Source organism: Uloborus diversus, chromosome 1, assembly GCF_026930045.1.
Source record: "Uloborus diversus isolate 005 chromosome 1, Udiv.v.3.1, whole genome shotgun sequence".
Lineage (NCBI taxonomy): Eukaryota > Metazoa > Arthropoda > Arachnida > Araneae > Uloboridae > Uloborus > Uloborus diversus.
This window is the reverse complement of record NC_072731.1, coordinates 89456038-89528126: the sequence shown is the minus strand read 5'-3', so window position 1 is coordinate 89528126 and position 72089 is coordinate 89456038. Positions and strand designations below refer to the sequence as shown.

The window sequence follows — 72089 nt, the reverse complement described above, 5'->3', positions numbered from 1 at the left end:
TACCAAACAATATGTGGACTGGATAGAACAATTTGGAGATGGAGGGAAACTTACTTTGGATGTTGAGGTTAGGCCTTTTTTTGGTCTATTTGCACCGTACTATTTTCATATCTCTGGTAAATAAAGGCGAACATTTTTTGCTTAGAAATCGAGACCTGCTAAGTGAAAAAGTGGAAGCATTTTGGTTAATGTTTCTTGGTGCATCACTATTTTCCATACTTTCTACTTGAATGATTTTTCAATTACTATAAACATTCGATAATATTGCACTTAAAGGGTATAGGGGGTAAATTTTCCATTCTAGGTTTCCTGCAGAAGCTTTACGTTTCATATGATGAACCTGGATAGCTTCATTTGCTTTTGCAAAAAGAATGAGTAAACTTTCATTTTTATTTATTCTTCGTTTCTCTGCTCGTCCGTCTTAGGATATTTAAATCTCATTACAAATTCGTCTGGTACCAAAATTATTCTCCATTCAAAATAAAACCCGGTAGGTAACTTTCCAGTTGAAAAATGAAAAAAACGGCCGAAAATTCATCTGTGTTACAGGCATAGATACGAATGCTTGCATTATTTGCATAGGGCTGTCAATTATTGACCTTTTTAAGTTTTCTGTAACCCCCGTGTTTTTCCAGCACACATACGTATAAAACAGGCATTAGAGTCTTATTATATCATTCTTTGCCCCCCCCCCCCTTTTAGAATAGGATCTTCCATATTGTATTAAAAAGTTTTTGTCTCATTTTTTAAAAAATCGAATTTTCCGATTATTTGTTTGTTTTCCGATAGTAAAAGAAATATTGCATCTCCAGACTTCGTTTTTGGCTTAAATGAAAGCGAATCAAATGCACTATAAGAGTATATCCAGGTTTTTCCGATTAAAGTGGGAATTCATGTCCATATTTGACGTGGAATGTGATCAAAGCATGATTTTTTCATTTTTCGCCAAAAATGGGCAGTTTTTGAAGTACGATACCTCCTTAACTATTGGGCGTACAAAACCCCACTTGAGCTTAAATTGTTCAAAATTTAATGTGCTTTAAAATGGGTATGCACATTTAGCATCAAAAGTTTGGATAGTTTAGGAGTTATAATAGGAAAAACTAAAAAGTCGGAAAATTTCGCAGTTTTTCGCGAAGTACCCAGCGAGCACAGGTTTTTGAAAACTGCAAACTTAGATTCACACTACCTTAACTGACCCAAACAACATATTAAAAAATCAGAACTGCATCGTGTTTTGCGATTTTAGCCCATGACTGGACTATAATAATATGTATAGCCAAAGGAGGATCAGAGGGTACATGATTCAGTCGTTTAAATTTATCAAAATGAATGATGTTAATGGATTAAATTTTTGCACCGAAAGCAGGACGAAGAGTCATTGTTTTAAGCTTTTCAAATCTCAGGCTAACCTGGAAATAAGGGAAAACAGAACAGCTTCCCGGAAGAGGTGGTAATCAGCAAGGGGGTGGATAGCTTTAAGAGGGCCATTGATCTTCATTGAGGACTAATAAATTGGCTAGGACCAGCTTAGCTGAGCCAAGAGTCTGTTGCTGGTCATCACATTTGTATTTGTATTTTTATTTGAAATAATATTTCCACTTAAAATGTATGGAGGGGAGTTCGGAGGTACTGCTTCGTTTTACGGGGAGAGGGGGGGGGGGGTCTCTGTAGCATTGGTGGGTTGTGCCATCCCTCTTGGAGGTTAAACACTTTTAATTTAATGCTCTTAAATTTAACATGAAATATGTCCACTTGTAATGTACTCTAAAAATTCAGAAAAAAACCCAAAAATAGCAATTTTTAGATGCCTTTTATTTCGAAACTCGACGCACAATGGGGTGGGACTTTTTACCTGTTCTTATTGGAAGGGTAATAAACAATTTGCAACTGGTCTAAACTTTTTTTTTTTTTTTTTGATGTTTGGGTCCGACCCTATTTTTACTGTACTAATGAGGAAAATTCCCGTAAGGCCATTCAGCTTGTATTGACAATGTGCGATGAAATTACTACTTCACCTCCTTTTTTCCTTCACTACTACACTGCGAGAATAAGGGCCCAGGACCTTCTGGTGGTTCTGAGACAAATGCAATACAACTAAGCCAGACTTTTCCCCCAAGTGATTATTTTAAATATTGAAATTTTTCGATAAATTTATCTCATATTAACTACAACTACTGTTTCTTTGCAGGTCTATTCCGAGATGTAATCGGCTCTTATAACTGGATGTTCCACATTTTGGGAATGGTAGCCATACTATTTTCAATTATATGGATGATTGAATCTCGGATTACGAAAGATATAAGTCCTAATCATTCACAAAACGAGAAAGCCTGATTGATCTCATATTGTATGTCATGCTTGTTGCTTTTTAATGATGCATTGTTGTTTCCTCACTCTTTTTATATAAATAAAGTAAAAAACTTTAAAGTCTGTCAGTCCCCCGTGTGTATAATATTCAAAATTCAGAATGAGAACAAAGATTTTAGAACTTTCAGGGTCGTAGGGAGGGAGAAGAGACACACAGTGAAACCCCGACTTTACGTTTCTCAAGGAACTGGGTTAAAAAAACAGAGGTGATAGTGAACTGAAGTAAAATTCTTTGAAGACGGTGGGAAATTTTTGGAAACTATGAGGAAGCTCGACGCCTTTCAACATAAAAACTTCTCAATTATACATACAGAAACGTAAATTTTTTTAAAAAGTTTTATCTTTTTTTAAGATAATTTTTCAGTTTTAAAATGTGTTGTCAGCTCAAATTTTTCGGAAACTGCAGCCCAAAATTTTCGGAAATTTCCGAAATTTCGGATCACAAACACCCCTGTAAAAAGCGTAAAATGCAGAAAATACATAGAAAGCAAAAATCAAGTAGAAAAATACTAAAAGTAATACAGATGACTCATTAAAAAGGTAATATCTATATTTTACGAAAAGAAGATTGTTACACATACTGTTTTAGCACATTATTTTGTTGCGAATCCGAGTGCTTAGGTTGAAAACAGTTCGTAACAACGGATTGCTTTTTAATCACATTTAATTACATTGAGTTCAAAGTAAATGCAATATCTTACAGGATTGAAATGTTTTTTCCTAATCTTTATGAAAATAGTTTTTCACTATTTGCAAGTTCTTCAATGCAATATTGAAGGAACGGACAGGCTATGCTTCCGGTTCTTCTTGTTCATCTTCATTGACGGACAAAAAATCCATAAGGTCGACTACGGATGAAGCAATAGCATTTCTGTTTTCATAGATAACTTTCAACAACATGGATTATCTTTAAAAAAGTACAAATTCTGCTTATTTTAGATTTTTTTTTTCTTTTTTTTAAAACTTCCCAGGGAAAATGTTAAATGCGGGAAATTTATGAATCAAGTACAATCTGGGTTAAATTAACATTATTAGTGTACGGAAAAACTGTGACCTAATGGAAAAACGCGAAACGCGAGAAAAGTGTTAAATCGAGGTTTTACTGTACACTCAAACTTGTTTTTGTACAGTCGTTTTTTGTTAGGTATATAAAAAAGTTTCAACCAGATTGGGACTTGCCTGATGAAATTATTTAAAAAATGAGTGCCAGGTAGTAGTATCTTCAAGTGATGACAGGGGCTTCCTAATGGGAGGTCACTGTAACCTCCCAAAAACTTCTTTATCCGGGAAATTTTGGCTGACCATTCGGCAAAATTATCATCACTTGGTTTATTTTGATTTCTTCAAAGAAGTGATTCCTAGTTATTTCGTAAGTTTTTCGGTTATTTCTACATGAAACTTTTTTTATGCGGTTCCTATCCGCCGCATAAAAACAGGTTTGGGTTGGGTGTGTTATAAATAGGGTGATGCTGAAGGTTGTCTGCAATTTTTATAGGTATTTACAACTTCCAACGAATGGTTCTTATAACTTACCGTTCAAAGGCCCCTCAAGTCCTGCAGACCGCCTCAACGTGGTGAGGGGGTGTTCCTGGGCGGAGTAGGTGAAAAATGTCGGGAGTTTTTTACTCCTAGTAGGGCCACCCATAATGGAGTGGCGTGAAGACCACTCCATTATGCTCAGCTAAGATTTGCAGGCGAAGGAGCGGGATCAGTATTCTGCCTTTGGGTGCTTCAGGCCTTGTACCTTCAGAAGCTGTTAACACTTTTCCTTTCGTTCATGAGTCAAGAGTCTTCATTTTCTTATGCTGCATCACCCGTCGCGCAGCATAATCAGGGGTGTGCTGGGGGTTTAGGCAGAGGGTCCTCTTCAAAAAGTAAACGACGGTCTCCATTTAAATTTCGTTCCTTAAAAATCCCGCAATATAAACGGACTGTCTACCTTAGCTACAAGGAGCGAACTGGATGCAATTTTAAATATTGCTAAAACTCAAGAAGTCCAGATTATTGCTCTTCAGAAGACAAAATTAAAAGAACATGTGAAGCTTAATTTAAAAGGCTATAATATTCTTCGTTCCGACAGAGAGGGAAAAGGAGGAGGTGACCTGGCTTTTCTCATTAGAGATATTAATTACTCAATGCTGATGTTTCACAAATTTTAACTTCAGATTTAGAAATGCAATGCATAAAAGTAAATTGGAAGGGGAAAAACTTAAACATCTTTAATATGTATCATCCCATAAATAAAAACAACCTTCCTGACAATCTCACGAAATCTCAATTGATTTATCTCACGAAAATAATATTCTTTTAGGCGATCTCAACGCCAAGTGATTGGGGCAGTGAAAATTAATAATCAGCGAGGAATTAAATTGCGAAACATGATGGATGACAGTGCTCATCTTACTCTGAACGATGGATCCCCTACTCACAACTCTTATAGCTATAACACAGAGGATGTCTTAGACGTTTCGATTGTCAGTCCGGACATTTACCCTTTTTGCACATGGACAGTTTTACAAGATATTGGAAGTGACCATTTACCTATTTTAGTGGAGGTAAGGTGGAAACAAAAAATACTGATAAATAAGAAATTTTTTTGGAATTTTAAAAAAGCGAACTGGGAGAGATTCGGGGAATTAGTAGATAATGACCTTCTCTCCTAACTTCCCACTAGCGGCAATTCAGTGGAGGAACTAGATGCAAAGTGGCTATATTTTAAAAACGCCATTTATATAGCCGCAAGACAAACCATACTTAGGGGCAATCACAAAAGGTTCATCTCCTTTTACATGCATAGATCTTTATTACTTCAACCCCTGTATTGAAGAAAAGAGCTGCTATACGTCGAGAAATGAAAACTTCAAACACCCTCTCTCTTAGATCAAGCCTTAATGAGATAAATGCTGAAATAAAAAGAACTTTCGTTCTTCTCAGGAGAGACAAATGGAAAGAAATGTGCATTTCAATTGATGCTCATACCCCAAATACCAAACTTTGGAAACTTATGAAATCCTTGAGCACAATTAAACCGCAACAAGATGAGAGCAATACCATCCTTGATGAGAATGGTAAGATACCCTCGGACAACAAAACTTCGGCCAATGTATTGGGTCGTTACTATCAGAAGATAAGTAAATTAAACTTCACGGAGGTAGATAAAGACACAGAAGTCATGGCGAGGAAAATTGTACTTAGTTGTCGCAGTTCACAGCAGGGGACCCCTATTTTTTGTGAGTTTTACAATGCAAGAACTAAATCTTGCTTTAAACAACCTCGATCCATCCAAGTCTCCCGGGCCTGATAATATCCATGGCCAAATGATTTCAAGACTTGGCAATAGGGGCAAGCAGCATCTAAAACTTCTCCCGGAGACTTGTAAGACTTCCACGTGATTGGAAAAAAGCTCTAATTATTCCTATAAGAAAACCAAGAAAGAGTGCCAGCGCTCCTGAGAGCTACAGGTCTATTGCTCTAACTTTTCCTGCAAGATTATGGAGAAAATTATCCTGGAGAGGACCACTTACTATTTTAACTCAAACAACTTGTTCCCATCTGAACAATACAGCTTTAGAAAAGGACTTTCCAAGGTGGATCAAATTTTATTCTTTGGACAGAAAGTGCGGGACTCCCAGAATCTAAAACCATCGCACCATACAATTGCTGTTTTTCTTAACTTGCCTAGGGCCTTTGATAGAGTTTGGAGAAAGAAACTAATCATAAAGCTTTTTAAACACCTTTGTCATAAAGGAGGGCCCTTTCTTGGATCTTTGATTTTATGAAAGATAGTCAGATAAGAGTACGATTTAAGGACACTTTATCTAAAACATTTAAAATAAATCAAGGTGTCCCACAGGCAGTGGCGCAGCCACGGGAGGGGTTTTGTGGTTCAAATCCCTCCCAGAACACAAGCACATTCATTTCCTCCGTTAAAATCAAGGGAAAAAAAAGCAGAGTATTTGAGCTTTTCCAAGCGGAATAGGTTTCAACAAAATATCTTGCTGCGTTTAATGATCTGGAAGCAGTCAGAAATTACTTTTCAATTCTTAAATATGAAAGTTGTATTTCATGATGACGTCGCCACTGGTATAAGATAGCTAAAATGGTATCAATAAAACTCTACAGGGTATCATGGTCCCTCGGCACTTCCATCATTGCACAAATCCTTTTTGTGGACATCTAAAGAGAGGAAGCTTACCGCACCGGATTTTCTAAGGCTCTTAACCAATTCTCATCGAAAGATCGAAACCGTTATTAGCTAGCATCTGACAGTCATAAAGACATGAATGTACTTGAGGAGGAGGATTTAAATGATCTCGCGCAAAACACACAAAAAATGAATGTAAGATTAAAGTAAAACTAATAATAAATATTCTGCCCTTTTTCCCACTTTCTTCGTTTCATAGTGATATTAATACGAATTATTAATTATTTTTAAGCAGTTATTTTTAATGAATAATTAATAATCTGTAGAAATTCTTTGATATTGAATAATTACGCTTTGTAAATGACTTGAAAAGAAAGCAACAATTTTCGATTTTGAAAGCCCTCCCAGAAAAATTTTCTGGCTGCGCCACTGCCCACAGGGTTCTGTTCTGAGCCCTCTTCTTTTTCCCCTATACATAGCAGGTATCAAGAAAATCATTACTAGAGGATGTGAGGTTGGCTTAATCGCTGATATATTGTCCTTTGGCATTCCAACTCTGATATTGGTCTTATTGAGTCTACTATTAATAATACACTCTCTGAGGTACTGATTTATGCTGAAGATCACAAGCTGAGTTTTAATGTATCAAAGTCAGTCTCCAGCTACTTCACAACAAAGAGGCGGCTATACAACTATCAACCCAAAATTTCAATGAAGGGAAAATCCCTACCTTACGAAAAACACCCTAAGTATCTGGGTTACACACTTTTGATCCAGAGATCCTGAGCAACAAACATATTGACTCACTGGTACATAAAGGCAGGAAGAGACTGTACCTATTGAAATATTACCGGTAGGGACTGGGGTGCAGATTCGAACACTCTCAAATTAACCTACACGTCTTTAATTAGACCTATTTTGGAATATGGCACTCAAGTTGATTTCAGCGTATCTCCTACTAATCTGGATAAACTTGAACGAGTTCAGTCGAGCGCTGCTCGAATTATCACAGGTATGAGACATAGCTGTTCAACGGAGCTAGTTTTATTCGAAAGCGATATTCAGCCTCTAAGATTGAGAAGAAGCATGATGCTTGCAAAATACTTCCACAAGCTTTACAGTTATGGTGATTCAAACAGCACAGCTGCACATTTTTGTAACTGGACATGTTCATTATAGAGGGAGACGGAATTTATGTATCTGTGCGCCCTGGGATTGGCGAAATGTGTTCAGAATATATGGGTGTTCACATTAGAGAGTGCTCTGATAACGAGTCCACGGTATTATAAACTGGGGAAAAAAAAACAAAAAAAACTGGATTTAGATTTTACAGAATAGAAATTTCGAACTTTTGTTTTGCATAAATTCAATTCCAGCATCAAATTCAGCCTGTTTGAGCTGCCCAAACTGAATTCGAGGGACATTAACCAGAAGGTTAAAACTTCTATCCTTCCTCTTTGGGAGTCTTCCCCACAATTGGATATTTAACAAAATTTTAATTCACTTTACAGCGTCACATTACTTTCGTAACCTTTTTTAAATTTAAATGAAATGTGTAATTCTTTGAAACATTTAGATGGACTTATTTTCCCATCGATATTTTATTTTCAAGGAATAAAATTAATGCTCACTTTTTTTTAAAAAACTCTTAAGGCTTTTTTGTTTTTGCACCTATTTTTAAAATGTTTTTTGCCAAATGATCATAATAATTACCTCCAAAAATCTGTGCATTCAGTTGCTTACATAATGGTTAGAAAATATTCTGTGATCTGTAATGTAAAAAAAAAAAAAAACCAAAAGCATTTCTTTTCAATATTTGTTTAACACGATCTAAAATTTTTTAGAAATATATAAAATGCTTATTCAATGCACAGTTTTGTTAAATATATTATTCTAAGTGCAAAACATATTTGTTTAAGGATTGATCTTTAATAGAAAAAATGATCACGTAGAAAAAGTGCTTTAAATTTTTGCTTTTCTATTAGAACACATAGCCTGCATGATCTATAGTCACTGAAAACTTTAAATAATTGAACTAGAGAGATGAGGTTTTTTTCTGTGTGTTTGAAATGAGTTTTAATTTAAAAAAAAAAATTTTTTTTGGGGTTGTTTGGTCATTTTTGAGGTACTGTAACCCCTTAAATAGTTGAACCCAAAATTACCAGAGTACTATTCCACTATTTCCAGTTTTAATTGCAATTATATGTCATAAATTTAATAAAGAAGTACAGTCGAATCTTGAATCTTACAACTCGAATATTCCTTTATCTCTATTTTTTCTTTGGGTCTCAAACTCAAGACTGTCGTAGAAACTTCCTATAACTCGAACTACCAATAACTAGAACACTTTAGCCAGTTCCTTGGAACTTCGAGTTATCAAGAGTTGAGTGTTATTCTTGTTAACTGCTTTGAATTTTTATTTTGCTCATCTTCTCTGTTTTCATTGACTTACTTAAAGTCATCGGTTACTTCAATCTAGTCAGATCAGATAGGAGATAAGAAGATTATTTTCCAGTTCATTATTATTGGAACGAAGTTCTGTACAATGGTTAAAGTTAGGGCCGGGCGATATAACGATGTATCGTAATATATCAATAGATATTTATTACCGCAGTAATTATATTCAGATTTAATCACATATTCATAATTCTTTGTGCTTAATGAGTGGATCATGCCTGCCAATTCCTCCAGATTTCCTAGAAGTTTTACGGATTTTAATGCCTTTTTTCGTTGACCTAATCATGAGCAAAATTTGAGTATTTTCGTGGTTTCCAGAACAAAAAAATTGTATCTCGCCGATTTTGGGGCTAGAAGCGTTTTGTGCATCTGGAAAGCAGCGCCGCGCCGTGTTTAAGCCAACAGGGTTGCCGCAAGAGAATTCACTCATTGTATTCAGATACTCAGAATCCAAAATAGATGCTCGTTGGGTTAGATACTTAGATAAATAATTACGTACATCTGCAAACTCCTGACTGATGGACTTCTGCGATGAATGTGCGAAAATAGGGTTTTATATAAGTTCTATGCATTCATGGATTTGAAGCTGTAATTATTATAGCAAAGCGAATCTGAGCATACTTACGGTTTAACGTTACAGCGGTAGTTTATTGCAGCTCTTTTGTTTGGTATTTTTTGACTTCAGTTTAAGAGTGGTTCTCAAATACCAGCATTGAAAAAGTTAATAAATTTTCGTATTTGTTTTTTGGTTAAATTGCTTGTGAAATAATGACATTAATGAGATAATTGATTTACCTAATAATATGGATTTTGGATTGGATCTGTTGAAGAAAAATTGCATTTTAAAAATCAATATTAAAATATGTGTGTATCGTTTTAAGTGTATTATATATTTTATTTAACCAAATAATGATTTTATTAATGCAAATTCAGTTTACATCAGATTTTTGCCAAATATGAGAGGTCCTTTGATGCTCAAGAATTCACAATGGGCAGTTTTCGTTCGCAATCGGAACCCCCCTCCCACCGGGGGTTTCCTTTTACAAATCTAGTTTTCGTCACATCTTTGCCAAATTTGGCACAGCGGTTCTTTGATGCTTAGGAATTTTCATAGGGAGTTTTTCCCCTGCCTGTGAAGAAGGGGGTACAGTGCCAAAACACCGCATGGAGATTTTCCTTATGCAAAACCAGTTACCTCGGATTTACATATTTCCCTTTTTACGGATAATATTTTTTAGTTTGGTTGGGAAAAAATAAAATCTTATATAATTTAAAACTTTTTTCTAAATCCACTACAATGTTTTATCACAGACTAAAACTGCCAAAATATTTTTATGAAACATTGCAAGACAGGTAACACACTAAAGATACAAAAAGCTAGTTTAAATTAGAATTGGTTGGGGGAAGTGGGTCTCCTCCCTAAAACTGAAATATGGATATGGTTTTTCATAGCTGCCAACATATCAACTTCAAAAATCTTACAATGCATGCCATGGGTTTATTTGTACACTTTTTTAACCAACACACAACAAACTGTTACAACTAAAAGCATTATATTTTAAAATCTTTACTTGTAATTAATCAGCACAGGAAAAGAAACGAAAAAAAAAATGGATTCACAAAAGAGAAACATAGGATTACAACAAGCAGTTTCAAAAAGGCAGGCCAGTGCATTTAAAAATTTAAGAATACAAGTGTGCACTTTTATAAAATATTGTCTAATATTTTTCTGTAAGATGTACCATTTAATATTAATCTTTAAAAATATTCTTTTGGAAGAAACTAATAACTTGCTGTATTACTATACTTTTTCTTTCGTAAATTAATGTAGTCAGTTGCTTTTGTTGAAACTACTTTAACTGGAACTTAAGCTTTCTTAAGTTTCTGACATAGCATCATTCAAAAATTTTATTCCAATAACTTATTCAAAACAATATTTTTTTTTTGTAAGTACTTAATGATTAAAAATGTTATCCAGGTTATTATCAGCCAGAGAACTGCACAGCTCTGTCCTCGCCTTTCTGACACTACTGAACATTCTTTTGCACTCTGCATTGCTGTGAGGTATGGCTAGAATGGAAAGTATAGAAAAGGAGAGTCTTTCATACTTCAATGAACCATTGACATCAGCTAATTTCTTCAAAACAGCCTTTTTTTAAATCCATCCTCTCCCTTTTTAGCACAACATTGGGCAAATCATCTATTTGTACAGAGCGAAATTCCTTTTGGAGCTTATCTTAGGCTCTTCATCTGCAGTTTCTCTATTTTTCTGAAGCAACATAACAGGAAACTCAATAAAAAAAAAAGCAACACCAGAGATCTAAAACTTCTCTGCTCTATCTTACAATTATGCCATAAGATCTTACAATATCTCCAAAAAACCTACAATGTAAGGCTAAATCTTACAAGTTGGCAGCTATGGTTTTTATACTTTTTTGCACTGATCATGTCATATTTAATCACAGCGATTGGTTTTGCGTGGTATATTTGGGTTTTGTGGAAATTTTTCTTTATCAAAGAACTTAGTCTTTTTTTTTTTTTTTGAAATAAGTGTTTCTAGGTTAGTTTTTATGATTTTTTTTATGACTATTAAATTTTTGTGTATAGTTTAACTTAAAGTGCCAATTTCAACAAGAACTTAACCCAACCAACTCTACTGAAATTGCAACTAGTATTTCTGGAATATATGAAAATAAATTTCTAGGATCTAATTAAAATAAGGACACAAACTTTAAATTGTTTAGAAATTTATATACAGTTCAATAAATAAATGCCATATTCATTTTTTAGGACATGTCACAATGTACATAATTTTTGCATAAGATTTTTCAAAATCAATCATCATTAGTATCACTAGAAGAGTTATCATCTTCCAATTCATCCATTGGGAATCGAAGTATGGCTGCAATACCTGTCAATTGATCCAGTTCTGAAAATATTGAACAAAATAATAGTAAACATAAATGCTTTTTTTTAGTATTTAATCGTAGAATGTGAAGCATATATAAAGAAAAATAAATACATTTATTAAAATAACATTTAAAACAATGCAATCAAAGAGCTACTAACCCGTGTTTGTTCCGAACTTTAATGTAATTTTTTCCCCCAAGTTTTGCTTTTATTTAGCTTTCTTTATTTTATCATTCAACCTATTTTAAGGGAAGGAAACTAGCTCCAAGTTCATAGACGGCAGGTGCACAAAAAAAGGTAGGGGTCAGAACAGATGTCTGCGTGTGTGTGTGGGGGGGGGGGGGGGGGGGGGGAGTTTCGGGGCAGTGCCCTTACAGTTAACTGTTTTGTAAAATTCAGCTGTATCATGAAATTTTAACCTAAGTATTGATTAAATGATCTCAAAAAAATTTGACACAGCCTCAAAATCAGGACAGATAGCTGTAGTGGACACTTTCCTCCCCCCCCCCAGTTTAAAGTTCCATTTTGGCTTTTATAATAATAGTGACATGAGAAAAATATAAAACATACACATAATAAGTCAATTCTTCTTTAAGATAAATAAATACCTTTGTGCTGAACAGTAAAGTAAGACAAACAACGTTAAAAAAAGCACAAATTTGCTAATTACAGCAGACACGTGTTTCAGTGTTACAGGGAACGCTTTTTTCAATGCAAAAAGTAATGAGCTTATGGATGTCTTTTCATCCATAAGCTCATTATTTTTTGCATTGAAAAAGGCGTTCCCTGTAACGCCGAAACACGTGTCTGCTGTAGTTAGCAAATTTGTGCTTTTTTTAATGTTGTTTGTCTTACTTGACAATTCTTCTTTGTTTAAATACGTAAATTCATCAATAGTAACTTTTTTTGATCAATTGATGATTTTGAGCTTGGAAAAGGGGAGGGTCGAGGCCCCATGCTTTTGAGGGGGCCGTTGCCCCTTCCCCTTGCCCCCTGTACCAGTCGCCTATGTCCAAGTTTAATTTTTTGCAATCACCTCTCACACTCTCACAAAAACGCAAAACAATTCTCAAAAAGATAAATAGTTACAGAAAACATAGTTACTTTTTTTTTTTTTAAATCTTGCAACTGAGCATGATATTTTCAGGAAGGAAATTATCAGTTACCAGGGTTTAAATTTCCTTTCTTATTTTTTTCTCTTGATTATTCGGACTTATGGAGTTTGTGACTGGTTTTTTTAAACTTTCAAGTTCAGGGTTCATACTTAATTCAGATAAAAAAAATTTCATGACTTTTCCAAGACTTTTTTATGATTTCATAAAAATGTTCATGACCTTGTTACACAAAGAGAATAGTACTATTTAATGTCAAACTTGCCAATTTTCAGAAATGCGCATTAGCAAACCTTTTACGTCACTGCAACTCTTCATCAAAACAGTTATTACTTGTACAATATCAGTACACAATGCAGAAACTAATTGAAGATTCTTATTTGTCTTTATTATTTAAATTTAAGTAAAGTAAAAATATAGTGAACGAATATACTGATGTTTAAATGCCTAATAAATAGGGCAGAATAGTAATGAATGGGACAAAGTTAGAAAGAGTTATTACTAAGTAATAAATTTAATAATAAATTTACTAAATAAAAACATTGTCTAATCATCCATGTGACTCGACAGTATTTTCGTTCAGTAAAGCCACGTTTGTCAATAAATTCATTTTTCTAAATCAGATATTTCAGCTGGCCAAATGGGATCAGTTTTGCGGGCTGTATGTTGGCATCACCGCTTGACTATTAGAATTCCCCTATTTCTATGTTCTATCACCAGACTAAAGTCTTTCTAAAGCCTTAAATAAATTAAGATAAACTCTGATAAATTCAATGCTTTTTTTTTTTACAAGTAGTTGAAATAAACTCGGATGCAATTGAATTAAATTTTTTGAATCAGTGTGGCAAAATCAAGAACATGCTAGTCTACTACTACAGAATGTAAGAAGTGCTGAAAATAATAGTGAATTCAAAATAAGTGATGTTACTGTAGTAAAATCACATTAGAAAGAAAAAAGGCGTGTGGCTGTAACAGAAGCGGATGCAATAGGATTCCTACACTCAGATTTGCTTTTGGGGGTCATTCAATTTTCGAGTATTAACAACTTTTACATGCAATACTATTAAAACACTCAAGATTTCTAATGCTCTTTCAGCTACTGTTACTTTATTGCTGCCCAAGACATTTTTCCATGACTTTAAATAAATTTCCATGACTTTTGATGAAAATATTAATATTCCATGACTTTTCCAGGTCTGAAATTAGTTAATCTTTTTTCCATGACTTTCCAGGATTTCCATGACGCGTATAAACCCTGCAAGTCATTTAAATTTTTGAAAACTTTAGAACACAATAATCTATGGAAGAGTCTCATCCAATAAGAAGCATTGGATTCTCACATCTTTGTGCATTGAAAAAGAGGTTTCTTGTAACGTGAAAAACACATCTGAAATCCATTTCAATTTTTGTGCTTTAACTGCTGTTTGTATTTAAATTTTGAGATCAAAGGAAGTTTAAATAACTTTTTTAATGAGAAAATATTACACAAAAACAAAATTTGAAAACAATTAAAAATTTACATAAAACAGACATACATAATATATTATTCAAGATTTGGATTAGGATTCAAGCTCACATACATTACAGTTATTACTTATGCACTATTTGTGTGAAAATTTCAAAATTAAACTACTAAATTTTCTTTATAAACTGAACCACCCCCCCCAAAAAAAAATCATGCACTCTCTTAATAATATTAAGTTTATTCAATAAATAAATGAACCTAGTTTGAACAATTTATAAAAGAGGGCTTCAAATACTGATACAATTCTTAATATGAAGTGAAATAAATTTATTTTTGAATTCATTTAGTCGTTTCAGAAAAATCAAAATCCTCACACATTTCTCAGTTCAACAATGCAAAGAGAATTGAAATTCACTTACGTTCACCAGATGGATGTAGACTTGAAAACATTTTTACTTCACCTCCACTGTCTCGCACACTATCTACTAAGTCTACATACAGTTTTCTTTTTGCAACATGATTGCATCTAGGGAGAAAAAAGAACCACAATTTTAGTAATTTACATACAGCCATTCCCCAGGCACCCGAAACCAAAAAATTTAGGAGGGTGGAAATTCTCAATTTGCCAAAATAGCACTCTAAATTTTGCCGAATGGTATAAAAGTACATCTTATGGAAAGGGACAGTTGGGCAAGAAAAAATAGCAATTATGTCTCCAATTTACTAGATCTGTCGAATTAGGAAGATTTTTTAAAAAAGTGATTTTTCTCCCCTTTAGTTAATTTTATAATCGGAAGAAGCATAATCCTGTAAATTAATATTTAATCCGTCGCTTTTAAAAATAAATAAAACATAAAAGAAAACTAAATGCATGATTAAACTAATAATAAAATCAAGAAAGATGTTTTGTATGGGTTGATGGACAAAATCACACCTTGCAGCAAAAGAATGTATTTTTAAAAATGAAAAACATCAGCTAATTACTCAACTTCAAGTCTGGAAACAAAAGCGCAAAACTGCAGGAGGCAAACTTAACAAAATTAATAATGATAATATGTTGATCCAGTGATATGTAATTCAAACACATAAAGCTAAAGGATAAAATCTAAAAAATTCAAATTCTAGTTCCTTCTGCAATTTTCCCCGACTTGGTTAGAAGAAAACTCAATTGGAATTCCCTCTTAGACGAAAGGTTTGCATATAAACATTTCCACATTCATATTTGAAAAATCAATAAATTTTGAACATTTTTAAATTGGCATTTCTAATAACAGTTACGGATACAAAAAGATTACATACTTCACTTCACAGATGTTGTAAATATTGTCAGAAAAAGTGAGGGGAACAATATCTTACGCCTCATACCCAGTTTGTTTTAACAATATTAGTAACTTATAAACAAAAGTAAAATTAAGCAGAGGGAAAAAAAAGAGGATTCCAAAAAAAAGGGAAAAAAAAAGCGGATTTCCAAATTTTCATAAAAACTCACTTTTTTACTTCCTTTTACAAAAAAGGAAGTATTGTATTCGCAAAAAAATTTTCACACAAAATTTGGCCTTAATTTCCATTTTGCTCACCCCCGAATGAATGTTGAGTTTTTTTTCAACCCAACCACATGCGGATAAGTGCCTAAGAACGTATAGACACCCGAAATATCCATTTTGACATTAACCGAGTTAATTACATCGACTTTTCTTGTGATGTCCGTATGTATGTATGTGCGTATGTATGTCGCATAACTCAAGAATGGCATGTCCTAGAAAGTTGCAATTTGGTACATAGACTCCTAGTGGGATCTAGTTGTGCACCTCCCTTTTTGGTTGCATTCGGATGTTCCAAAGGGGCTCTTTTACACCTTTTTTTTTGCAGGGGGGGGGGGGGAAATCAATGTTAATTTCAATGCAAACTCAAGTAGGGTTATAATTTTAGCAAACACTTGGCAATATATCCCCAAGCTTCTGGTCGCCAAATTTTGTCGCCAACTTGGCGACAAATTTGGAATTTTTTTTTTTAAAATATGGTTTTAATTTGGCCGTTGTTGGTAATATTTAGAGAGTTAACTATTGAATCACCTTAAAATTGCCAATAATGGGGAAATAACTTTAAATTGGTGCAAAAGGAAGTCATGTAATGCACACATCAGCTCGTTTTTTTACAAATTTTGGTGGAAATTCCAACTTAAATATTTAGCCCCTGTCAACGGTAAATATTTCAATATGCCTCTTTGTTAATGAGCCTGTTGCAGTTTATGAGTAAATATGTTATGCAACTTTGGCACTGCCACATCACATGGTGCTTAAATTATTTTAAAACAATTTTCTATATTCTGCAAATCAGTAAAAGTCATTCATTTGTTCAGAATCAATGAAATTGTGAATTAGAAAAGAAAATAAAAAGAAAAATAACAGGGTAGAATTTGAAAAATGCTGTAAATTTAGGAAAGAAAGGTTGATTTATAAATACAAAGAAATCTCTTTTCCATCAGTGGAATTATATCCTAGATATTAAACTTTGAAAAGCACAAATGGGTAAATCAACACATTTAACTTGAGATTTGGAAAACTATGTTAGTTATAGGATAGTCAGAATTAAAAAAAAAATCCCTCTTTGGATGAAAAACAGATTTTGTTAGTAATACACACACACAAAAAAAAAAAAAAAAGAAAAGACCCAGAAAGTACTTTACTTTCTTTAGAAACAATCATTTCACCATTTTATCCTTCAGTATTTACTGCCATCACATAACAGTCATATTTAACTTTGAAAGCAAAATTATTTGAAAAAAAAAACAAACCCGTTTAAAAATAAAAAAGATTGGGTGTGTGTGGTCCATATTCCATTGCCATTGTTAATGCATTTTCAGTAGACCCTCGTGTTACATGGGGGTTATGTTACACAGAAACGCTGCGTAAATCAAAACTGTGTAAATTATGACTTATTTGTAGTGTTAAAATAGGGCTTAGGTTCCATAGCTTCAAAAAAAAAAAAAAATCTAGGGATTACCAATTATATAGTAAGCTTAATGTGCACTTATATCGATACATATGCACAGCATGCGTAAAGAACACATAACTTAATTTAGTGTTTATGAAAAGGAGCTGGTCATGATAATCTTTTAGCAGTCATTAAGAATTTTTCACTGTACTTCTTTGTGTGGGATTAACAATGCATCCATGATCGGGCACGTCATTTCCATGATGGGATATTCTTTTCATTAACAAGTGGGAAAAATTATTTGCTATTGTTAAAGAATAGCTCAACATTTCAATGCAAACGTTTATGGTTTTTGTGTTATCAATGTCGATATCCACGTTGGTTTCGCCCTCATTTGTCACTCCTACAAGTTCTCCTTCCAGTAGTTCTGAATTGTGTGAGTTTAATAACTTATTTCTGGTAAATGCTCTAGAACCAATCACAGAACATTGTCTCCGGTGGCCAAAGGTCAATTATTATAACGCCAAAATGCAGTTTATTACGCGTAACCTGCAATCTCAGTAGTCAGGAATTTGAAAGAGGGGAAAATTTTGTCTGTTTGCATTGCCACATCTGCGTAAAATCAAAACTCATACGTGTAAAATATGAAAAACGGTGTCAAATCTTAAACCACGTAAAATGAGAGTCTACTGTATACTTTTCATACATTAACTGTTCCTAACATTCAAAGAAAGAAAAAAATACCTTACCTAAATAACTTATCACTTATCAGTAGTGTATCAATAGCTTGGGATTCATTCGCCTTTTGTACATGTTTCAGGCCATAGAAAGCTTTACTTGGTTCATTCATCAAAGTTGTATAAAATTGGTCAAGGCATTTGACTTCCCCCGCAGCTTTCGTATCTGCCAGTTTGTGTGCTATTGTCGGATCACTCAAAACTTCTGCAAAAGAAAAAAATTGAATAAAAACTGTGCATTTATACAGTTTATTACTTGATATCGGATTCTAGGACTCCCAATGGATTCAAAAGTTCATCAAACGAGCAGGAGGTATTAGCTCCTGCACCTCTGATTTCATTTGGGAAGCCCGGAACCCTATTTTTTCAAATATAAACCTTGAAGTGTCCATTACTAAGCACTGGGCACTACTGGTGTGTTTACCTTAAATGTTTTTCTTTCAAGATTCAATTTATAACTAAGAAATTGACAAAAGTATCCTTCATATAAGAATAAGAAACAAAGCAAAATCTTTACCCACACCAAAAGCTAACAGTTACAAGCACTGAGATAAAACTTTTTTTAAAGAATAGCTTACATAGCTCAGAGTAATGAGCAGAAGATTTGTTAAGGACACAAAGTTTTAACTTTTTTTCATTTCTTAATTTTGAATGAGAAATATATTTTTAGCCTTAAGTAATAAGACTGGCACAAATATATTCAAATAAGTGGAGGCGGGGGAGGAAATAAGAGTGATACTTATTCCTTGTTATAGACAAAACTTGAACATAGCAAATGAAATTTTTGAAGACTACTATTTCTACTAAAAATATGCAAAGTGTAAGTAACAACTATGAATTTTAGAAAATTGAAAAATATTTTCTGCTGATATTAATGCATGTGTACTGTGTAGCCGTCACAAATTCAAATGACATTTGTTTCAAAACAGCTTTTAGGCATTTATTTCCTCTCCTGTTTTTAGGTGGAAAAAACTGTCTTTCATCAAATTTAACTTTTCTTGAGTATTGTTTCAAAAGTGAAGGAAACTTTAAAAACAAAAAACACCCCACCTTATCTTTGCTGTTGAATCACATCTAAAACTCTTCATCATACTTTTGCTCTTAAAAATAAGTAATCACCTGTCTTGTGATCTCAATTTCATAAACACTTTTTTCCCAAACATTGCAACAGATTCTACCGTAGGCAGTTAAAATGGCAGTATCTGCAGAAATGAGTTTTCAAGACACTTGAAGAAAGAAGTTTTGGATTTAATACAAACAATAGGGAAATATTGGAATTAAGACGCTTTTTCAGCGGAAACCAAAGGAGCAAGCTTGTAATGTAAAGCTAACATACAATAAAAGACTTTAAAAGAAAAAAAAGGGAAAAAAAATTTGCAGTTACTGCTCTTATCCTGCCCAGTGCCCATGGCAGAATTAGTCTTTCTTCTACAATGGTGGCCTAAATTATACTGGCCTTATTGCTCATCAGTTAGTAATAACATATAAAGTAATATAACAGTAACATGCTATTCGCACACAATAAAACGTATAATAATATGCACAAATGAACTAAAGATTGTTGGTAAGAATTCCAGAGAATAGGTAATGGATAAATATATATTCCAGATACAAGAGAGTACTTTAAAACGGCTATCAGGAGGGCACAGAAACTTAAACTCTGGACTCTTAATCAAGTACACATTTACAAAATAGTTACTAAATATACAGTTTTGAACTATATTACTATAATTATAAATATGAACTTGTATATTAAACACGTCACAGGGCAGAAAATGCAATTTAAATTTAGTAAGAGGAATTTAGTAAACTTTAATTTTTATTGTAGTATTAATAATTCAATAAACATTATTTTTTGCAACATAAATGCATAGTTAACACACAAACAGTTAATTAATACAATACTTTAAATTCAGATGTAATTGTTCTTGTATTTAACAGCATTTTGAAAACTTAAATTAAAAATAGTTTGCTTTGAATGTGAGAGCAGAAATTATAGAAATACACTGATAATTTGGGGTCTGTTTGTCCAATGCTATGAATGTGATGTGACCCCCAGGTATTGTGATGTAGTTTCACACAATAAAAATTGAAGGTGGTTCCAATTTTGATATATGAAGAATATACTGGCGATGGAGGAAACTGTTTGTGCTTCTAGAAAAAAATAGTTAATAATTTCGTAGTTCGAGATAAAGAAGCATGCTAAAACGAAAGTTAATGCTGCTGCGTGATCATGTGATCGTGTTGGCCTCAAGAGTGTAATGTAGTAGTTTGATTAATGCTATGTGTTATTTATTACTAGTTGCATGGGGTGGTTATCTTTAAATTTAGGTTGTTTACCTTGAAATTATATAAAAAAAATGCTTAAGTGGATATTTTTCTAAAACAATTTCAACTTTGAAGTGAAGAGAAGTTCGAAATAAAGCAACTGCAATAAGGAGTATCTTATATTGTTCAGCATTACTAACTGCAGTCCTCTCCATTGTATCTGTATAAATATTATTGAGAAAACTTTATACAGCAAGCCCACCAGCTAAATTAAGGCACGAGCCGCCACTGGAAAGAGTAGTGTGCCTATCGAAGGATAAAAGTTGAGGCGAAATGTGAAGAAAATCCAGATGGCGCTGCGCTTAGGAAGCATGCTATGCTCCTCAATCAGACTTGTTTTAAATCAGCAATTGCATGCTAATTTCACAATTTAAAAGCGCCGGTTTTTGGATTGAAATTATTTCAGCACAAAAGGCAAATTCTCTAATAAGTTCTATTTGTTACACGGGTGATCATTTATTTTTCGAAGTCATACAAAATTACCTAATGCTAATTTACCTGCAATGAAAATAGTTGACTATAAGTTTTTCATAACTGCCCGTCTCTTATTTTGAAAAAAAAAAACTGTTTCTAAATTCTTGAAGCTAATTAGAATTATCAGGGCTTCACAGTCTGAGTCAGAGTCGCTTGAAAACATACCGACTTTGACCTTTTTCTTTTAATTTCAAGGACTTTTCTCACATTAAAAAAAAAAAAAAGGACCACTTGCTTTGATCACATATATAACTGAATACTAATTTGCATATAACTGCAATTGGCAACCAGCTGGCTTGATTATTTGTTGAATTCTCTGTAATACTAAGGGGCCATTTATTAACGAAATGGGAAGATTGGGCGGCAAGCATTTTGGGCAATGGGAACATTGGGAGCTGAGCAGCACTTTGGGCGCTGGGAACATTCGGCGTGGAAAGATTTGCCCAATGTGCTCGACGTCCAATGTTCCTGGCACCCAAAATGCTCTGTGCCCAATGTTCCCGGTGCCCAATCTTCCTAGACCGATTAATTACATAAGTGTTCCAAGAGGGAGGCGGAATAAGAAAAATCTCTACATGCCCTTACCAGGGGGGGGGGGGGAGATTCAAACCCATTCGTACATAATATTTTTTAAGTCAATATTTTACATTAGAAATTGCCGGTCAAATGGTTTGACAGGGATAATATTTCATTTGCACCTGGAAGGTTAAAAAACGCTTTAGGACAAGCCGTTTTTTTTATTTGTTTTACAAAGAAGGAATAGTGTAAAATGTAATAAAAGAACCGCACTGTGTGGTATGATTTATTTTTAATTAGTCTCGCATCATATGCAAAAAAATGTCGAAAAAATATTCAGTCTACATTCCGACTTTTTAGTAAATATTTCTTTACACAAAAAGGTTTAATTTAATAATAGTGAATTCAATTTTGATTTCAGTGATGTACGATTCGTTATTTTATTATTATGAAAAACGAAATGGAATCTTATGTAAGAATAGGGAGGAGGGGTTTGAAATATCTTACATACCCCATGGGGGAGGAGGGGGGGGGGGGGTCAAAATTTTCCAAAATCATCCTTACATAATTAATGAATGGCCCCTTATAAAAATAAGCAAACTAGCAGTTTGACAGTTGATAATTTTCTTTAATAATAAAACCTGTCAGCAAACAGTTTTCCTGCCAATAATTATCGAAATAGAAGTAGCTAGTTTTTGAATCTGACTTTATCACTGTAAAAAAAAGTATTTATGTAATTTTAACTTTTATTTCATATGTAAAATAGCGAAAAAAATGTATCCCTAAAAACTAAAAACAAATGGGAAACCTCCTCGTCCCTCTCTTTTGTCTAGCTTTGCTTATGACAGCTTTAAAATGTTCTTTTAAATGAAGTGCAGCTTCTGAATCTACCTACCTATAATCAGGAAACAATAATATTCATATGTGGTTATTTCAGTTTCATCTGTGGAAAGATCAAGTTTTATTTTTTTCAAAAAAGGGAACATTTTTCTTAACTGCATATTTCCTGATGGACCTTTTCTTAGGTAATTTTTTAGTTGAGTATGTTGGCAGATTTGGGAAAATTGTCGGAATTCATCTTTCGGCCTCATCTTTCAAAATTCTTTTTCCTAAGGCACCAAAAATTCCTCACCATTTATAATATGCTAAAAATGTGTTTCCATAAAATGTTTTTTGAAATGCAGAGCACAATTTGAGCAATATTTATCAAAACATTATCTGACCTGAGAATTAAAGAGTTACACTTTTTTAGTTTTTCTTAAACTGCTGGCGCTTTAAAAGCGAAACTTCTTCCTTGCATGTTCTGTACCTAATTTCAGTGGCGGATACAGCTGGTGGGCAACCGGGCATTTGCCGGTGGGCTGGTCATGCTTTGGGCCGATCAACTAACAGCAAAATCTTTCGGGCCTGTCTACTAATAGGGAAATGTAAATTTTGAGCGCATGTATTTAGAATAACGCAAATTTGCAAAACACAGCCTCAGCTCTTCTTTACGCATGGGCTAAAGCTTGCGGGTGGAGGGAGGCAGGGCCGTCACCAAGAGGGGGGGGGGGGATTTCTGAAATGGGGCTGCCCAGGACCTGATTACCATACAGGCTGACTAGGCCTAGGCCTGGGCCCCATGTTCTTAAGGAGCCCCAAATTTTTTAAAGAATTATGCATAGCATTGCAATAATATGAAAAATACATGTATTTTTTTAAAAATAAAAAATTATGACTTGTTGATTGGAAAAAACTTCTTTAACTCTTTTAAGACCGGGAAGGGGGGAATTTTTTTACTGCAATTAAGTCCTGACTTTTTCGACCAAGCTATTTTGGAAATGGAATCGTCCACTCTGAGACCCCTATTTGCAGCATCTCGTCAGTTGTGTGCACTAATTGCAGGAGGCGTGGTAAGGTGTCACCTTAATCGATGTCGCGCTTCAGGCGAGCGGTCTTTTTCGCTATTTCCTAAGTCTAGTGTTTATCGCGTATCTTTCTTGTTGGTTCAGCTGTCTGCGATCTATAGACACATGAGATGTTTTAAAATTACGAATAAAACATCTGAACCAGAAAAAAATATTCAAAAATCAAAACGAACTTCGGAATGAAGAATTTCATAGGGAGAAAAAATAGAACAAGTTGCATGAATGAAAAAGTTAGAACGAATATCAAAGTTTCTTCATTTCCCCTTCCTCCCAAAAAGCGGGCATCTTCACAAGTTATTAGCTATCAATCCTTGTAGTTGTATTGCCATTGGGAATTGTACATCACTGTCACCTGTCCCATCAGTTGAAAATACTTCAGTTGGAAGAAAGGATCTTTGAGGTGGTCTCACAGCGTGACTTTCTATCAATTCCTACCCATATTGCTAATCAGTTTTTTTTTTTGGATATCATGTTCCGCCTACAGCGCAAAATGCCTAACCTTTCTAGAAGCTTTAGGTTTTGGAAACATTTCCCCCAATTTCGATTGATTTAAAAAAGTTTGAGCATAGTCAATAACTTTTATTCTTCTGTAGAATAAATAAATTACAAAACATATAGTTATTTTTAACACATGTTTTCCTTTTTTACAAAGTTATTGAAAAAGGCTACAATAAAATTATATAACATTCTTTTTTAGAAATATACATATTTTTTTAGATTTTTAAGAGACATATTTTAGAATTACAGAAAATATATCTCTGTACATATGTTTAAATCTACCTATGTCTGAATCCATCTATCTATATTTCTATATTTTTATAATTTCTTTAAGAAAAGGTAAACATTGCCAACGTCGTAGCTCAACTTATTACAACCGCACTATACATAACATGACACACAACAATCTTTTTTTTTTTAAAATTAAATCTCATCCTTAACTGAACTCTTCCTGAAATTTTCATTTTTAGAGATTTCTAACGATTGTCACGAGGCAGACAAACACAGAACTTCTTATTACATTATTTTAATGCATATAAAGATAGATAGGTATGCATAAAAATGTTGCTTTGAGCGTGACATGTTGTGCAGAAGAAAATTAGAAAATGCTGTTTTGTGCCTACATTTTTAGAAATGCAAATTTTTAAAATATTACTAGTAAGTATGACTTTACTCAGAATTTTGAACTCAAAAGGAAATGTAATCCTTCGCTAGATTAAATATTTTATAATTTGGTAACATAATTTTTTTTCTCTCCCATTCTGGGAGAATAGTTGCCAAGGCGTTTTCTTTAGTCACCAGAGCGACCTGAACTTTGGAGTTGGTCGGACCATGCCTAAATAATATACATATTATGTGTGCGTATATGTAGTTATTATCTTTTGATGTAATTATGACCTTGTATCTCATTTTTTGTTGCGCTACTGTTTGAGTAACATTTGTGTGTATGTGTGGGGGGACGCAGCTTATTTTCAAGGGCCCATTCAAGCTCTTAACAGATCTGTTTAGATGCCTTTTTAGCTCTGATTTGCTAAACGTTGCTTTTAAGATTCTAAAACTGGAAAGAAATAAGTACTTTGAGGCTGAAAATAAAAATAATGAAAAAAAAAAGTTAACAGATGGCAAAATTTTGCAAATAGTAGTTGCATACACGTGTTTCGAAGTTCCTTGTAACCCCGAAGCATGTATATGCATTTATTTGCAAATTGTGTGCTTTATCAACATTGTTTTGTATTATTTTTTACCAATGATAATTCATACATAAATTTATAGAACCCAAAATACCATTTGTTTCTAAAAACTGGTATAAAATGGTGAGAATTAAAAGTGCAGGAAAATAAAACGCAATTGTACAATGAATTAGTCTTCTTATTTTTTGAGAACACCATGTGACCTCAAGTCATTAGCAGCTCTCCATTCATGCAATTGTTGCTGTCACTTGCTAAATGACTACCGGCGAGAAGAAAGGAACTTCCTTGGGGTAGTCTCCCAGTAGGGGTCTCTTTCTGCCTACTAACCCCGCGTTCGTTTAAGTGGGCTGGATTCGGGTGGTCTCGGATCTAAGCTACAAAGCCGTTTTCGGGCGGACTCGGTTTTAAGGAGTTAAAGGGGAATTTTTAATCATTCTGCCAGGAACGAATTTACTTGGTCACGATTATGAGGGGGCTCAAAGGGGATTCATAAATGCAAATAGGTGATTTATAATAGCAGTGTTATTAGATAAAGAGGTCTCCAAAAGTGCATTCGTGCTTTAAAAATGTAAATCAAATACTGCATAGTCTTCAGGGGTCTTCAAATTAATGTGGGCCTAGGGCCTCACTTTTAGTTAGTCGGACCCTGGGGCTGTCAATATATTTTTAGTGGTAAAATAAAAAATAAATGAATAAATTAAAAAAAAAAAAAAAAACAGGGAAACCTTAGCGGTTGTAAAAAGTTAAAATACTTTTGGTTTCTTTGACGCTTTTATTTATAAATGACAATTCACAATTGCTATAAAATGCAACTTACAACAAGGGCCAACGTCAGGTTTTAGTCAGCTTAGTTGGAGAATAGGGGCCCGGCTCGGAATTGAACTCATGCAGAGGGTAAAACATCCTAATGGTGAAAGGTGTAGAAGGGGGGCCTGTGAAAAAATTGACCTATGTCACTTTTTTCCCAAATCCACTTTTGTTCTCGGCGACCCTGTTTATAACAATTGGAACAAAAATGAAGAAATATTTTTTTCCATAAAATTATTTAAAAAAATGTAGTCTTAAAATACCATTGAGGAGCATGAAAGACTCTAGGTTATTAAGATTATCAAATCAAAGGCCAAAGGCCGCCGAAATGTGAATTTCAAACATTTTTTGACGAAACAAAGTATTCTGTACGCTGTACAAACTCACGGTTTTGAGCCACTCAATTTAAAAAGACAATAATTTTATAGAAACCAATGTTGAAAGAATTCCGGTGGTCCCCAGAACCCCACCCCCTCCTAATATCATCGAAGATTGTGTAAAATTTAAATTTTTAGGCTTCAATTTTGAATAAATTCATGAGAGAACAGTCGAATCCACTCAAGCCATAACATGGAATTCCAGTTTCGAAAATTTGCTGGAGGAAAGTACTCAAACCTCTCCCATTTTTTTAACACTCAAAGATGATCTAAAACTGACTTTAAATTAACAGTATCAAAAATTTTCTGAGTAAGTGCCCCATCCCCTCCTTTCTTTCTGCCCCATCAATGAAGAACTTTTCAAGCTCGTTTTTAGTGCTTCAATTCCGAAAATTTTGCGGGGTGAGCCTCCAGAAAACTCCATTTCCTAAGATCACTAAAGGTCAGCAAAAATTTCGTTTTTGGAACTTAACTTTCGAGTAACTGCCGGTGCCCTAGTCTTTATCAGAAAAGGCTTTTAAGACTTCAATTTGAAAATTTTCTGGTGGATGGCTTTGGAATCTATCACCAAAGATCTTCTAAAACCGAGTGTTCACAGCTAATATTTTTGTAAAAACTTCAGAGGAGAGCTCCCTGAACCGCACTTCATACCATATACTCGAAGATAATTTAAAATTCGGTTTTTGGATTTCCACTTCCGAGAAATTGCAGCCGGAGAAACCTTGAACATACGCTTCCCTAACATCACCAAATATTGTCTAAAATTGAGTTTTTAAGACTACAATTTCGAAAAGTTTCCGGGGAAGAGGCCCCTCGGACACCCCTATTTCAGACTCAATATTAATCTTTCCATTAGGTATATATTGCTAATACTTTGATGACTCTCAGAAGCCAAAAAGCTAAGTCCACTCTCTCTCTTTGTATTGATACATGCATTTTAAAAAAATTAAGGGGGTGCCAAACTTGTACCCGACCCCTCCCACCAGGTTTTTGACCTTGCATCAAGTCTTGGGTTCATCAGGGTATGGCAGTAAAAAAGGGAGTGTTTATGACAGGGCCCAATAATGTATGTTTGTGTCGAGGGACCCACCACGTTCTACGATGGCCCTAGTCTTTCATCCATGAACATCGCTAGCTCAGTTTCATAAAACAGGGGAATTAAGTTACTTGTTATGACTGCAGAAAAGGACACGCTAGCCAAGCAGTGTTATCATTATGGAAATATTCAATCAAGTCCCGGGCATTATGAAAATACTTAAACGGACAATTACAATCACAATTTTCTCCCTAAAAAAGGTTTAGCTAATACTGTATCAATTTGTTCACCATTAAAGTGCAGAAGTGTTCCTATCTGTTAAAATTTGTTTGAATAAAATATATTTAGTTGTTACGAATAATTTCCTCATATTTAAGTGATATCCCAATCGTTAGGTAAAATTTAATATCTATAAGAGCTATGGGGCTGCTACATCTCCTAATACCAAGGCCGATTTGTTCAAGCAATCCTCCACTGCCTACTTTTGCACCCTGGTATGTAACAAGAAGAAGCTTTACTTCTTCTAATGTTCAACTTTGATGCCTCCATTAAAAGCCTTAAACACTGTTTTATGAAATATTCATGAAATATGGTAAAAAAGATAAACGAGGAACTAAATTGTAACAAAATCCTGTGTCTACTAATGTAAACATCAAAAAATTTAACGTGCTCCCTAACAGCACTGCCCTGTAGCGGTTTTCCTAAAATTTATTTTCAAGAATCATGGGGAAAAAAGCGCCGGTCAGCACACTACTCTTTATAGGCACTATAGCGTGAGTAAAATCATTTTTGATCTGGTGCCATTTTTTGCTCCCCCGACTGTGAACAAATAAAATTCCAATCATTTTTGATCTGGTGCCATTTTTTGCTCCCCCGACTGTGAACAAATAAAATTCCAGCTTTTTGCTTTGAAATAAAACTTTCCCTTTTGATTATTTTTGAACCGTTTAATTTTTTTTTTACTGCCAGCAGATGATAATCAAGGATTTCAGTTTTGTTAATGAAATTTAAGAATCATTACTCTGATGGGAAATTTTACAATATTTTAAAAAATGATTTAAGCCAAATAGTTGAACTTGCGTCGCTTGACATGACTTTCATTTTTAAGGTACACTGTACAAAAACTGGCGATGCAGCTAGTAAATAAATAAAATAATCACTAAGAAAAATATGGTTTTTGAATTTGGCTTACGAACAATGCAGTTCTTTCTTGCTGCTGCCTGTGTGCTGTCAAATATGGATAAAATCTGACAAAAAATGTTTCAAAAAAAGTACAGAAATTTTTAGATCTACAAATAAGATTTGTTTTTACTTTTTGTGAAAAAAATATTTTATTGTGCCAGGAGCCATTTTCGCTGAATCCCCGGACAGGCGTTTCGTGCATTACTATTGCTGTTATTATTTGTTGGTTTCAAATAGTGTTTCCCAAGAGATAACCAGATCTTTCACAAAGCTTCCATGAAAAAAAAGGCTTTACAGTACAAATAAAATGTAGGAAAAAAATGTTAAGCAACGCTACCTTTCAGTGCATGTTTGAAACCAGAAGAAGCATGAACTAAAACGAACACTCCCTTATTTTCCAGCAACGTTTTATTGTCTGTTTTAGCAGCTTGTTGGAAAACATATTCATAGAATTGATCCTATTGATACAGAAAAAAATATACATTTTGTCAAAATATTATGCTGGAGAGATTAAGCTACATAAGAAAATACAAAAAGGAAATTAAATAACCTATTTGGAAATTTTACCTTCACAAAACCAGGACTTGCAATAAGAACACATTTGACAACTAGAGAGAGAGAGAGAAAAAAATTTTTTTTTTCAGAAATATTCATTATTATCTTAGCACAATGAAACTTTGGTACTTTTGGTGAATATTTAATTGCTTTTACTTTTATTCCCAGAAAACAAAATTATACCAGATTTTTTTTCTCTCAGTTAAATTGCAATCACAGAAAAGTGGTTTGCATTCACAATGGAGTCGTTTACAAAATTGTAAAAGTATTTTTTCCTGAAAGAGCTTGCTTAAAAACAATAGGATCTGATCATTTTTGGATAAATTTGTTTACGTTTAATATTTAAAAAAAATTACTTAAATTGGAGCGCTTTCATCGTTTACCGCTTCTGTCGATGACATCACAAATGATGAAATGACATTCAGTGTTGCCATTCACAGTGCAAAATATTTAATTTGCATCTTTACTCACGTTCATTGGCAATGATAGGGTTGATAGCAAGCATAGAGCACAATTTTAATTCACTAATTGATTATCATAACGTGGAAATGTAGTAGAAAGATGCGGCAAAGCGTATCATTTGTGACGTCATCAAGACCATGCCTTGTTTGAAAAATCGGTTATTTTAAAAAATTAATTAAAAAAAAAAAAAAAAAACTGTTGGGAAAATGAAAGTATTTTCTGGATCAATGTTACTTTTTCTGCTCATTCATTGACATTTTAATGACTAAAAGTAGTACTTTTGACTGAAAGAAACCACTCCATTATTAAAATTACAAATTATTCTACCAGTTACAATATTTTGGCTTATTTGGCGCTGTTTTATTTAAGAATTTAACCAAAAGGATTTAACAATAATTTTTTGTTTAAAAAGTTCTGCTTTAAATATCGGTACAAAAGGAATACCACTTTTCTTTCTATTTATATTGTATTAATGGAAATATTTTCAAGACATCAAGTTGTGCCACCTGGTTCCCAAAATGTTAATTTGAAATTCCATCAAAATATCAAAGCACACCAACATGATTGGCACAATATTTCGAAATGGTGCCAAGAGCCTAGACACAAAATTGCATCAATCTATGTAGCTGCAACAATACTAGATACCTAATAAATCATTAAAAAAAATAAATTAAACATTAAGAACAGAAAAAAAAAGAAATTATTTAATAAAGTAATATTTTGCCCACCTGTAGGATACCAATATTGGCATCAAGATTTCCTCCTCTAATGAAACAATTTTTTTTTTTGACTAGTAACATATAATGACACAAATAAATGCTAATTAATTGTATTCAACAATATTACTACTTGAAGTTTTTTAGCTGTGAAAAACACAGGCATGAGAGTGCTATGTGGTCCAAAAAGTATGAAAATGCAGAAAAACTCAATTGTTCAAAAAAAAAAAAAAAAAAAAGTGGGGGGGGGGAGGTAATTTTCACTAAAAAACTATACACTATTCAACTACATTTCACCTTTAAAAAAATAAAATAACTGATGGAGACTATTTTTGAAGTCACACACGTATGTTTGCTAAACAATCTTATGAGAACATTCTCAAGCATTCGTCATTCTCTACACATAGAAGTAGTTCCCTGAAGATTCCTTTCAAAACACTGGCAGAACTTAAGATGACAAAATTTAGAGTATAATTTTGTCCAAGCTTACCTTGATTGGTGCAATTCTATGTTTACAAGAAAGGGAAAAAAAGGACAGAAGTTTAAACTTTTCAAATGATTAAAAGTCTAACATTTTCTCAAAATATTTTAGGTAAGTCTGAAATTGAGACTCTGAAGAATAGAACCCCTAGAACAGTGGAATAACTTGTTGTGATACATCTTTGAAACAAATAAAAATAAAGAGCATTAAATATTAAACAGTAAAATCAAAATCATAACAATGAGTACAAGCATACAATGGAACAAAAACTTACTGTCAAAACTAACGTGCCTCACTAATGCTTGATACACACTCTCAAAAAACCTAGTTAGTCCCTGTAAAAGATAGAAAATTTTTTAATGCACAAAAAAAGGTAAGTTTAAGTAAAAAAAAAGAAAAATACATAGGCAACAAAAAAAGAAAATAGCAAATTTCAGGCAATTGATCCAGTGGTAGACTTATTAATTAGCAGGCCTTTTACAAGGTATTTAAAAAATATACTATTATTCTGCTGAGTTTATATCTCATTCTAAAAATAAGCTTTTGATAATCAGGTATTAATACTGTTACGAGTTCGGTGCAACTTCAAACTTTCTTTGAAATGACGATTCTGATCTTGATAAAAACACAATGAATTTATTCACAAGTATTAACAATAGAGCAGGTAACAATTGCAAACATCCAGAAATTAATCGAATATCATTAAGCACTGTATACGCATTTAAATCCAAAATATGTGAAAAGAAGAAATTCGAAAATTACAGCGCAAGCGCTAATACATCCACAGACAGCAGTGAAAAATGAAACTAAACAGTTAGAAAGCAAACTGATTGACTCTTCTTCATTCACAAGACGCACGGCGGCATTTTGTACCGCTTTGGAAAGTTAGACAAAATTTACGTTACTACAATAATTTTAGATGAAAATTAATGGAACAAATGCCAAAATTAGCCCAATTACAACAAATTAATCATAAAAACAATTACATTTACATAATTTGCAACAATACAAATGTGACGAACAGCAACAGGCTCTGACGAGAACCAGCTCGACTGGTCCTAGTCAATTCATTAGTCCTCAATGAAGATCAATGGCCCTCTTAAAGCTATCCATCCCTTGCTCATTACCACCTCTTCTGGTAAGCAGTTCCAAGTGCCCACAGCCTTACTCAAGTAGTAGTTTTTCCTTATTTCCAGGTTAGACTGAGATTTGAACAGCTTAAAACAATGACTCCTCGTCCAGCTTTCCGTCCAAAAGTTTAACCCATTAACGTCATTCATTTTGATAAATTTAAATAACTGAATCATCCCCCCTCAGACTTTCCTTCTCTCCAGGCTATACATATTAACCTATTTCAGGCCAAGCACGAAACTTTTATAAAATGTGGTAAAAGTTTCTTAAAATTGGGTTTAAAATACATCCATTAAGACAGAAAAAAAGTTTCTTGCATAAAAAATAATATTTAATTAAAAAAATAAAATGGTGCATATACGCACCATTGGCCAAATCAATGAACAAATATTTCATTGGAACTATATTATTCTTAGTCGAATTTTTACATTTTTAAATGAAAATTTTCGAAGCATTTTAGATGTAAATGAACTGTGCATTTGAGGCACAAATAAATTGTGTGGTTTTTGCGCACTTTACGTCATCTGTGGGCCTTTTCTTGGTGTTCATTTATGGTATACATGATTCCATCAGTCCGTATTTCTTCTGGTAGAGCTGTGGACGATGGATGACCCTTGTTTGGATGTGTTATTTGTACCGTATTTTCCTTAAATAGACTGTCCTTGAGTTCAGCTTTGATAAGGTAATCGCTATGTATGAGCTAAAGTCTGAAAGCGGCATTTTTGTGCTAGTAGCTTCCATGAATTCACTATCACAATATATATAGTATTTGTAAATAATGGCCCCCACCATTTTAGCATTGTCATGCAGGTAACGCCTCCCATAAACTTATTGTAGTCCAAAATAAAGTTTGGTTGTGAAATAGAAATTTTCTTTCGTTCACTGCGGTTATATGTTTGGCATTTACAATCGGCAAAACGGTCCCATTATTGGTAACAATCGTTGCTACAGCCTTGTCGTTTTATTTGATGGCCAATGTCTTCGGCATTCTTGTTGAATGCAAAATCATAGGAACCCCGAGGTTTTTTTTTTTTCTTCATATTTTTGGAGTCATCCAGTACACATTTAGCAAAGCAATTTTCACAAGCTGTTCCAGGTGCAAAAAAAAAAAAAAAAAAGAGAGAGAAAAATTAATTTGAATTTTGACATCTTGAATTCAAATTATGTTTTTCGCAATCACGAGTGTGTCTATGTAGGCGTGTGTGTTTGTGTGTGGGGGGTATGTGTGTTTGTGAGCTGGCATAAGTGTGTATGTTTTTGTGTGTGTGTATGTACATGTAGGTGTCTGTATGTATGTGTGTGTATGTGTTTGTGTGTGTATGTTTCTGTGTGTGTGTACGTGTGTGTATGTAGTTGTGTATGCATGCGTGTGTGTGTGTGTAGGACATGGATGCAACCTGGAGATGGCTTTTGCTATAGGAGCAACAGCGTGAGGAGCCGGTCAACGGTGAAGGTGCGGAGGGTGGTGGTGGGAAAATAAAATCAAAGGACGCCAAAAACAGTTAAATGAAAGCAATAAGCAATCGTGATTGCTCAAAAAAACATTTTCTTTCAAAATTTCGATTAAACTGTAGGAAGAAAAAAAGTAATCAAAATATATTTTGTGCATTTCAGGTTTTGGAACAATGTTAAGTAATTTCTTAATAACACTTGTTCCAAATGGCATTTTTCGTTGATTAGTGCTAGTCTCAGCACCTCCATACGGAATGAATTGGAAATGGTATCCGTTGATAAGAATGGTACCTGTTGACAAACACCAAAGTTTGAATCCAAACCTTACTGGCTTTCCCTTTATAAACATTTTTGATGAATGCCATTCCAAAATAAGGCACCATCTCTTTGTAAATTATCAAATTTTGAGAAAAGATTCTAAATTGTAGATACTTTTTTATATGCAGGAAAAATGGGTGTAATTTAGCAAACTTGTCTGTTTTATCAATGCAAGAGTTATTGGATAAATGGATATTTTGTTTTATATTTTTAAATCTGATTCAACTCGTGCTTTTCCAAATTATTAGCAGTCCTTTATCCTCTTCTAAAGACCAGTACATATCTACTTCAGGAAGAGAATGGTATCCAGAAAGAATTAGTATGCCAAAAAATCTTTTCAAGTCGGTTGCTGAAAATTGGAAATTGTGACTATTATTGTCATCAGCATATTTTTTTGAAAAAAAAAATTAGACAAATCTATTAAGACACATGATTTAGAATCATTTATCAGACACATTTAAATGAAATAACAATTTGCAAAAAAAGAAAGAAAACGTACGATTCCTTGCATAAAAACTAAGCTTTCAATTTTTGCTTATTGTTCATGCATTCGGCCAATGGTGCGTTTACGCACCATTAAATTTGAATAACGATTTATGAGATTTTTTATGACATTATTTTTATTTATATTTTATCTATAGAATTTACAACTTTAACCCATTATAAGAATGTGTGATTAATCTCAATTGGATTAATTATACAATTTCAAAAAGTCGAATTTGATAGTCAACGTTTCAAGGTAAAAAACAAGCATAGTTTGAAATTTTCTCTAAAGAAAGTGATTGCTCCAAATAAATTACTATTATTTTATAGATGCCTTCAAAATCTTTTAAAATGGCATAAAAATTAAATTTGTAAAAAATATACGAAACAGCGTTAATTAAAAATTCTTTACTGAAATGGTGCGTATACGCACCTTTGGATTAAGTCTTTTAAGTCTCGCATCATAATCAAAATATGAAAGTCTCCTTACTAGTCTGATAGCCCTTATTTGAAACCTTTCCAAAACAGAAATATAGTTCCTAAGATATTTATTAATAACTGGTATCAAAACTAAATAGGTATGAAAACCTTACACTAGTTTAACTTAGTAAGAGAGTCATTACAAGTAAATAAAATCTTACTTAGTGCATTTTGAAAGAAACATTCTTAAGAACTACTACTTTTAAAAATTTTTATTTTTAAGCTGATGTTCTATAGTGCTCACTGATAGGTGATTTCCATTTTAGCATGCTTTTATTATTATATTTTTTTAACTTAAAAAAATAATAAAAACAAATTGAATTCTTAGATACAAAATTGATGTCAACTAAAAGATATATTCCTTGCACTATACAATTTACAAGCTAAGTATTAACGCAATATTTCACTCTCTGAAATGAATTTGCTTAAAAATTCAAAGAAAATACGAGAAACTGATTAAATAATTTAATTTCATATGAATTAAGTGGTGAACTTTGAGATGAATTTCATGACATACATGAAGTTTTTTTTTCTATTTTCTTATTCTAAGAATGAGAAAGAAGATATTTTCATACTTTATCATGCTGAGCACACATTCCTTTCCGTTTTCTTGGTATATTTACATCAATTTTTGCTCGAACTAGAGTCATATTTGCAGTAACTAAGCAAACATGAGCTAGCCCTTCTTGCATTACAATTGCAGCTAAGTCTGCATGCTGAGCAGGGTCACATGCCAAATCTAATATGAAAAATTGTCAATAAATAAATAAATAAAACTAAAAAATAAGAAATCATATGGCTTTAAGTAACCTTACACACGCATAACTAAAAAATCATTTTCCCTTATCATATCAATTTGACATAAAGAATGGCTATTAACAAAATACAGCATAGAATGGTAAAATACAAGCATATGTCAAACAGCTTGTTCAGGGCATCCAGAGACTATAGTTTGAAGCTCATTTGAGATTACAAATATGGTATAACTATAACTGTGCTAAAGGTAGAAAGTTCTTATACTAAGGTAATTAGGAAATATCCACCAAAGTCAACTTGATTTCTGAAAAGCATGCAGCTGCAGTCGCGGGATGCTGTGAATGAGCTGTTTGGAGCATGTTTGTAGTTCTGTCATAGTAGTTGGTAATTTATAGTTTGATTGCCATGTGTTTTAAAATATGAGCAGTAAAATGAGATAGACAATGTAAATGTTGAGTTTTTAGCTCTTGTTTCCTCAGTTCTATTTTTGTTGTCTCATTTTGCTACTCACATTTTGGTAGTGTTTGAGACTTTCAACAAATGCTTCAAATTGCTCAAAAACATTAAACAAGTAAATGACAATCAGCAATAGCTTTATCTAATCAAAAATAATAAATGCACCGGCAGTGGAAGGACAACTTAGTCCAGTCAAGGCAATTAAAGCCCCAGCATTGATTTAGTCATAATTTCCTGGACAATAAAAAGAGGAAAGAGTTGAGCAGCAGGGTTTATAAAATTTTGAAATAAGGAAACATCTTATATCTTTATAATACAGGACCAGGATCAAATTTAGCATCCCTAAATTCGGTCACAAGCATTAGACAGGGTTGTCCTATTTTGTCCACCCCGGAAAAAACCACAGGAAAAAACTGCCTTGGAAAAAATATCATTTTGTCCATTTGGTCCGCTTTGTCAGTAAACTGAAAGTACTTATTTAAAAATTTGAAGTTTGAAGAGAATAAATAAATATATAGATTCTTCCCATTCAAGTAATATTTTAAGATAAAATTAGCAAACATAAATATGTATATAAACAATTGATTGTAAAATATTTTAGAAGTGAAAATGAAAAAAGTAAGATCAGTTGAAGGTTATGCAAACGTGTATAATACAAATGAATATCAATAAGTAAGTTATGATGCATGTAATAGCATGTATAAAAACAAATACATTAGCAGTAAATTTTAAGATGTTTGTCTGTGACATGAGACGTTTATTTCTCATGATAAATGTATTTATAAAATAAAAAAGTAGAAATAAAAAAATTTAAAAGGTTAGAGTCTCAAAATATTAGAAATCATATGAAAAAAAGAAAAAAAAAAAAAAACTAATTAATACTAAAAAAGAAAATGTTACTATGAAATGAAATTTGTTCTTCTAACACAAATACAAATGTGATTATCAGCAACAGGCTCTAGGCCTAGTTGGGCTCTGTTCCTAGTTAATTTATTAGCCCCTAATAGAGATTAATGGTCCTTTTAAAGCTAATTACCCCCTTGCTCATTATAGTCTCTTCCAGTAAGCTGCTCACAACCATACTAAAGCAGTATTTTTTCCCTAACTTGTATGACATTAACATATCCATAAAAACATGTAGTGTACATTAGTTATGTAGTGTTTAGTTTTTATGTAATATATTTAGTTATGTCATGACATTAAAGTATCCATAAAAGCCTGCAGTGTACAGAAATATTGTACTATATATATATATATATATATACTCTAAGACAAAAAATTTGACGCACCAAGAAGGAGTACTCCGATTGAGATGAAAATTGGTGGATAGGAAGACAATGCACAGAATATTAAACGATTACATTCTCAGAGCAATTGAATAATTTATGTCAGAGTTACAGTAACAAGTTCAATAAGGTATTGACTGCCTCTAGCCTGGATACAAGCTGAAGCTTGGCGTAGCTAACACCGATAAAGCTTCCGAGCTTCCGGAGGGTGTCCTGCGGTGTTTCCGGTCAAATTCGCTCCAATTGTTGGACAAGGTTATCAACATTCCTTACCAGATGCATTTGCTATCCCAGACATGTTTGATGGGAGAGAGATCTGGCAATCTGGCAGGCCAGGGAAGAGTTTGACAAGCTTACAGACAGTTCATAGCAACACATGCCGTATGTTACCTGGCATTGCCCTGCTGAAAACCAGCTGAGGGTACTGCAAAAGAAACGGCAACAAAACAGGTCTTAGGATGTCGTTGACGTACCACTGTGCAATAAGTGTACCTCTAATTACGACCAAAGGGGTCCAGTTATCAAAGGAAATGGCACCCCAGACCATACTGCCTTGTTGAGGGTCAGTGTAGCGTGCAAAAGTGAAACCAGAATCCCCCTTCTGCCCTGGGTATTTCCAAACACACCAGCCTCTTTCAATGATACGACTTCTTTTAAACTTTGACAGTTGCTCGTAATGAGCATGAACCATCTGGCGAGGCATTTTTAAGTTGTTGAAAGGTAATCTGAATCGCAATCAAACTGAAAATTTAACAACTGTTGAGGAACTGCTCTTTATATACATCTGCTGGATGCACAGTTTCAATGCGCTGGAGATCAAACTATTCATTCATTGGAGACCAAACTTGAATCATTTGCATATCTGGTCAAAACACTCATGCATACAAAATTTCAAAGCAATCGGATGATTGTTTCTTGGTGCGTTGATTTTTTTGTCAGAGAGTGTATGTATAACAGTAAAAACATTTTTAGATCAAATTATTGCGTAATGTGGAATAAGGAAAAAAAAAAAAATACAGCAATGCAAAAAACAAGCACACTGAAATTTTAGTACAATATTCAATTTTCATAGATTGAAAAATATTTAATAATTGTCAACTGCTTAGTAAGCTGTTTATCTTCAGAATTTTATCTTTCATTAGCTATTACCAATTTGTTTTATCAGTTTGTAGTCCAAGCCTGTTTCTAAGCTTACTTTGTATCATATCAATATTTGGAAAAATAAGTTCAGTACTTGCTGATGGTGGCTATGCAATGAAAAAGTTGTAGACATGCGAAATTGGAAATACTTTCTAAACCACTGTATCTCTTCAGAGATTCTCACCAATTTGCTGGTGAAAAATTATGTTTATGATTGCCTCCGACAAATACAATATGTTGGTTGCCAGAAATGGAGGTGTTTCAATAGAAAATGAAATAAGTATCAACAAGAGATTTTTATCAATGTCATTCATCCAACTCCTTGCTATTTCTTCTTGGTCACTAGTAAATCTTTCACCCACGTATTCCTGAGCTATAATGTGAGCTGGGGTGATGCAGTCATCAAACTTTTTCTGTAAAATCTGGCTATGAATTTTAAGTTTATTAGGTTTCAAAAGTTTTAAATATTCATTCGTTATGTCCACAATAATTGAGAAATTTCTTTGTAGTACATCTAATGAAATACCGATGGGTTTCTAAAGAATAATTAGATAGTTCACTTATTTATATTACCCAATATCATTAATTGTATTCTTTATGTTTGTATCCATTTCGTCCTCATGTTCATCAATAATTTTCAAGAAAATATCTTTGTTTTTTATGTATGTATGACACATTATGTATATGATCGCATGCACATATTGTGCCTAATGGATTACTGGGAGTATACATTCAGAGAAATAGATGGGAACATCACTGTATGTAAGTCGCCAAGCATTTAATGTGACTGTACCGTTGAGTTCAATTTCTGTTATTGTAATATGTAATCACACTCAATAGCTTGTTCACTTTGTTAAATTTTATTACTTTTAAGTAAGATATAACCAAAAATTAATTGCATCAATGTGTGATGAACAACTTTTTTGGATTTATTAAATTCTAAAGTACTAATTTTATTAACCATAACAATAAATTTATGTATCAAACATGTGGAAAATCAATTATATTTTTATTTCATCCAATTTTCTTCCAGTGTCCCGGACTTTCTACAAAAAAGTGGACAAAATAGCAACCCTGGCATTAGAGACATTTTCTGCGGTTATACCAGCCAGTAATAGTCTGCATTTTCTTCTTAACTATTTGACTTAATACAAATTTCTTTTTATTTTATCACACACACATCATAATATGAAAAGCTTCAAATATGAATGAGATACACAACATTTTGAAAGGAATATTTTTCACTTTTGCAAATTTCTCAAAAGCGGATAAAAGATTTGAAATATGAGACTCATTGGTTCGGTCACCGATCAGCTGTTCATTGCTTAACAGCAAAAAGGGGGCTGGTACAAACCATTTGTACTCACAATAAAGAAACTCTGTTTGGTTCTTTAGATTGATTGGCAAGTTGTCTATGACTTAAAACAAAATTGCTTGCTGAAAGAAATAGGCATACAAGTTCAAAACATGAGTAACAATTCAGGCTTTCTGCTATTTCCAGAGTTTTTTCAATTTTTATTTAAAAAAGGCCCTTTTAAGATGCATAGGAACAATTTTACTTGTTTAGGCAAAAATGCCAAGACAATATCAATAAGAATAATTTATATACATAAAATCATACCAATTCTTTCAAGAGCAATAGTATCCCAATGAGCTTTTAAGAGGGTAAATTTTCGATTAAGTTCCAGGTCTAAAGTATGATATGCTCCCATCTGAAAAATAAGTCATTGCTCAGTTACAATTTAAATAAATAAATATATTTTCAAAAACATGGAGAGAATAATTATTAACAAGAAACAAAGATAATATAAACATACTTTGACATACTGGTTTTCTTGAATATTTCTTCCTTTGACTCGAAGCATGCACCCTTGAGTATCAAAATCAATATCTTCAACTGAAATAGTCAACATCGTACGAACTCGATTGCTGCCTGTACTGCCCGTGGCAGATTCAGTAGTAACTTTCCTGCAAAAGTGGAAGTAACAAATTTAAGCACAAAATAAAATGAATAAATATTTAAAAAAAAATGCTTTTGGGATCAAATGTATTCAATAAATTCATAAATAAGTAAATAAATCTTTTTAATACACATTTGTGAGATCAATTGGTTGAGCAGATTTTTTTTTTTGATAATAAATATGCATTTCAAACTCGGTCGAGGGGCATTCCAAGGTATTTTTGACATTTATGTAGAGTCCGTAACGTGACCTTTTTTGCCATAACTTTTTAGTTTACTGTTTGATTAGCATATTATTTTATTTTGATCTTTTCCTACCAACACACCAGCTGAAATTAAAATAATTTGCAAATCAAAAGGTAAATTAAAAAGTTATGGCAAAAAAAGGTCACATTACGGACTCTACATAATTTTAAAAATACCTTGGAATGTCCCTCGAGTTAAAAGATGAAACACTTTTTTTTTTCTCTATTTCCCATTTTCAGAGAACTAATTTATATTACTCCAGCATAAAATTTAGCATGCATCAAAATCAAGTTAAATATGAGCAAAAAAAAAAAAAAAAATTATAAAAATGATTTGCAACATAAATAAATGAAAAAAATTATCAGTTAAGTACTTATTCCTTTAAAGATTTGTTTCAGACCAAAAAACATGACAGTCAAAAAATACCTCAACTATTGAAATACAAAATGAAACAGCTTGATTTCAGTTTGCATATTCACTAAAACTACCCCCAGCTTTTACAACAATTGAAATATTTACCAGGGATGCGAAAAGATTAATATCTGCCCTATGCAATTTTGGCTGAAGCATGTCATCAGCATCATTAATATATTTCCAAACAGATTAATTTTTAAGTGTTTGAAATAATTAAAATTAGATTTAAACAATAAAGATTTGCATTAAAGTTCATAAAAATCACTATTCAAGCAATGGTCAAAATTCAATGAAATTTCTAATTCATTCAATTCAGTTAGCAAGTACAATAAAAATCATCAATGTATAGCTTAATGAATAAAATGTAAATTTTATAAAAAAATATCTTTAATTGTAAAATACATAATTTTACATTTCATTGGAATTTTTAAGAGTTGTAAAGTACTTTTTATAACTTATTTCCTTTTCACGGTTATTGAGTCGAATCGATATTGAGCGAGCGGAAGGAATGTAACTAAAACCGTATCGGTTTGAACATTGTTGAACAAGTATAAAAAGATTCTTTGATTAAATTTAGTTTGTTTGAAAAATTTCGTAAACAGCAATACTTCCTCTTTGTAAGTTTCTTGCTTTAAGTTAATTTATTTTTGACAGAAACATTTTGTCAATAGTAACATTTCTTCTTTATATGCTTTTACTATACAGGTGGACTTCATAATATTCATAATAACATGTTAATGTATTATGCATAGCATGTTCAGTCATGCCATACAGGTCTTGTTCGCCTAAGCGCATCAAGCGGTTGCTGTTGTCTTGTTGCCAGCTAGGATGGCAATTTGGGGTACGCTGCTTCACTTTTCCTACTGTTTCGTAGTTTGGTGTGAAGTCTGACTTCCACAGTACCTACACACATGCCATAAGGACACGTTTATGGGGTAAGCAACCATTCACAGAACACAGGGGTCTGTCCAGGATTTTTCACAGGGTCCGTTTTTTGTGAAAAATCAAAAAATTTTGCAAAAAAAAAAAAAAATTTTTTTTGTTAAAATGAAATTTTAGAATTTAGAGATGGCACAAACTGCATCAATTAAACTTAAAGTTGAGGGTTTTCCTCTTTTATGTCGAGAAAGTCATTTTGGAGTGATTTTCTGATATTTGGCGGGGGGGAGGGGGGGCATTGCTCTCTCATGTATCAGTATTTATCTACCATTTTACATTATGTTAAATTATACTAGAAATACTTCTGTACAGTATTTAAAATAATTGTAAAAAAAAATAAATAAATAAAATAAAATTCTGAATAGGGTTCAGCATTTAACTTTTTGACCCCCAAGACACTCTTAAAAAGCACAGAATTTTGTTTAAAACTTATAAATTCCGTGATTTTAACAAAAATAAAAAGATATTTTAATTGTTTACCTTTTAACAAAGCGTAATAATCAAAAATTCGAAAAATCGGATTCCCATAGCGGATGCAAAGAGATCGCAATTCTCAAAGTGAAGGAATCAAAATTATAAAAACGGCTTGTAAAAGAAATATTTTTGATAAAATTATTTTAAAATTGCATTTTAGAGTCCTATGACAAACATTTCATTAATATCTGTGGACACAGTTGACGCAAAAAAAAAATAAAAAATAAAATAAAAAAAAAAATAAATAAATAAATAAATAAATAAAATAAACCATCTATTCAGCATTTTAATTTTTGACTCATAACAGAAAATGGAATTTTGCTTTAAAAACTTGAAATGAGAGTTCTAACAGAAATAAAGAGACTTTTCATTTATTTGCATCCTTATAAAGCGAAGTTAGCTTGAAAAAAGAACAAAATATGATTCTCATATCGGATGTTAAAAGATTGCATTTTTCAAAATGTAGACATCTAAAGAAAAAAAAAACGGTAATTAAAAGAGTTTATTTAAAGTTAATCATCCTTGTTAGCATCGTAAAATCAAAACCCATATAATTTTCTCCCAAAATAACAATTAAACATTGTGCAATGCAAATATTGACAAGCTGGCAAAATGATGAGAATATTTTCTAATCAAGTCGTTATAAAGGTTCAATGCCAGATGCTAAGTGGTGATAATTTTGAAGTTGGTAACTCTATCTGAAGCGATCAGATCAAATTTTTTCCTCACCCTTACTATCCCTTTGCAGTTTTAAGTTCATTTTGCTTACCAATGCCTTTTAGGAAAAGTTTACAACAACACCGCTTGCTAATTAGCTGTGATAAAACAAACAACCATTATATTTATTTGGCAGTAGCAATTATTTATCGCTTGCAGGAGCAAGCATGGGAGCATCTCAAGAGTGCCGATTTTTTTCTTTTCAAAATTAGCCAATTTTGTATAAGCTGATCCCTCTAATTTGACTTAAAAAAAGGTTCCAAAAATTATTGGTTTATACACAGAATTATGCATTATTTTGCTTTCAGATTTGCTCTTTCAATAAACAATTTGTGAAAGATCCGATCTTGTTTATCAGAATTTTGTGAAGGGTCCGTTTTGTTCGATCGGGATTTTGTGAAAGGTCCGTTTTGTTTGATCGGGATTTTGTGAAAAGTCCGTTTTGGTTGATCGGATTTTTGTGAAGGGTGCGTTAACGGACCCAAATATCCTCTGGCCAGACCCCTGGAACAACACATTCACACAAAGGAAGGACAAGGACAGGAGAGAGAAAGTACATCCATGTTTAAGCCGTGATTCAAACAAGGGACTTCCTCATTGCAGTCAGACTCCTCTGGCCACTAGACAGAGCGGGCAGCTACATCAAGCCGTTTTGAGACAAAAATGATCCCGTCCTCATGTGATCAGATAAACTGGAATCGATTGTATATGTATGTCCGGAAACGTCACATGAAGGTAAGAACATTGTCAATGCAGGGAGCTGACTGTTGCTGTGATTTTGGATACAAGATCTAACCTTGCAATGCTGCTTGAGACATGCAGTCACTGCAATGGTGGCCCAACAAGATAGGATAACATTACATTTGTGGCAATGGTGGTTCAATGGTCTCAGACTAGCAGATCACCAATGATTTCAAATGTTGCAATTTCTTGTATTTTTCTCACCTGATTGTAGTACTTCTTAAACTATCTCCAACAGCTATCAAGTTGTAGGCATGCCACATATCTTCAGCTTCTTCAGGCATTAGGGTCACAGACCTTAAATATAATATTTTAATTAAATTCAAAGATTAAAAATAGGTAAAACGGTGGTAGAGTGGACACTATTAATTTAAAATTTGATAGTTTTCCTTCGCTCAGTATTATGATGTGAAGTTTTTCATTATAGACAATACTAAATATTTAATAAGAACCATGATTTCATAGTAAAATAGCATAAATAAATCAATATTATAGAAGCTGTGCTGAAATGTCACAAAGTGCTCCAATGCACATCGGAACAATATTGATTCGACTATATGGCAGTTTTTGATGACTATCATAGTTAAAAAATTATTAAAAAAATCTGTGGCTGCAAAACAAAAATTTATGGATACAAAAACTTAAATGATAAGTTAAAAAATAGTAGTGTGTAATATAAAAAATTACGCACATGTTCACTCAGAGTCAGAACAGAGACTCTTTAAAACACTGATAAGCGAGAAAAGAGCAAGTAGAAATAGTAAAGTTTCTACTTTCTTTTGTTCTGTTTACGTAGTTTGAAAGTAACAAAAAACCTATTTTTTTTCCTTTGCTTTAGAAAAAATAATATAGGGCAAGTGTCACTGATGGGTTAGTATTCTTTTGTCTCTCACTGGTCAATCTTCCTTTCTGAAAGATCATTTAACTGTGAGAATATTAATTCAGGAGATATGGTTAATGAAAATGAGCTAAAAACTATTGATTTTTTGTCTTGCAGTTCAAAAGATAGATAAGTTGTATCTCTTTCCAATGGTGCTAACATATTTGAATTAGCACTAGTTAAGGGTAATTTTTTTTTTTGAAATATAAATCACTTCAAATTTCAAACGTGTTGTTTTGAGGGAAATAAATAAGTATGGCACAAAACAAGTTGCATCCAAGTATTTTGCAGCACAAAAGATAGTTTTATGAAAAATAAAATTTTGTAAAAAAAACTTAAAAGCACAGCTGAAAAGATAACTAAATAGTTATTCATATAACTGTTTTTTGACATGACGAGAGTTTTTTTTTTTTCAAAACAAAGTTTGAAAGGTTTTTGTTTCTTTTTCTAAAAATGTATCCTCTGGCACCCTACACTTAGTTTTGAGAGGATGAAAACTCTCAACTTACTGAATGAAACTTCATGCTTTATCAAATAATAGAATACAGTCAAATCATGTTATCGTGATCAACCGAAATTTTACCCCATTCTGGATGTCACGTCACCTTTCAAAGTCCCGATTTTATGATATATGTTAAATGGCTCCAGATTTCATGAATGTTTTATCAGAAAGCTCCAGTTACAAGGATACACTCTGGGCTGCAATAACAGGATTGATTTTTTCTTCATTACTGAAACATAGACGTTAGGTAATGATAACATCCAGAAAAGAAAACTGACGAAATTCATGAAAAACAATAAGACCCTTCTGTAATTAGAAGAGCTTGTAGCACAGTGGTGCCGACTCCATGGGGTCTGAGGGGGCCCAAGCCCCCTCAAAAACTTTTTTGAGGGGGCAGAGCCCCCCCCCCCAATAATTTAAGCAAATTATTAGGTATTTAATGCTTTCTATTCTCACAAATTTGTCTTAATATATTTTATTTTCCTTGTTTGAAGATAGTTAAATTGTAAAATACATTCAGTAGTGAGTTAAAACAAATAATTATTATGTTAAAAAACAGGTTAACTGAAAATAAGTGGTGTGAATAATGATCGTGTTACGGTGCTGCGAGCACTTAGAATTTGTCGCAGTGTGCGAACCTGTGCATCAAGTTTGTCCGATCAACAATGGAGCAGAAGTGAGTGAACAGCTTGGCTGTTCTTCATAACCACCGAGATATTTTGGATGAATTGGATATTCGATCAGTCGTTAACGACTTCAAATTCAGTAATAATCTAGTCAGGCAGTCGACATTTGCACCTTTCTAAAGATAGCCCTAATAATGGTATTTAAAGCAATTTTAAAAATATCTGTAAAATAGAGAATTAACTACATACAGAACGTTAGATTTAAAATTTTGAAATATTAGTACTATTTTATTACCGTATTACTATCGTACTGTATTAGTTATTTTCAAATACTTTTATATTTTCAGGGTATGAGACCCTATAAAAACCAGCTATTTACATACTATATTAACTTTATTAACTACTAGTGGTACCAGCACGGCTTTGCCCGTTGTTGTAAATTAAAAGGTCGTTTGGTTCCCATGTATATTTACAAATAATGAATAATGAACTTTTCGCCAATTTGCTATGTCCATTTGCTCGCCTATGTTACGGTTTCTCGTTATGATAATTTCGTAATTTTCTATTTCACGTTATGATAATTTGCTGGGTAAAATCTTCTTAAAATTGGAGTAGAAAAAGAACAACATCTAATTTTCGAAAAATCGCTTCGAAGTGCACATTCCCATGCTACGAAGAAGTTTTGTGTCAAATTTCATGAAAATCGGCTCAACGGTTTAGGCGCTGAGTGCATCACAGAGATCCCAATACCCAGAAAGAGAGACTTTGAGCTTTATCATTAGTAAAGATAAAGTTATTAAACAAATTAACTTTGGGACATTATTTTTATTTAATGAACTCTGAGTGTTATTCAAAGCAAGTTTAAATTAGCTATTTAACTTATTAATCAAAGTGGAACAGCAATACTTTATGCTTTATTTTTTTAATGATAGTTTAAAATTTATTTAAATATAATTTCAATCTTTTTATAGATTCACTGTTCTGTAATAGTGCAAAAAAAAAAAAAAAAAAAAAAAAAAAAATAATATACTATAGATTAAATTAACTTTTTTTTTTCTCCTTTTTCAAAGCCAAAATATGTGTCGAGTTAGCAAGAGTCGAGTTTTCGGGATTCTAATGTTGATAATATATTAATCTAAAATGCTTAAAAAACTAAAACTTACTTTTCCCAACTCCAATTTAGAAATCTTCCGGGGGTTAGACCCGTGGTATGCCCCCCCTCTCCCAATATTGTTTGTAGGTCGGAGCTACTGATAGTGAACTTCCATGCAAGTCAAGTGTCACCTTATATCAATGACTAGCCACGTCTTTGCACGATTTCTCCAAAATAGAACTGTAAAAATGTCCCTCACTGAAAGCAATTGACATGATTTAATTGAACCAGAAAATTTGTATACCAATTCTTAGATTGACTTTGAAAACGCCATGCCACATAATGTTTGTTTGTATAAATCAAATACACCAGAAAATATGTAAATTGGCATTTTCAAGGTTCAAAATCTGAACTTTTTTTTTTGGAAAAAGGGGTGGTTCCGGGGGATTACATACCTCCTGGACCATCGATGACGTCCAGCCCCCCCCCCCCCCCAATAATTTTTACAAGTTGGCGCCCCTGGTACAGCACATTCTCTCAAAAACTAACAGTAGGATCTGTACATAAGTTTTGAGTGCTGCAGGTGTTACCTTTCAACTTGAGGGACAATAAAAAGGAATGTAAAAGTTTCAAGTGCTTAGCATAATGGCATAATAAAAACATGAACAGTTTCCCATGTATTACTTTAACAAGAAGATTCATGTGGATTCTGAAACTGGACTGCAAAAGCTGTGGGAGGTGCGGGGCCTCTCGGAGCCCCTTGTCAGTTTAGTCGTTGGGCCCCCCCTCCCCCCAAAAGTACAAAATTTATATTAAGTTGATTCAGAGTCAGGCTTTCCTGAGGGCTGGGCCCCTTGTTTTTGACTGGGCTGATGTGGCCTCTCATCGGCCCTGAAGAGATGAGAAAGACCATAGCTACCCAGTTATAGTTGAATAGTCATTGCAAGCATTTTCACATGATGAGTGAAATAGATAAAAGTTAAGCTCTTAGATTAACAAGGAGAAGAAACACAGAATCTAAAGCATAGAAAAACTGTAGAAGGCATTCGCCATTGTTTGAAACAAGGAGGAAAATGAATGACAGTTGGTTCCTTCACTAGATTATTTTCAACTGATAAAGCGCAATAGTAGAAGATTTTTTTTTTTTTCACATGAAAATCAACCTTTTAGAAAGTAGGATTGTTTCAATTGTGATTTACGAAGCAAATCTATATTAGGAGATATTTTACTGTGAAATTAAGAAAAAAAAAGGGAGGCATTTTTGTTAAATAAAAAAAAAAAAATAGATTAATTAAATAATGAAGAATATCAAATAATGAATTTATTAAATGTGAATTTACTAAAAAATATTGATTAATTATGTATTAGTATTTGAGCTATTCTGGGTGAGACATTGCTCCGGTTGCCATGATACTCCCAAGCAGTCCCAAAGCAGACATTATAACGAGGTTTGAGTGTAAAAGCATGCAAATTGCATACATCTAATGAAAAGAGACGCTAGGCTCTAAGCCAAAAAAAGTTAGCAATTCATTTATTAGTTATAGTTACAGAGTATAAACAGAAGCAACCAATTTTTGATATAATTAATTATATTCAAGTGTTCAAGATAATAAACTGTTTCACAATTTGGTATGCAGGCATTGGCAGTTTGTGCACCAAAACCAGGTTTTAAAAAAGGTGCAGTATGGGGGAGGGGGGTCAAGTTAGGTGGAAGGTGCCCCTACAGCTGACTTTTTCCATGAATTGAAGTTCAACGTTGATATAAAATGACATCCAAAAAATTCAGGACATAACCAGAAAAATCAGGTTTGATGGTCACAGTCACAGTAGACTCCTTTCACTTTTTATGAAATAATAACTTGATAAAAATATAAAACCACTCACAAAATCAATTTATTCTCTTTAAACAAATTAATTGATCAACTTCATCACTCTTTGATCTATTGTTAATTTTGAACATAGAAAAGTGGAGGGGCAGTCTCTTGACTTTTAAAAGTGTGGGGGAAGTTGCCCCCCCCTACAAACCTCCCCTCTGTACGAGCCGTCTATGTATGCAGCAAATACAGTGGAATTTACTTAATAGGATCACCGGTTAAATGGAGCAGCCACTTATACTTATTCGGACCAAATATCAAAGAACCAAAACAAATCCCATTACACAAGTCAAATATTATTCGCTTATTGGGATCAAAAATTCATTTTAATTGGACCAAGGAACATGAGAACAAATTAGAAAAAAAATTAAAATTGCCCGCTTGAAACGAGTTTTAAGAAGGGTCATGCAATAAAAATCAGTAAACCCAGCAATATTTACAGGAAAAAAATGGTTAATGAAGCACCCACTATATATGTGTAAACTGTTTTGGCAGAGATCAAAATTTCAGTGAAATTTCAAATTTCTTCAATTCCAGTAAGCAAGTTCAATATGAAAACTTTTTCAAAAACTTTTTTAGTTATAAAATGCGTAATTAACAAATCCTTGGAATTTTTAACAGCCATTATTTTTTTTTTTGCACTTATTTTTACACTTTTTATTGGAAATCGGTCAATGCAGGAACGATCCTGACAGATAAACGGAAGGCAACCCTATATTTTGGCGCTAAATGATATCATTCTCAAACTTGGCGACAAGGATTCTTCCTGTACCTCGTGCGTGGTTTAAAAAATGGCTTGAAGAATGTAGTAATGAGTAATGTGTTAATGTTTTTATTATGATGAGATTTTTACAATTAAATATGCATGAAAGTAAGTGAAACATTTTCTTGGATGTAACTATATTAAGTTGTATCTCTTTGTTTTTTTTTATTTGAAAAAGAGCATGTTGCTTTATTTATGCTTACTGTCTGACCACGGATTGTATGGAATGACAAACACCGTTTTACAGCCGGAAATGGATAAATTTATTATTATTTTACCGATGTCAGCTTTTGCAGAAGCAGAGTCTCAGTCAAATGAGCGAAATACGCGCATCAAATTTTTACTTTTCCCCCTTAATCACATAGATTTGTTGATCTGGACGTTTGAAAATTCCATGCAATCTGTGGTTGGACAGTACAACGGTCATGAAATTAAAAGCATGTATTAAGATTTATTATGGCTAGGCCTTAGGTTTTTTTTTCTAGATTATCATTCTGTGCATCTGTACTTTCTATCCGGACAAAATTTATATTTATTTATGCCATAATTTGACGTCTTTCAGATATGTAATATAATATGGGAAATTGTTGTTAGACGTTAGCTTGCATAGGTGTGCATTGAATAAACGTTTCTCGTGTGCTAGTGCTTGAGATTTTTGCTTCCCCCCCCCCTTGAATAATCGAATAGGCTTCTTTTAATTTCCTGCCTAAATTAACGTACATTTCTTTAAGACGTCCTTAAGGATTCTTCCTGTAAGCGTGCATGTATTCACATCATTAAACGTTTATCCTTTGAAACATTTAGATGTTTCCTTTTCCTTGTATAATTAAAGCTACTGAGTTGCTTAATTATCCAAAATTTGCAATCATTTTTCTCAGACGTGTTGACTTTTGTCAGAATTGATCCTGTCAGCCTTTAGCGTGCATAGATCTGCGTCAACTAGAAATCTGTTATCGTGAGTAAATTGTTTAATTTCCTTCATTTATGAAAACCATTTTGATGTATAGTTAATTTAATTACTGCCAGAATTAAATTTATTCCTGTCATCTATTCTTAAGGGCAGATTCCTCCTGTTAGCCATTAGCGTGCAAAGATGTGTTTCTAATGAACGCTATTGAAAATTGTACTGTAAAGCATTTTTGTTCCTTGAACAATTAGGAATATTTAGCAGCAAATTTAATTTTCTGCCAAAATTAACTTTCTTTCAGATATCAAGTCTTAAGTAAGGATTATTTCTGTCTCCTGTGTAGTTGAGCATCAAATGACTTCATTCTGACATTTCATTAACATTTTGCCATATCTCTTAATATTTTAATGAAACTGGGTTAAGCAATTTTTTCAATCTTTAAATTTGATACAAAGATACTTCTGAAACAATTTTGTTATTTAAATTAAAATTTATTTACATGCATCACATGCGGACATCTAAAGTCAACCTTTGGTAACTTGCTTGTGGATAAGCTAATATTTTTGCTCTATTAATACAGCAATGACGAAACAAATTGCAGATTTTGAAAGCTATGGTTCCAATGTAAAGGGAACATATCTCATAAGTTTAGAAATAATTAGTTAAACCATTGAAAAAGAAATATGTCTATGCCTATTCCATTGAAAATGGTCATTTTGTCCCCCACGTGACGGTTTCTGTATTTCATAAAAAAGAAATAATTTTTGAAGAAAGTTTTGGCTAAAGAAGTCACACATGCGTTTGTGATGTCTTAAGCAACAAAATTTTGTTCATTATCCTTTTAAATTATTATTTTTTATGAAATATACGAAGCGTCACGTGTGAGAAAAAATTACCATTTTCCGTGGAATAGCCCTTTAACTGTTCAATTTCCCGGCAAAATATTTCCTTCAAAAATTAACTCTGTAAAGGTTCTTCCTGTTAAGTCCCCTTCCCTTCAACCATCATATCTTTTCATCTTGTTGAATATTCTCCCTATTAGCCTTCCCGGGTGTGCCAAAAATGAACATATTAATTTTCATATTCTTAGTGTCAAAAATCAGTATGTTGTTTAATTTACTGTCAAAATTCATGCATTTTAGATATTATTATCCAGCATTATAGATGTGTAAGAAATAGGTGTTTATCATGAGTAAAATACTTATTTCTTAATCCTTACACAATTGAAACTAATTAGCTGTTTAATTCATTACTTAAAATTATATGCCAGATTTTTAATCTCTACTGAACTTTAACTTTGTCTAGCAACAAATGAAAGATTTTTGTAGTTTGCTAAGAGCTAAATTATTTAAGCATGAAACACTATTCTATTAAATTAGTAGGGCACCTGGTACATTTGTCAATAGAACCTGAAGTATAAGTTCACCTTTCATTGAGCAGTCATTGTTAGAGCAATGATTGAAATCTTTGAGATTGTGGGTTTTTCACTGGTCAGTCATCAGTTCCAAGTTCATCTGATGCACAAAATTCCTGCGGACATGTGTATAAAAATGCTTTATTTCAGTGTGCCCAGAGTTTAATGTTCTATTTGTATTATGAATACATTTTTCGCTTATTGTGTATTTTTCCGAAGGGTTCTTCCATGTTAGTTTACCAAGATGTCAATTGTTTGATCCTGAATAGCGAGAAGGTGGATGATTTCATGCAAACTTAAAGCACAACACTAGTTGAATTTAGACTTTGCATGACAGTTACTTTATTAAAGTCTGCTGCAAAGTCTTAATTTTGCTGGTAATAATGCTTTAACTGGACCTTTCAATGAACAGGAACAACCATTAGAACCTTTGAAATGCTGGGTCTATGCTTTGCAGTCAGAAATCAGTATTAAGTTCATCTGATGCACAAACTTCCTGTAGGATAAGTATAAAAATAATTATTTCAATGTGGCCCAAAGTTGAATGTTTAATTTGTATTGTGAATTATGAATACATTTTTGTTTATTAATGTATCTGTTTTTCAGAAGGGTTCCATAGTTTACCAAGATGTCAATTGTTTGATCCTGAATAATGAGAAGATGGATGAGGTTATAGAAACTGAAAGCACACTAGTTGAATTTAGAACTTGCACAACAGTTACTTTATTAAAGTCCGCTGTGAAGTACTAATTTTGCTGGCAATAATGCTTTAAAACCGACTTGTTAAAATTCAAGTGCATTCAACATCAGTCATATAGTGTAGTCTAAATATATGATTCTTGTGTCTGATGTAATAAAAAGCATTTACAGAATTAATATAAAGGGATGTTGTCACTTAATTTATGACTAAAACCCTCTTTAAAAATGCTAACATTTTTAGGCTAATTTTCCTCGAGATAAAAAGTTTGGTTTGAACATTTTTACTTGATCACAGATATATTTTATTTCTGGTACAATTATTGTGCTTAGAATTGTATCACAGCTGGCTTTAAAAAATCTGTATTATTCTATTTTAAAACAAATTCTTGCTGTTATCATACCAAGAATGGATATGCTTCTCTAAGTTATTCCTGTAGTTAGCTCAGTACTCTATTTTCTTGGTGCAAAAGTTTCATAAATGTCAAAACAAAAACATTTACAAAACTTCTTTGGCATGCTGGCATTAAAACTTAGAGATCACTATCTGTAATTTTATGGTGTAGGAAATTAGGGGTATGAGGAAAGTAGAAATTAAGTAAAGTATTCTAGTGAGTGGAATCAAAAGAAAGTGAGCATTAAATCAACATTGAATTTTAAGTAAAAAGTATCAGCAGAACTTAAGTGTATAATAGCAGTGGTATTTATGCTTTATGTTATTGATATGTTTCAAAAATCCCGTCAAAGCAATGACATATATAGTTTTTCCAATTATGTATTTAAATATTAAATTTCAAAGCTATAGTTAAAAGAGAAAATGATTGTCTTTCTTTGGGTCAAATATATTTTTCTTGTACTTTAATTTGTTTTCTACAAAAGCACGATATTAGTAGTTAATGGTAAAAATAATATAGTAGTTTGGTAACAAGTTTAGCATGATAGTCATTAGGCATCTATTTTCCGTGGGGATTTTAAAAAAATCATCCTTTCAAATTAACAGAGGAGTAATTTTAAGCTATATTCATATTTCAATGTCAAGAACATTTGAGCAAGAGCATTAAAAATATTCGCACCATGTTGAATAAGTGCTGAAAAGCATGTGGAGACATTCCTCAATTTATCATACCATCCAATTTTTAAGAATGTTTTATTCTGGATTTGGTTATATGCTGTGTAATTGTGTTTTTCAGTGTTAGCATTTAAACAACACACATTACAATTATAAGTGGGTAATTTTGCTTCTAAATTAAAATAAAACCACAACATTATATTTTGCATATGCTTCACACTTAGCAGGTTTTATTTTATAATACAATCAATGTAATTGACGTTCGATTTTAACAAATTTACTGTAGTACATTCGTCCCTCGTATAACGGTATTTGCACAACACGGTTTCGATATTACACAGTACGAAACTTCAATTCAATACTTCATGGTTTTGATATAACACGAAAGTTACTTTAATAAAGAAGACATTTCTTTTCTGTTTAATACATTCTGTTAATGTTTGATAACTCTAATGAGGTTTTACTTTGTTTTTCATGACACTTGGTTTCGATATAACACGATAGACATGCTTTGATTTGCATTATTTCTAAGTCTCGTTTAACACGGTTTCGATACAACACGATACATAATGACATGATTTTTACCATGTACATGATTAATTAGTGTAAAAAATATGTTAATAAGTTTTAAAAAGTCTCGTGTAACACGATTTCGATACTGCACGGAACGAATACGAGAGACGCCTGTATATTTACAAGAAAATTATTCAGCTTTATATATTAAATAGTTTTATTAAGAATTGTTATTTCACTTTATGTTTCACATAGGGTTTTATTAAGAGTTTGTCAAATTTTAATCTATTCAGAATTCTATCATGTATCATGTGAAACACATTACTTGGAAAATTCTTTTCTATTTTAAACAAGTGTTATCGTTTTTTCTTTCTCCTTAATCCGTTTGCTATATGAACATTTTTCTGTATTAAACTTTTTTTTAATTACTAAAAAGTCATAGTTTTGATTTTTTTTTTTAAATGAAGGCTGTTTTGAGTGTACAAGCACCTGACAGGATCATCATTTCAAAAAAAAAAAAAAAAAACATGGGAACGATGCGAAAAATACTCAGTTTCTATTGCAGGAGAAAATCAAGAGTAGGGAATTTTTAAACGGAGAGGGGGGGGGGGGGGTGCACCCCTAGTCACGTTAATTTAATGTCTGTTAATCATGGAGTAGGAGAGGATAGGAATTTTTTTAGTTTGTCAGTTTGAAGATACATTTGCCCTTTGTATACTTATATGCACATATTATATAAATTGGGCTAAGTAAATAACTTAATGAAGTAGTAACTTGCTCCTTGCCTTTTCGCTGCAATAAATTAATAAATAATAGTTTAACGTAACAAATCGGTGGGTAGCCTTAAGTCCAGGTAGGTTTGCGTTTTCTTTGAAGTGGAAGGGGGGGGGGGGGAGAATTCTAACATATTCTCTATTAAGGGGCAGCACAATCAGAAATATTTTTCTGCGGTCCTTCATTTCGAAATTTGACATGGAGGGAGGGGGGTGTGCACTCAATGTGAATTGACTTGTGGAAAACAATGAAAAACACGCCCGCTATCCACTTATAACTAATAAAAAGCATTATTTTTCCAAAGCAAGGGGACTTTCGACCTTCCTCCCTTTCGTCCACATGGAGGGGGGCAAGTGGGGGCTCAAGCCCCACCTTGGAAATTAGAACGTCCTTGCTTTTAGTACTTTTTTCTAGCAAGAAAGAAAAAACATTTCTCCAGCCATTAATGAATAAATTATTAAAAATGTCAAATTTTAATAACTAATCTGTACTGAAATCGGTTTCAATGCGGAAAGTATCTTACTAAACCATGGAAAAAATATCTGACCCCCCCCCTTAAAATTTTGCTTATGCGTGCTCATGCCCCGAACCCCCTAAATGACGACGGACTTACTTGTGGCTCATTAGCAATCTTCGTGTTTTCATAAGCACTCAAGGATTAGTGAGAATTGCTTGAGACTCAAAGAAGGTGCTCCCCCCCCCTCCCAAAGCCCAATATCTAAGGTTGTGCTTCTGTTTTTGGGCGTCCACTGATGTCCTGTGAATTTCTTCATTTGCAAGGAAGTACTACTTTTGCTATTTACTCACGTTCTTAATAAGTCATACATATCATTTTATTACCAATCGCTGAACTCTCAATATTTATTGCCACAGTATCCAACTATTTATTGCTGCTTTTTCCAAACCTAATGCATAACGGCATGGGGTTGGAAAAGCGATATACAGTTCATTTTGACACAAAAGTTAATATTGTTTCTCTTGAAAGTTGCGTATGCTGTATCTATGTTACAAAAAAAGAAAAGAGAGAAAATATTAAAATTTTTAATGAACCATTTCTAATGAAAAATGTTACAAATATTATTTTGCAAAAAAAGTTTGCAAAATTACTGCATCTAGGGGTTTTCCCCTCCCCTTAAGAGCAAGGGTGCACCCCCTCCAAAATAAGACCGCATAACAGAGAAAATACCACTCGAAATACCCCCCCTCCCATAACAATTTCGATGGTGCAGTGCGCCATGACCTCCCCAAGGTGGGTACCCCTCTGCATCTATGTGTTTCGTAGTTGTCCCCTCCCTCCAATCGGGAGCAGCACCCGTAGCTCTGTGGTAGAAGCTTCGTCTTCCAAGTCGAAGATCGTGGGTTCGATTCCCGCCTGTGCATTGAGTGTTATTTCCTGATCTAGTGTTGTAAATCTTTCCTGTGTGTGTCCGGAGGCAAGGCGCTTGGCACGCAGTCCTCTATCTATGTGAAGCTGTCTAGCTTCTAAATAAATAGATAAATAAAGTGCAACGAGTGGGACTTCAGAGCAGACAGCATGATTGAAATTTTTAGGGAGAGGAGGGTTTGCTAAAAGTTGTCTTTGTCGTTTTTAGGGATCTCATTTTGGGGATGCATTTGAGGGGAGGGGACGTCATTGTTCTTGAGGGGGAAGAGGAGCATTTCTGACTTAGGAAAAATTTTTTTGGTGCAAATGGAATTTCATAAAAAATGCGGAAAAACTGTAACGTCATTTAGTTTGTTTTATTATAATTCAAAATATATAACTTTAGAATACAGAACGAACCAGTTTATTTTCTTAAACTAATTTGCATTTAATGATGTTTACCATTCTTGAAAATACCAAATACATGAAAAAAAGTACACTTAAAATCGGAAAGAACATACTCCTTCAGGAAGTGTTTCCAGAAAGGAAAAATAAACTGCAACTGTATTGCTTATGGTATCGCACTTTTTTTTTTGGCATCATGTTCGTCATGTTGATAAGAACTCGCCTTGAAATAGATGAAGTCGCCAATATGGTAACCATGGACTCAGGATCGTTCCTGCATTGACCGACGTGTCTTTTTATTTACTTCTGGCTATTGAATTCAATCAATAATGACTGGATGGAATAACTAAAACCGTATGGGTCTGAACATGTTGTTGAACATGTGTAAGAAAATAAATTGTTAGCATCATTGTAATTTTTTTTTAATGGAAAAATTTTGTAGTGATTTTTTTTTCTTTGTATGCTCACCATACATGTGTACTGAAAATACTCATAATGGCATTTGAATGTATTGTGTAGGGTATGTTCAATCAAGCTACACAAGTCCTGTTCGCTTAATCGGACTAGCCGGTTATTAGGACCAAAATGGTTTCGTCCAAATGTGGTCCTATTCCACTGTAAAATGAGAAATCATTGAATACAGTATATCACACATTTCATTACATTTTCGAAAAGTATGGCAAAAAAAAAAAAAAAAAAAGTGCAAAGACATGTTAGAACAAGACTGAACATTTTTAATGAAACAATAAATTGAAAATTATCATAAATCACGAACATCTATACAGAACTAATATCGCTTTCAGGAAACGTATAAAATTAAACAAATATAAATAAATGCAACAAAAGTTTTGGTGGGGATTAAAAATAAACATACCCACTACCGTCTTTTTCAACATATTTGTGTAATAACTTCATGATTTTGAGCTGTAACTACGTAATCATATTTACTTCTGACTTAGCATAGAAAAAATATTCTGTTCGAAAACATACAGTTACAGTCACGAATACAGAAAGACATTAAAAAAAGGGGAGACAAAAATGTCTGAAGAGCTAAAATTCCGCTTCAGAAAGTTTTCCATCAAAGACTAAGAGCTGAGCAAAAAGTAGTAATTGTAAATTAAATAGGGATAACACAGTTAAAATTGATAATTAACACCTCTGACATATTTTTACAATATTATAGTGCTTTGATTAGTAACATCCAAAATCTTTAGGGATTTACGTGGCGGGCTTCTCCTCTTCAGTACACTTATTGGCCAATTATGGCTATGTACGCATACAGCAACCGATCGACCTCGGTCGGCCGAGTCATGACGGCAGCGGTTGATTTGATGACGTCGCGGTTAGTGTCCATAAGATTAAGATTTAGATCTATTCCTTTAAAGACTGCTGTGCTCCCTCTCTACTTCTTAATGCTAATTCTGACTGCACAAGTGACCGCAGTATACCTGCATTTTACTGTTTTTTAGTCAAACTTTGTTGTTTCGAAAAAAAAACTTATTTCTTTTTAATGAAAATTGTTTACTCTGTGGTACATCCTTTTATGTTTCAGCATATATATCAGGTTTTATATTCTGAAATAATGCTTAATAAAAGTTAGACGAAGCAAGAAAGAGCTTATAGCAGATGCAAATTACATAACCAAACACAATCACTAATGCATCTTCAGAGCTGCAACATATCTGTAGCAACTTAAGCCACAGGAAAAGGGATAATCCCTACGCAAGGGATTTGAAGGGCATCTTCCCTATCCGAAGGGGAATTCCGATCAGATGAAACGGACACTGCGTGTAGTTAAGACGCGTATGTGTTGGCTCGGATCAAATAAGGATCCGAGTGGAATTATGGAAACTAAACCCAACATTTGTAAATAGTTATATATATGTGTTAGTAGTATTGTTTGTTGTGGTATATAATAGTAGTGTTGTGATTGTGAATAAAATGGAAAAAATGAAATTGGTTGAAGTTATTGGACTTGTTAGAAAACACGCAACAAGTCGTAACATAAGTGTTGCGACAAAATTATGGTGACCCGGACGTGATTATATAAGTAATTTTGGACATAAAAGGACAAAACTTAGCATTGGATTCCCACAAATTCGAGTTGGATACACGAATACGCTGAGATTGAGGTAGGCCCATTTTTTCCCAATTTAAATTGCTAATATTGTTTAAATTTATCATAGATCTTGCTAGATTAAAAGAGCTCCGTAAAGGGCTAAGAATTTCCTTAACAAAACATTTGACAAAAATAGAGACCACATTAGAAATAGAAATCATTTCGGATGATTATTCGAAGGAAGACAAGATTGATGAGCTTTTGAGCCTAAAATCTCAGCTCTTAGAAAAATTAAAAGCTGTAATTACTCGTGATGAAGAAATACAATCAAAAATTGAAATTGAGGATATGTTAGCAGATATAGAGACGAGTGAAGAATATAAAGATAAAGTAAACGAAATGAAATCTAAAATTGAAAGGCACTTGGATATTTTATGTGATAGACCACGAGCGGGAGTGGGAATTCAGATGAATAGGAGGATTGAACAGGTAATTGTTGATGCGGAGGAAAATGTTCAAACGGCGGCTGCGGCACTTAATAATGTGTCGTTCAGAAGTGAAACCAGAAACGTAGTTAAAATTCCGAAATTAAATATCCGAACATTTTATGGAGATTGTAGTTATTTCCTAGATTTTCGGAATTCTTTTGAAGTCGCGGTTCATAATAACGACGCATTGTCAAAGGTGGAAAAATTTACGTATCTTAAATCGTATTTGGGAGGTGTTGCGCGTAGTGCGGTATCAGGTTTTTCTCTGACAGATCAAAACTACGATGAATCAATAAACTTGTTAAAGGAACGGTTTGGGCGCTCAGACATAATAATGTCATCTCATATGCATAAGCTTTTGCTTGTAGATTCAGTTAAATCATGTGCTAATGTAATAGGGTTGCGAAAAATGTATGACGCAATAGAAGTGCAAATAAGATCACTAAAATCGTTAGGCGTTGCTACAGGAACGTACGGGAATTTATTATGTTCAGTAATTCTGCAGAAATTGCCAGAAGAATTAAATTTAAGTTACAATAGGAATTGCAAAACAAACGAATTATTTGACATTACGGATTTAGTGGAATTTATAAGAATGGAAGTAGAATGTAGGGAAACTGCGCTAATATTAGCTAATCCAAAAAATGCCAATATGAAGGAATATCCATCACAGAACAAAATTAACGACACAGGCTCTCCGAATAAGACATTTTATTCGAATTCGAAACGAAATGAATATTCTACCCATAAATCTACTGCTGAAGTTTTAGCTACTCATGTTAATGATAATCAGCCTTGGCTTCGGAAATTCGAACATGATACCAGGGGTAGTTTCAATCAGAGACGGAACTTTAATTCATCATCGCTTAATGGGTACTTGTGTAGTCAGAAATGTATATTCTGCCTTCAAAATCATATGAATCATGATTGCGCATTGGGTGTTAGTGAGAAGAAAAAGGCATTAATGACTAAGGGTCTATGTTTTATCTGTTTTCAAAATCACTTGAGAAGATTCTGCGATCGTAAATTTCTGAAGTGTAAGCACTGTAATTCCTTTTACCATAACTCTCTCATCTGCGAGAAGCAGAATGGAATAATAGATAGATCACCCCAGTCAACGGGAGAAGTACCGCCGCATCAAGAGGGACAGGGGGAAAACCACATTGCCTCAATGGTATCATTCTCGTCTAGTAAAAACGAAATAAAAAAGACTAGCAATTCGATCTTGTTGCAGACCTTTTCGGCTATGGTTAAAACAGAACCAGGAACTAATAGTCATTTATTACGATGTATGGCGGACTCGGGTGCTAATATGTCCTTCATCTTGAGTGAAGTTACGAGGGCATTGGGTTTAAAGGCGGTAAATAAAGAATCGTTAAGCATTCACACATTTGGAAATGAAAACTCGAAAACGCGCAGTTATGATATTGTGGAAGTAACTTTGAGAAACGCGAAGAATAATAATCGGAAAATAAAAATCAGAGCAGTAGTGATTGATTGCATTATATTAGCACATATTAAAATTCCTTCTTAATGGGCAAAGAACACCGCTTTGACAAAAGGCATTGAGTTAGCGGATATTAGTAGTTATCCAAATGACAAAATTCATGTTTTGATCGGTTCGGATTACGTCGCTGAAATTTTGGGGGAAAGGAACATAAGAATTAGTAGGAGGTTGATTGCGGTTGATAGCATTTTTGGATTTTTGCTTCAGGGAAAAGATGAGGAATCAAATCGTCAGATATCAATGGTGAATCATTTATTCGCGAAAAATGAGGAGTTGGATAGTGATAGAATTGAAAAATTATGGTCAATGGAAGCAATTGGGATCAATATGGAAAAGGAGGCAAGTCTGTCGGATAAAGACGTTTTAGAATCATTTGAGCGAAACACGACTTATACAAACAAAAGATATGAAACTCGGCTGTTATGGAAAGGGAACTGTACACAATTAAGCAGTAATTTTGAAATTGCTAAACGTCGTTTGTTTAGTTTAGGAAACACATTAAGAAAAAATAAGGAACTGTGTTCCAGGTACAATGAAATTATTGAAGAACACATAAGGGACGGTATCGTTGAACGCGTAGAAAAGAACTTAGATCAAAGTACAAGCACAGGATATTTTCTTCCGCATCACGCAGTAGTACGCGAACAGAAGGATACTTCGAGGGTTAGGATAGTATTTGACGCTTCGTCTAAACGCAAGGGAGAATTATCGTTGAATGATTGTCTAGAAAGCGGGCCGGATTTAAATCCCGATTTGCTTAGTATTATATTAAGATTTAGATTACACAAGATAGCATTTTGTGCGGACATTCAGCGCACATTTTTAGAGATAGGAATAGCTGAGGAAGATAGGGAGTTCTTAAAGTTTTTATGGGTAAAGAAAAATGGTCCTATTCTCGATCTCAGCCCTAGTAATATCGAGGTTCTGAAATATGCAAGAGTAACCTTTGGCGTAAAGTGCAGTTCATTTTTGTTGGCAGGAATTTTGCTGCTGCACTTGCGTAAATATGAAGAAGAGTACCCACGCGCGTTTGAGATGCTCCGCAATCTTTACGTAGACGATCTCATCAACGGATCTTCAGACCCAGAGGATGCTTTGAAATTAAGTAAAGATATGATATTTATACTAAGCCAAGCTAGCATGAACTTACGAAGATGGGTTTCCAATTCGTCAATTCTCAATGAAGCGTGGAAAAACGACCACATAGACTTTCGAAATACTTCCGAAGAACGAGGAGTACCTCTTAAAATTCTGGGTCTAATATGGGACAACATAGAAGATAATTTGAAATTAGACATTCATCAATTTGAGAAATTTAAAGACACTAAACGGATAACAAAATGAGTCATTTTAGCAGCATGTGGTATGCTTTTTGATCCTATAGGCATATTGAATCCGTTTACAGTACGAATAAAGCTGTTATTGCAAGCGATATGGGAAAGTGGTATATCATGGGATGAAAGCGTTCCTTTTGAAATAAAGTGTACGTTTATGGAATGGCTAAGTGAAATAGACGAAATAGAAAACATAAAAATTCCCAGGTTATATTTCACTGATTTTGAGTGGGGAGCATCAGAAGTTCATATATTTTCAGACGCAAGCCCAAAGTGCTATGGATGCGTGGCTTACTTTCGAATGAAACACGGGGATGGATATTTAACAAAATTTATGATAGCGAAATCTCGAGTAGCCCCATTAAAAGGGTTGACTCTCCCACGATTGGAATTAATGGGTGCATTAATTTCTTCAAGGTTGGGATCTTACTTGCAAGATACGTTCCACAAGCTAGAGAAACAGAAGATTTTCTATTGGACTGATTCGCAGATATGTCTCCATTGGATTAAGGGAAATGCTGATGAGTGGAAGCAGTTTGTTAGAAACCGTGTAAAGGAGATTCAAACGAAAACAAATCCATTGAATTGGTTTTTTTTGCAACGGAAAAGATAATCCATCTGACAAACTTACGAGAGGAATCAGAGTTCAAGACTTAGTCAATGATAAAGTGTGGTTCTATGGACCGGCTTGGCTCAGTGAGCTAGACATGTCATGTAACATGGAAAGTGCTAATGTTGACATTGATTTTCATTGTGCTGAAGAGAGGAAGCGAAGCGTTGAAACCTTACAAACGAACATTGAATCCTCTCAACCTTTGCTGAATCTGGAAAATTACAGTGACTTAAATAAAGTATTACGAATAACAAGTTACGTCATGAGATTCATCAAAAACTGTAGAGCTACTAACGAAATGAAAACGGGAAGTATTACGGCCAACGAAATGACGGACGCAGAAAGGTATTGGATTCGAACTGTTCAGCAAAGTGAATTTGAGAAAGAATATTCTCAGCTGAAGAATAAAGAACCGATTAGTCCTAGTTCCAAGCTATATAGTTTTAAACCAATTTTGACGTCAGATGATTTAATCGCTGTCAGAGGTAGGCTTCAGAACTCGGACATTGATTTTCAGTCAAGACATCCCATAATTATTCCCAACAAAACCAAATTTACGGAACTTTTGATATTTAATGAGCACAAAAACTTGTTTCACTCTGGTGTTTCAGATACGCTCACACAGATAAGAGAGCGATTCTGGATTTTACGTGGAAGGCAAGCTGTGAAATCAACCTTGAATAAATACATGAAGTGTAAACGGTTTAAAGTCAAACCAGGTAACCAGGTAACAGCTCCATTGCCACTTAATCGAACAATTGCCTCAAATGCCTTCGAAATCGTGGGAATAGATTTTGCGGGACCACTGTATACAAAGGACCATGATAAAAATTACATTGCCTTATTCACGTGCGCTGTTACGCGAGCAATACACCTAGAAGTAGTGTCTAGCTTAAGCACGGAACATTTTCTACTCGCATTCAGACGGTTCATATCCCGAACAGGTGTATGTAGAATTGTGAACTCGGACAATGCACTAACTTTCAAGAGTGCAGAAATAGAACTGAAAAAACTGTATTCGAACATTACTGATCCTATGGTGCAAAATTATTTTGGAAAAAAGGGAATCGCATGGCAATATATAGTTGAACGGGCTGCATGGTGGGGAGGATACTGGGAGAGAATGGTTCGTATCACTAAGATCACGTTGAGAAAAATTTTGGGAAGAGCGTTGGTTTTATTCGAGGAATTGCAAACTATTTTAGCAGAAATCGAATCTATAATTAATTCGAGACCATTAACATATGTTTATAACGAACCTCATGAACCATTCCCTCTCACTCCTGCTAACTTCTTAACTGGAAGAAGATTGACTGCATTGCCAGATTGGTCCGGCAATGCAAAATTTGAATTAGTTAAAGGTAAAAAGGAGCTAATCAAAAGATTTCTATATAGAGAAAAAATACTAAATGACTTTTGGAAAAGATTTCAAAGGGAATATCTTCTTCAGTTAAGGGGTGCAAATGTTTGTAAACCAATAAATGTTAAAATTGAATTTAATATTGATGATGTAGTGTTAATAGGGGAAGAGAAAACACCCAGGCAGTTATGGAAGCTTGGAAGAGTCATTGAAGTTCACAAGGGGCGTGACAAGAAGGTAAGATCAGTGACTTTAAAAACATCTTCTGGGATAATCAGATGCCCAATTCAACTGTTGTATAATTTGAAAATCGAAGCCAATGAATGAATACATTGTGAGTAAATGGTTGTGTGGTTGTGTTAAATTTAATATTGTTGTTGTTTAGTAAATGATAGTTTAATGTTAAATAGTTAGTGTTGTATTTTCAAAATGGTAATATATATTAAGTGATTTAATTTGTGAAATTTATGTTCAAGGTTTTGAAATTTTAAATACGTCATGTATTGTTTAATGGCTGGATTCCTCATTTCAGGGCGGGAGGATGTGGCAACTTAAGCCACAGGAAAACGGATAATCCCTACGCAGGGGATTTGAAGGGCATCTTCCCTATCCGAAGGGGAATTCCGATCAGATGAAACGGACACTGCGTGTAGTTAAGACGCGTATGTGTTGGCTCGGATCAAATAAGGATCCTAGTGGAATTATGGAAACTAAACCCAACATTTGTAAATAGTTATATATATGTGTTAGTAGTATTGTTTGTTGTGGTATATAATAGTAGTGTTGTGATTGTGAATAAAATGGAAAAAATGAAATTGGTTGAAGTTATTGGACTTGTAAGAAAACACGCAACAAGTCGTAACATAAGTGTTGCGACAATATCTATCATAATCTATCATAACCTCCTTAATATTAACTTTGGCAAGCAATATTGGCTTTATATTGACAAATCTTCGAGCTACTATTCCACCATTTTTTTTTCTCCAAAATATGTATTGTTCCAGTCGGTAAAGCTCTAACAGTCGTATATTACAGAAAAAGTTTTCTTTCTTTTTCGTTTTTTTTTTTGTTTTTTTGAGCAATCACGATTGCTTATTGCTTTCATTTGACTGTTTTGATGTCCTATCATTTTATTTTCTCGCCAGCACCCTCTGCAGCATCACCGGCGACCGGCTCCTCACGATGCTGCTTATAGCGAAGGCCATCTCCAGGTTGCGTCAATATCCTACACACACGCGCTTACATACACACACACGCGCTTACATACACACACACGCGCGCACACACAAATACATACACCTACACACATACACAAACACATACTCACACACTAACACATACATACACACACACGCATACATGCAGACACCTACACATACATACACACCTACACTCAACTACCATCACACTCATGCCTACACACACATACACATTTCCCACCACACACAAACACTCATATACACAACTACCCACACACTCATACCTGTACACAAACACAAACACACATGCCTACACACACATAACATATATCCTACACACACATAAACACACATGCCTACACACACACGCACACTCGTGGTTGCGAAAAACATAATTTGAATTCAAGAGTTCAAAATTCAAATTATTATTTTATTTAAGAAACGCTGCACAGAAAGTTTTCACATTAAAATTAATAAAAGTCAAAAGTAAATTTTCTTCATTTGGCTTATTATTTTTACCGCAGAGGGAGGGATTTAAACCCTGAAACCCTCCCCTTGGACACGGCCCTGTGTTTTCATCAACAGGTGTGAAACTCATGACAGTAACGTATTAGAAAGGAAAACAATAGATTTAATTAGAGCTGCTATATGTATGTATGTATATATATATATATATATATATATATATATATATATATATATATATATATATATATATATATATATATATATATATATATTAGAGTTGTATATATAGAAGCTTTAGATGTAATATTCGTACCACTTAATAATATCATTAGAAAACTAATCGTCAAAGACAAACAAGAATTTTTCAAAAAATCGGAAATCCTAATTAAAAGTTTTTTGACAACACTATTGAATTCAATTGTCCTCTACCTCTGAAACTTGACGCCCCTATTCGAATGCTGATGTGCGGTTAATCCTTCTTTCCTCGTAAATGGTCAGTACAAAATGCAACCGGAATTTGTTGGTCAGCATTAGGGGCGTCGAGAAAGGGGGGCAAGCCTATGCATTACACAGAGGCCCACGTGAGAGATTGGGGGTCCAAGCAGCAGGCCCAGTATCGAATCCAGACTATCCTTTTTGGAGGGGCCAATAGCTAGAGCATTTTGTGGAGGAGGGTTAATAATGAAAACAAAATGTAAAACAAGTTTAAGAACTGAAACATGAATTCTTTTTTCGAGGAATGTTTTCACTTCAAAGAAACTGAATAAAAGTTAAAGTGTTTCAAGTGCCAAGAAGAAAAAACTGAAAATTTGAGAAAAAAAAGAGGAGGAGGGGGGGGGGGAGACGAATTTCTATTGGTATTCTGGATTTATTATCCAAGTTAAACCCTTCAACTTTCGATTCGTTTCAGGACTCGTGGTTCGTGAAGTATTTTCAGTAGCTGTTTAGGTCCTCGATTGTACTTTTTTCCTTATGGGTCATTCTCCGAAAAGTGTAACTTTTCTGTCACACGCCTTTTACAGTAAAAAGTTATGGAACAATTAATTTTACAATGATTATTACTTTCATCAAAAATATATCTATTTAATCCAGCCAATATTTTTTTTAGTAATAACTTTTATTTTAGTATATTTTTAGTTTACAACATGTGAATTCTCACATCCGTAGTCACATACCTTGTGTGACTGTTTATGTTGCTTAATAACTTGTTTAATTAAAAGTATATACTTATTGATTCTTCCTTTCAAAAGTGTCTCAAATACTAATTGTTTAAGTATATTTAATTTTTTAATACTGTGTTTTAGTTCGTTTTAGGAGGACAAGGAGTCATGTCACACAATAAATTCTCACCTCCGTTACCTAAACACAAAATTCCAGTCCTCATTAACATGTGGCAGTAATGACATCAAAGTTTATTTTCCATAATAAAAGGGAGCCCCCTTGTTTATTTTCAGCCATTGTTGAACTTGTGAGATTTTAGTCGAAAAACAAGAAGATAGATTTTGCTTTAAAAATTTAGTGTGGTTATTCTGACTTCTCACCTCGGTGAACTTAAATTTCAGGGATGTAAATTAATGTAAAAAAGAAGTCAGCATATTTTCATGTGCTTAACATGTGCAGATTTTTGCAACGAAGAAAAAAACATTTTCCCTGAAAAATGTATCTATTAGGCCTATATTAATGGAAAATTCCTCACCTCCGTGACAGACTTTATCAATGTCATTATTTCTGAGGGAAAAATAAATGATGGAGGGGAAATGCGTCAATAATAGGCATTCTACTAAAATTATAAATAGCTGGTATATCCTCAAATATACTTAAAACTATTTTTTAACTTGTATTTGAAACTACTAATTAAACCGTACTTTAATTCAGAGAGCTTAGCATTATGTTCCCACTAATCATTCATATGGCTGATTGTGTGTATAATTAACAAAAATTACAACTTTGACATTAAATTGGCCTCAATTTTTAAATAGTAAAAGTGTTTTTCTTTTTGTTTTATTTCCGTGAACAAGGCATTTTTTAAAATTTTTTTTAATTTATGAGTAAAATAATTGGAACTTAGTTGGGCCATTGTTTATGGTTACTTCTAATAGGTAACACTTTCATGTAAGAAAAAAAAAAGAAAAGAAAACAAAAAGTTTTAAAATTGAAAAATATTTGCGTTCAAAAGTTGCGTTTTCTGGAGAATGACCCTTATAAAAAAAAGTTACATTAGCAAGATTACATTTCCTCTTACCAGTTCTCATACATAACATAAAGAAATACATAAATTTGATTTGTAAATAAAATTTGAAGACAGGAAATTATTTGTTTGTTGATTGAGCTGCTTATAATACTTGTGCATATGTAGGAATGCTCGAGGGCTCTCCCACGACAATGTTGGTTAGGAACTAGAGCTGGGCGAGGTACCGATGTATCGTAATGGATCGATATATATTTATTACCGCGGTAACGATATTCAGATTTTAATCCGTATATCGAAGAACCGGACATATTAAGAACTAATTGAAATAACGATTTAAAATATACATTCATTCATAATTCTTTGTGCTTAATGAGTGAATCATGCCTGTCAATTCCTCCAGATTTCCTAGAAGTTTTACGGATTTTCATGTCTTTTTCGTTGAACTGATTACGAACAAAATTTTCGAGTATTTTCGTGCTTTGTAGGAAAAAAAAAAGTATCTGACCAATTTTGATGCTACGAGCGTTTTGTGGATCTGGAAAGCAGTACCGCGACGTGTTTAAAGCCAGTAGTGTTGCCGTAAGAGAATTGTTGCATTCAAATACTCAGATAGAATCCAAAATAGACGCTCGTTCGGTTAGATGAATAATTACGTACCATCTGCGAACTTCCGTCATTGTAAGTTAGTTACGGGGTTCGAGAAGTAAAGCCGTGTTTGCAGTTCTTTCGATTTCAATTATTGCGAGTTTGCTTTCAAGAAAATGCCGATTGCGTTTTCCTTCGAAATGGTATCGGAATTTCGTTCGTTAGAGATAACATATTTTATTTCATAAGACTTATTGAACATATGTTGCCGAATTAGGGTAGCAATTATTAGGGTTTCCGGTTTTCTGGGAAACATCGATTTTTGTAGAAAACCGAAAATAAACTTGTATTTCTGAACTTGTATGGTTTTTGAAATGATGTAAAGGAAGAAAATTTTAATGTGCGGATGATTTAAATATGGGTGGAGGGTGGTATCCTCCCTCGAAAGTTAACCCCCCCCCCGCTTTATAAGAGGGGGGCTCTTATAATGCGATTCCCCGATAATGAGATCTGTTTCATAAAGATTTGAAATTTTCAAGCACCCTTTGTAAAAATTTCAAATATTTGGTCTGTGCTGCAACCCCCCTCACCACATGACCGGGGGGAGGGTTGCTGTAGCGAATATTATTAGAAACAATAACTGTAATATTACTTATCAAGATGTCTGAAGGCTTTTATCAATTGCAGGTCTTGATATGCATAGACATAAGGTCCAAGTCCCCCCCCCCCTCTCAAAAAAAAACATGATCGCTTCAAATTTAACGACCCATCCCCCGAAAAGAAACGCGAACTCTTGTTAAAGAGACCAAAATTCGTTTCAAATAACTTCATTAAAAATTTCAGTGTTAAAGTCTGTCTCATGACCCCCTACAAACTTCAGCCGTTAGTGTTAGAACGAATTGCTGAAATATTTACTGATCAAGATTTTCGATGACTTCTCTCTATTGCAGACCTTAATATATAGATGATATAGCTAGGGGTGCCAATTATCCCCAAATGTGTTTCCCGCCTCAATTTTGCCACCCCCACCTCCAAAGAAGCAGGATCTTCTATTAAAGAGACTAAAATCCTTTTGAAATAACATGTCTGATAATTTCAGCTATATAGTCTGCCTCATGCCCCCCTCCGCTCCACTAGCATCCCTGCTTTAGCAATTGTTATTGAGAAACTACTTTAATGTTCATTCAAAATGTCCGATGGCTTTTCTGCATTGCAGACCTCGATATACAAATAATATATTTTGGGAAACCCATCCTCCAAGTGCGACGACACCCTCAATTTTACCGAGCGTCTCCCTCCCCCCAAAAAAATGAAACGGGCTCCTCTATTGAATTGAAGAGTCTAAAATTCTTTAAAAATATCTTCTCTGATGATTTCAGTGATATAGTCAGCCTCATGCCCCCCCCCCCTTCAAATTGGCACACCAGCTTTAGCTATTATTAGAATAAGTTGCAGGAATATTAACTTTTGAAGATTACCGTAAGCTGTTTTCTATTACCGATCTTAATATATAATTAATAATACTAGGGCCGCCAACCCCCAATAAGTGCGATGCCCCCTCAGTTTTAAATTTACGGAACATCCCAACCCCCCCCCCAAAAAAAACAAGAATATTTAAGAAACTAAAATCCTTTTAATATAAGTTCTCTCATAATTTCAATGGTATAATCAACTTCAAGTCCCCCCCCCCCCGCCAAAATGGGTACCCTGTTCTAGCTATTATTATTCGACTAAATTGTTGGAATATTTGCTTATCAAGATGTTCGATGACTTTTCTGTATTTCAGATCTTATAATGTATATAATGTAGCTAGGGGTGCCTATTTCCCTCCCAAGTGAAGTGGATCCCATCAATTTTATCACCAAATAAACAAACAAACAAACAAACAAAAAAAAAAAAAAAAAAAAAAAAAAAAAAAAAAAAAAAAAAAACCCGCCACCATCTATTACAAGAATTTAAATCCTCATAAAAAAAACTTCAAAAATTTCAATAGCATTGTCTTCCTCATGCCCCCCTCTACAAGGGTCCTCGCTTTTGCTATTATTACTCGCATAAATTGCTGAAATAATTACCTTCCAAGATATTCGACGGCTTTCCCCTATTGTAGATGTTAATAAACAGATGAAACAGTTATAATTGCCCCCCCCCCCCCAATCACGATGGCACCCTTAATTTTATCGCGCTTCCTGCAAAACACGATCTTCTATTGAAGAGACTAAACTCCTTTCAAAATAACTTTAACTGATAATTTTAAAGGTATACTCAACATCATGACCCCTTCCCCCCACCAAATGGGCACGCCTGCTTTAGCTATTATTATTCGAATAAATCGATGTAATATTTACTTATCAAGATGTCCGATTGTGTTTCCCTGTTGCACATCTTGGTATGCAGATGATGTAACTAGGGGTACCCATTCCCCCCAACTGTGATAGCACAACTCAATTTTACCAAGCCCGCATTTCCCCCCAAGAATAGCGATCCATTAATAAAAGACTTAAATTCTTCTAAAGTAATTCCTCTAAAAGTTTCAATAGTATAATCTGCCTCATGATCCCCCCCCCCCTTCCGCACACACACATGAGCATCATTTCTGTAACTCTTTTATTATTAGGAAAAAAATTGTGGAATAAAATACAAATGCGTATATTGAAAAAAAAAAAAGCAAAAGAAACGAGCATGATCAGCTCTAATTATTAAACAAGAGTTAATTTTTAACAACAAAAATATTTTTAAGTTCACCTAGTACGATCACACTCAGCGCATTTTCAGCCCACCACAAGAATTGGTGTGCGACAGCTGTACTTCACACTCAAATGGTAAAGAAACTAAGCATCGAATATTTTCAAATATGTTTCACACGCTCGCAAACGCACCAAGAAATGTTTTCATCAAGTTTAGTCGAATTTTCTGATCAAAAGCTACTGAGAAACCAGAGCATTCATAATTCTTTCACCTGAATACATTGTATTCAAAAGTGGAATTTCTTCGGCATGGTTTCAATTTCATCATTCTCAATGAAAGTTGTAAAATTTGCAATTCGTTACGACAAACAACAAATATGCTAACATTTTCTTTGCAGAGAGTATCGAATGAGCGAGAAAACTGAATAAATGATGAACAAAAACCACTTCAATTAATCAACCGCTTAATTAACCAACGTTATGATGCACAAAAATTGCATCAAAACGTTGGTTAACTGACTCATTTAATTTAGGCGAGTCCTTTTTTTTTTTTTTTTTTTTGAAATTACGTTATTCCATACTTTGGCTGACCTACCGATATATTTGTTGTTGGTTTTTCCGTTATATACCGGTTATTGGTAGTACTTTATGTATATATTCAGTGCTCTATCTGGAAAAGGGAAATAACTTAAATTTTTGAGATGCTGAAATGGAACCTGCGATTTTTGGAGTGGAAAACATATCTTAGCTTTATACATCTAAACCTGAATAATTTTTTTTTTTGATTCATTTTTCATTGGTATATTTTCTTCTTTTAGATAACGATAGTTATCAGTCCTTCAAAGAATATTGCTGATTTAATGCAACATATCGAATGTACGTGAGTAGTATGTCGTGCAGAGATCACCTGCAACTTTTTTAAATGAACGAAGTCATTTAAATGAACGAGTTAAATGAACGGATCAAAAGAATGAACGGTCCTCTAATGAACGGATCATTTAAAAGACGACATTGGCCACCTCTAATATTTTGTGAAATCCCGTTACAGAGAATATCAATGTAACGAAATTT

At 33.6% G+C, this 72089-nt stretch overlaps 1 protein-coding gene across 1 annotated transcript; it reads right to left on the bottom strand.

The window, feature by feature from the left end:
* Positions 1-11682: 11682 nt before the first annotated feature.
* LOC129221504 (protein pelota-like) lies at positions 11683-57514 on the bottom strand. Its single transcript, XM_054856257.1, has 11 exons — positions 57405-57514; positions 43856-43948; positions 39978-40128; positions 39782-39872; positions 35098-35261; positions 30933-30993; positions 29012-29052; positions 28782-28902; positions 18142-18334; positions 14878-14984; positions 11683-11900 (listed from the first exon to the last, which is right to left on the bottom strand). Exons 1-11 carry the CDS (start codon positions 57443-57445, stop codon positions 11806-11808), a joined length of 1158 nt encoding a protein of 385 aa, XP_054712232.1. The 5' UTR covers positions 57446-57514; the 3' UTR covers positions 11683-11805.
* Between the last annotated feature and the right edge of the window lie 14575 nt (positions 57515-72089).

What these genes read in the sequence shown, in the direction of transcription:
- LOC129221504 (XM_054856257.1), bottom strand. Translation starts at nt 57,445, where the DNA reads ATGAAGTTATTACACAAATATGTTGAAAAAGACGGTAGTGG. An exon ending in TGTGTGCTCAGCATGATAAA is followed by an intron (nt 30,994 to 35,097) that starts GTATGAAAATAT and finishes TATCTTTTACAG; the next exon opens with GGACTAACTAGGTTTTTTGA. An exon ending in ATAAGTGATAAGTTATTTAG is followed by an intron (nt 14,985 to 18,141) that starts GTAAGGTATTTT and finishes TTTTCTCCCTAG; the next exon opens with ATGCAATCATGTTGCAAAAA.